The following is a 72,089-nucleotide window of genomic DNA, read 5'->3' as shown; positions in this document are numbered from 1 at the left end:
ACCAGTTAAACCTAAAGAGACTCCAATCAAGGCTAAGGAAAGCACAGCTAAAGTTGTCGAGGTCAAACGGAGTAGTAACTCAAGGAAATCAATTGAAAATGTAATTGAAGCGGTCAAGCCTAAAAGTCCGAAAGTCAAATCGGCGCGTAATTCTATAGAGAGCCAGGCCGGTCCCAGCAACATGATTCTGGAAACTCCCGAGAGTCAGGAGCGCAAAGAGAGCGTGCTACGTACGTGCTACGGCCTGATCACACACAAAGCCGCTAACGAGGCAAAGATAGAGAAAGCTAAAGAGAAAGAACGCATCTACGGCTCGAACTATTGCAGTTTGATGGGTAGTAAGAATAAATCCAAGTCTGGCGATTACACAGGCACGCTCAAGACTGTGATCAAACTGCCGCGCAACACGGGAGAGAGGGAGAGAAAGAGACAGAAGACGTCCCTGAAGATGACCTTCCAGAAGACCAAGCCGCGGTCAGGCAAGGTTGCAGTGGAGGTCGGCGAGGCATCCGGGGAGGACCACTACACCGTGGAGAGAAGAGAGGTGAGACCCAATTTTTTACTGCATATTATTTCAACATATATTATTAAATGAAGTAGGACTATTGATTTATTAAGTGTTGTTACCTTATTTTTTACTATTGTTAGGTTCCTTCCTAATGATTTTTAATGAAAATTAGGTATTTCTTGACATATAAAAGCTCTAAGCAAGCTTTTATGTTCGGTTTAATTTACTTTGAACTAATAATGAAACATCATAAACTCTTTAATACATTTTATTGTCGTTTTATAGTGTTTATACTATACAAATATAGTATATGCAAAAAAAAAGTTTTAAAAGTATTTTCAAATATATTTTTTTCTGCAGGGTGGAGCTGGTGCAACGTCAGATGGTGGGCACAGAAAGTCACATTACAGTAATCGACTTAACCATGGTGTGTGGACATCTACACTCACCCCCACATTGTAACACGGACCTAAACACGGGGGCGAAAACTTACCCCCACTATATTTATTTAATGGGGTATATTTTCATCTCAAGGTCAAAAACTCGAAGATATTTTGTTCAAGATTATATATCCTAGTTCCCTGTTACAATGTTCAACAAATAAAGTCAAGTTTGATTGGTTATTTTTGTGTTGCCATGTCAAAAAAGAAATTACATAAAATACAAAAACGATACCAAAATAGTCACTGAAATTCTTATATAGTAATCAAATATTCTAACTGAATCCAACTTGACTGTGCTTTTATTAATAATACACTAATTATATTAAACTTAATTTGAAAAAAAACATAATTTTAGGCATGTCTACAATGTGGTTAATGGTGGCTGGTAAATTGCTTTTTAACTATATAATTTTATATTTTAAAAAGTACATACATACTATTAACAAGTTCTAAATTACATTTGTTTTAATGTTAAATAGCATTTATTATGAATTATAATAATTTCAGTCTTTCAATCATAAAGTAATCACTTCATAAAGTAATATTTTTCACAGATACAGAAACTGTACCAGAACCGGAGCCTGCCAAGGACACACCCAATCTGGTGATACCAGAAAAGGCATCATCATTCAGCATCCATCCAGACCGTCTTTGTTTGGATCAATGCTTCTACTGCGGAGGAAAGTTTGGCCTGTTTGACACACCATGTCATATTGCGCAGATGAAGAGCACTGAACGACAGAGAAAAGTTCTTGATAGTATGTATATGTTATTATAATTCTGATTGACATCAGGTTTTGTGAGTTTGAGTGTATTTTGTTTATTTGATTAGCTGACTGGCGGATGCATCCAGGTAAGTTTAATTTCTTTTGTAATCATTTTCTTTCCATTTTTAGGTTATTTCAAGACGAGACAAAATGTCAATGTGTCTTAAAACCATAAAAAAGTTTAGCTATATTACGTTTTAATTCAAATACGAATTATTTTTATCAAGTTACAATATATCCAAGAAAACACTATTATTCCACTTTACCTCACAATTTTAATTTAAAAATTAAATAACACTGATTGATTGATTTACAGAATTTAATGTTCATCTATTTAAATTAGGCGTTAGGTTAAAAAATATAGGCTACTAGTTGTTGCCAGTTACTCAATATAATAAAAAAAAACAACTTAGTAGCCTTAGTAGCCCTGTTCTTCTAGACTATGTTCTATATGTATGTCAAATTTCATAGAGATCTGTTAAGCTGTTCTGGAGATATCTTGGAACAAACATCCATCCATTCGCATTTATAATATTAGTAAGATACATGTTGAACTTTATGGTTTCAAAAACATTCGATATCACAGAAATCAAACACTCATTTGTCTTAAATGTTGTCTTTTATTTATGTGGATGATAATATTAATTGTTTTCTTTTTAATTTTACAGACGAGGAGAAGCTTACCATAGACAGTTGTCTATGCGACGCGTGCTATAGACACGTTGACAGACGTGCCAACTGCCCTTCGTACCGCAAGAGGCCGTTAGTGAAGCCCCTCACGCCACAGTTGCCCACACAGCCTGAAAATGTGTAAGTCTTAGCTAATCAAAGTATACACCCTCTACATATTTAAAGTCAAAGAGTATAAATTCATTATGATACTATTCCAGCAATGAAAATCCTCTCAGTCCAACGGAGGACGACAGTTCAGAGGAGACGAAGTTGCTACGCGAGGTTCGAACCGCGACCTGCCATACAGCGGGCTGTGGCGCCGGCGCCGAGCACTCGGTGCGCAGGAAGTGGCTCATCAAGATGCGCTCCAGTGTCAATAAACTGGTATGCAAATGATGCCAACTTTAACTTATAAGTTACATTATTATGTAGTTTATACTTTGCCAACTCTAACTTATGATGTATTTTATACTTTGCCAACTCTAACTAATGAGGTAGTTTATACTTTGACAACTCTAACTAATGAGGTAGTTTATACTTTGACAACTCTAACTAATGAGGTAATTTATACTTTGACAACTCTAACTAATGAGGTAGTTTATACTTTGCCAACTCTAACTAATGAGGTAGTTTATACTTTGCCAACTCTAACTAATGATGTAGTTTTTACTTGCCAATATTTTTAAATGCTTATATTAGCAAAATGTACCTTATTTCTATTGTGTTACAGTTGAAACTGGAGTGCGACTACCCGGGTCTGCACACGATCCCGCTGTGCGCGGAGCACTATCGCACGCTGGCTCCGCTGATGGCGTGCGTGCTGTGTCGACGTCGCATCACCAAACATCACAATGTTCACTTCATACATCATGTAAGTTCATCACCTTTGCTAGATACAAGATTGGAGGCAATCCTAACTAGGGTTGACCTTTTTTGATATGGGGGAAAGACAGGGTTATGTAAGATGCCATTCCGGGACAACTAGAGCTGACTTGTCATCAGATTAATGCTTTCGTCATGAATAATGTAGTACAATTTTCTATATTCATTATAGTATAACTAACTAGATTTTAAAGTCTACATATATCCTAGCACCTAATTTTTGTGACTGTTGACTCTGTGTCCTTGCCCAAATTTTGGTCCGTTCCCACCATATTTTTGGCACTGACATCTCTGTTAGACCGTAGTGTCATTCCATTTCACCATTCTAAAACTTACCTTTTAGAAAGAATATTTATTTTATTTAATAGTAACAATTTCAAAAAAAAAAAGTTCATACTAAATTTTAACTTTTTTCTAAGCATCAACGTAATTCCTCAGGGCTATTTGGAATTGAACCCGTACCTGAAAGAGGCGGGTGTACCGGTGCAGTTCACTGAGCGGCCGGTGCTGTGCAAGATGTGCCGCAACTACTGCGCCCTGCTCACCCGCCCCGGACACAACGACAAGTACGCTCAGGCGTGCAGGCGCAGGTATACGAATAATCACTTGTTGTAGTTACTGTTAGGAAGAAAATCCGACACTGTGCCGGTGTACCGGCGCAACACTAGCCTTACTAAAATGTCATCGTTTATGTCCCTTCACTACTCATTCTGACACTTGACTTTGTAATGAAAGTGCGCCATTCGCGTCAAAGGATTCTAACTAATAATGTCCAAGATAACATACAAGAAAATCCGGTTATAACAACATTGAAAAAAAAATTAATTTTAGGATCTATTTTCATCTCTGAATGCGTTATTGTTTCCTCAATGGTATCTTACTTCTTATTAATAGTATAAATGCAAATGTTTAGATGGATGGCATGAAGTTTGAAGGTATCTTCAGTATGACTAAATTTTGGCATACATTCTGGGTTCGAGCCCCGTCGGTAGGGACGTATAGTAAGCTGATGATGATGATAGTCTGGGAGTACACATTGGCTACTAATTTATTTATTTTTTTCAATTCCGCGCGGACGGAGTCTCCGGCTAGTTGATAATAATTGCAATTTAAATAATCCTTCCCACTCAATATAAACTGTTTATTTCAGATTACTACAAATATACAATATAGAACTACCCCCGGAATTGGAACACGAAGTAGAGAATACTTTGATATTAGAAGATAGTGGTTTGGGCAAACAGAAGAAGAAAGCACGAACCAAGTCCAAACAGAGAAAGTCATCGGAACCTGACAAGTTGGACAGCGAGTCTTCTGAAAGAGCGACTGAAAGCTCACCGGAGAAAGAGAAGGAAAAAGAAGTAGAAGAACCCAAGAGTACACCTCCCATAGAAGAAGATATAGAAAGTCTCATATCATCAAATAAAATTCCCGTCCCGGGTGCAACTAAACAACCAGATGAACCTCCGAGTGATGGATCAGAAAGCGAAGCTGTCTTCGACTGTGATGCTCCCATTATACCTTTGGACAAACGGACAGAACTGCAGTATCTACTACAAAAACAAAATAATCCAAAACAATTCATACAGAAACCTCCGAATTTAACACAAAAGCAAAAGAATATACTCAAAGTTCACAACCCTGGAGTGCAGAAACCCGGATACCAGAACAAAATTAATGATAAAAACTCCAAAAGATTACACAAAATTGGACAAATATTCGCACATAAGGACAAACCGACCGGAGATGTTGAAATGCTTGAAGCTGAAAGGGCTAAAGAAATTACAATACTTAAAAATATATCCCTCAATGATGAATGCACGATAGAAACTATACCAAACAAAAAACCCGCCGACATTAATACACTTAAAAATAAATGGCAGATGTCGGAAAGCTTTACACAAGTTAAAAAGAATTTAAGCGAACTCTCTAAGAAATTGTCAGTTGACAAAGAACCAAAGAAGTCATCGGACATGAAATACTCCAACCCGGTGAAAAGATTGGAAACGAATCCCTCTATATCTGTCAGAGAATTATTCCCAGGAGAGGAAGAAATGAATTTACAATGCAATATAGAGTTTAATAATGTGAAAGGTGTAACACCAGAAGGTTGGGAGAAATGTAACACAATGATTCAATATGATGTTGAGACTAAAAAGCTTTGGAACGAGCTCCAAAGACCTTACGGCAACCAATCGAGTTTTCTCCGTCATTTAATTCTATTAGAAAAATATTTCAGGAACGGTGATTTGGTTCTCTCACATAACGCATCACCGAACGCGACAAATTACAGTGATTCAGTGCAAAGTAGACTGCGATCATACGACAATGTAGTCGAACCCCCGAAGAGAACGGAACCTGCTATCAGCCTGTTAGAGTTCCGTAAGAAGCCTTCAGTTAACGGGAAGAGTCTACTCAAATCCAGTCATAGTGCAGATGATAAGGACCCAAAGAAGTTTATGCCTCCCCCAGTGGTGCCAAAGCCGAAATCTAAGAGCGAGAAGTCCAAGTTGAAACCTCTACCCCCTGAACTAATAGCGATCAATACGCCGAACGCTCAAGGCAGGAAGGCGATACAGAACGTACTGCACAATATTCAGCAGCTAGTAAAGGGAGTGTCGGCCGCGGACCCCACGGAAGTTGCCGCAGCGCCCCTGCCTCCCACACCTAAGTTTGAGCCTCCTAAGGAGAAGAAAGAAACGCTCAATAAACCTGACACCCCTAAAAAGACAAAGACCACGAGCAAGCCGTGGCGACCAACACTCATGCCGATCACACAAGTAAGTACATAATCATTTTAGTTTGAATGTTCTTAATTTATTCTTGTATATAAAATTGTTAGTTCGTCGATAGTAATCTATTCTTAAAACATATTTTAAATTTTTCTTGTATAATTTCAGGAAAACCTTGCGAGGATCGCCCGCGAGCCGACGCAGGTTGCAGTGGACGGGCGCACGCTGCCCAGCCTGGTGCAGGTGATGTCCTCCGGCAAGCGCTACCACATCACCCTACAGGACTACAACAAAATGTGCATAATGCGCCGCGAGAAGCTGCAGCAGCTGCAGGACGGGGACTGTAAACCTAAGAAGGAGGACACCACCATCGTCACCGAGGTGCAAACCTCCTCCATGCTAGGCAACGGGGGGACGGTCATGCAAAATATTCCCTCCGAAGAGGAAAAAAAAGAATCCGACCTACAAATCAGTGCGAATGCAGCGAATATACTGAAGAATGTCGGTCTTAAGAATATAACAATAGCACCGATTCCACCTAAAACGGCAACGGTGACATCACAAACTCTTTCCCCGGTGGTAAGCTCACCGTCGCTACTGATGACGTCTACTCCTATAAAGATACCCCAACTGGGACCCGCGGTGTCCATAACTAGTGAGACGGTGCTTACTCCGACATTGCCAATCATGACTACGAATATGGTTCTCCCGAAGATTCCAAAGTCGCTGACGGTGATCCCGCAGACGGTGACGCAGCCCCTCGCGATTCCTGTTGCGACGTTGGCGCCTTCAGTCGCGGTCTCCACCGACCAGAGACCATAACGAAGCGTCCTCTTCGTGGTCGTGTAGCAACCGGCCGCGAATTTCTCGTACACCATGTAACGTTTCACATGCTGACGTACTAAAGTGGAATGTTAAGTGTTTGTGATTCAGTGCGGTGTGAAGTGATGTGAAACATATCAGGTGCTACGGTGTTAGTTGTGGGATTTGACTACATAGAGCCTATTTTCGTATCGCTTAGTGAGAATTGCCCGGCAGTGAAAGGACACAAGGCAAACGCAATATAATAAGTGAGACACCGGTCGAGCCTTATAATGTTAGAATTGTGTAAATATTAGTATAGGAATGTTGTAATGCGCTGTGAGCACCGGTGAAGAGGATTCTTTTAAAATATATATTAATCTGATATTTTTAGGTTTTTATTTCACATTTGCGCAAATGATTCGATGGCCGATGAAATGATTCAAACATTTATAAATATTGCATGTACATTTCATCACAATTTAGATTTTACACTAAATATATATTGGTAGTTTTCTATTCCATAAATAGAATATATTTTTATATAAATTCCTACACACAATACCTATGTATACATAAGTATACACAAATTATAAAAGGTTTTATATTTTTAATCCCGATATAAAGACAATAGCTATGCTTTTCACTGACTTCCATACAGAAATGGACAAAAATCTTTTAAATTTGATAAAAATGTCATTCAAAATTCTCTAGTCAGGTTGGAATATTGCATTTATAATTTATTATACGCGAGCCAATGCATTCGTATCATTTGCGTGAACTTAGACAATTTCATGTATATACGTTCAGATAATGCGAACATATTTAATTTTTTTTTTTGTTATTTTTAAGACCTAACATTGTCTCGTGAGAAATGTTTTACTAGCTTGGAATGTGATAGTTTTTTGCGGAATTTGTAAGAAACCAAACGTTTTTTTTAACAGAACACACAAAAAAAAATGGTGAAAATTAATATTATATAGACAGGATACTAAATTATATCATGAAATATATTTTTCCATGTTTCATAGAAACTAACATAAAATATAAAATTAACAAAAATATGGCCCCTTCAATGTTGCCAACTCAATAATCTTCATTTTGTATCTGTGTTTAATTTAATTTAAAAAATCGTCTGGCAGATAAAAAAAATTCCATTATCTATAATTGTATTAGGCATTGCTTTGTTATGAATTTGCCAGAAAAAAAAACAAAATTGCAGTTTAAATTTTCAATTCGATGTTGTGAAATTATATATTAACTAGTAAGGACATCAGAGATATTATATAAAAGATTTTAGTGCGGAACAAATATCAAAAACCTTATGAATAATGTAACTTTGTTATGTAAATAAACATAAAATAATCATCTATTTTGTATCACATTTTTTTAAAGTTTACAGTGAACAAAATCACCAATATTTTTAACCGTTTAAATAAACAAGATTAACGTTTAAATGAAGTTTAACTTCTTTTTTGCAGTCAGCATCAGATGTAATGCCTGGTTGACATTTTGCCAGTACAGGAAGTGCTGGCCTGACATGATTTAGATCACTGGCGCCAGCTGTCTTACTGTACTGGCATATTGTAAACCAGGTATAAGTCTTCCCAGGTAGTAAATTATAGAATCACTCGCCTCAGATTACCATTCTTTTTTCAAAGACCAAATTTAAAATTTTATTGATTTTTTTTAAACTTATAAACAGTATATAATCTCTTCTCATCATTGTAACAGCACCAGATCCTCCACAGGGGTGACCTGGATTACTCTAGAAGTTTCCACTTTTGAAAAACTGTTCAAAAGAGGTTGTCATTCTCTTTTTATTTTTTTTAACAAGAGACAGGTTATGTTCTGTAGAAGAGTTTTGGCATCAAATCCCATGGTTCACTTTTAAACAAATTATGGTAGGATTTTTAACTTTAATAAAAGTTAATCTGAATAAATTGAAAGCAAGACCATGATAAATAAAAACATCCTCACAATAATTGTGGGCCTGTTGTATGGGTATTACAAAATAAACTAAACTCCTGTATAAAGTGTCATTGATTATATAATTTGGATTACATATTAATTTTACAGAATTTAACTCAAAATTAAGTACATTTCTTACCAAATTAACCCATCCAGATACCTACATAACCTCTTAGATATCTCTTTTTAGTTGCATATCTTTTAAATTTTAGGTTACAACTGATCCTGACTATAAATGCACTTATCGTTGATTTCTGACATCAAAATCTCTGTTCAAAACATTGTCATCCCGATCATAAACATTGACAAAACAGATATGTTTCATACAGGGATTTTGGTCAGAAACCAAAGTTTATTAGATGAACTTGTCTATAATATCTCTGTGTGAAAATGCATTAAACAATTTGCATGAACGAGTGATTTTATGAGTGCCTGTAAAGCATTTGTATAAGATCCATGTCATTGTACATACCAGAGGTCCCCCACAACTTTTATATGAATGCTCACGTTTGCGTGTTGTTAGTTGAAACATTTACATATATATCTAATGTTGAGAATTACTAGTATTTTATTTGGTCCAATAATTATAATAAGGTCCAATGTTATTGTTAGAAAGTGTACAGAATACACGTTAAGGCGTTGCTTTCCCTCTATTCTTATGTACTTGTCAAACTGTAATATATAAATGTACTTTATGACAACGAAACTTCTTTAAATTGGTGTCGCAATTTCTTTGCATTTTGGAATACTTATGAAAATTATATTCACACCGTCTAAAACATTTTAGTTACGTATAAAATTGTGTATGCTGTTATCTCTAATAATTTTACTGCTTTTTTATTTATCTTTTATTAAAATAAGGTGATATTTAAATTAATTTGATGGGAATAAAATGAAGCAATAAATTAATCCTAAGCTGAGAAAACATATTTTTATAATAACCTCTTTGGATTGGTCGAAAATAAAAAACATTACATCTGTCAATGTCACTGTCAAACTACTATATTTTTATTGCATGTTAAAAATAATGGCTGAAATGTTATAGAATTAACTATCGATCCTTTGGCCATAAGATATGTTGTAAATAAATGTTCTATGCTTATTCATATTTAGGAACTAAATCAAACAATGTGATTGATATCAGTGTTGAAATTATAACTACAATATGGGACACCTAATTCTTTGAAACAACTGTAGTTATTTCATTGACTCATATGTACAGGATTTTGCTTTTTTATTTACCCATTTTTAAACAGTTTCTGCTCGCTGCCACGCAACTTTGATACTTAGGCTTTTAGCTTAAGGCATAGATTATGTATTAAAACTCCGAGGACTGTAAGGTATCATCATGCAAGGGCTCATTTAACAATAATCTATATGTAACCGCTGTTAAACCTATAAAACTAGTATATAATCACTGAAATGCGCTATTTTTGTAAAGTCATTTATATTTGTTGTAATCACGATGTGTTAAGTTTTGTATCGGACATTATGGTGTAGGCAAAATGTAAATTGTAACTCTTCTAATATACTCGATATTTCGGAAAACAACGCCTTGACGATTGAAAAAAAAATTGTTATAAATGTAATTAACGTATTTGGAAGTATCATCAGAGAGTTGTTTGAATTTGTTTCCGCCAGATGCCGCCCCGCGGACCCATAACCCGGATGTTTAGTTTCTTCCAAAGATAGAGTGTTAGTTTACAATATTATCTTTTAGTTTTATGTACGACACGACAATGTGTTCGAGGTATAAATTTGTCTAATAAACATATCCTTATCTCTTGAAATTGTATTTTTATTTTGTTATATTCAGAGGTTATCAAATTTCTTTGCTGCTCGGAACATCGTATGAATTGCTGCGAACACATTTTTTGGTGTAGGCGTAAATGAATACGAGGGGACTCCACAGCGCTCAGCCCAAAGTCAACCGCCAAGATATTTGAAAAGTCGAACAAAATAACAAAAGCTAAACAAGAAAACCAATATACTTTCTTGTGTGACCCTATGAGCATCGAAAGCTATGTTGGGGTTCCAAAACCAAATGTAACCTAAATAATTAAGAGGTTACGTCTCCAGACTTTCTGATAGATGTAAGGAAAAATGGGAGTGGATATCGAAAGGGTTCTTAATATTAATGACGCGAAATATTCTTTATTTACTATATTTTAAAATATTATACTTAAATTTTACAGATATATAAAGATATCTAGAATATAAACTTAAAAGGATATATTTATTTTTCTAATTCCTTTTTACAATATGCACCAAAAATTATAAAGTAAGTTACATCGTCACATATATTATATCAAAACGGTTTTTAAATTACCTTTTCTTTTACATAAAAATTAGACGAAAAATATCTTTGGAAATTAAAAATTCTATAATCAACGACATCTACACAATCTCACGAATAAAATACAATTTGATTTTTCAAATATACTTACTGTAAAATATCTTCGATTTATATTTAAAAGGTAAATATAATTAATGTCTTAAATTTAATAATTATTCTAAAAGTAGATAAATATATATGTGATGTAATTTAATCTTTCTTTTTAGCGTATTTTGTAACACCCTTTGTTCTTTTCCATTTCATACGTCTGTTTTGGAACCACACCTTTACCTGGAAAAAGAAATACTTTAAAGAAGACTGCTCTTGAAGTTTCAGTTTCGATATTCATATAATAATCTAGTCCTTTATAACACAACCTAGAAATCTCATATCTTCGCTATTATTTACACACAGACACACACACACACTATAATTGTTAATTCATAAATTAGTTGTTTTTCCACGCAATGATAAAATTTACATGTATGGGAAGTCCTTTGCTCCTTAAGTACAGGTCTTCCTGGTTAAGGAGCCAAGGCAAGTAGGTAGTGGACTTAGTGGACGTTAATGGACAACTGAAAAGGGTGTAACAAATGTACCTGTCTCTCAGTGAGATGCAATGCAACAGCAATTTCGTAGCGTCGTAAGCGCGTCAGATAGTTTGCGCGGGAAAACTCCGCCTCTAGACTGCGGATTTGCGCTTTTGTGAACGCTGTCCGCTCTTTGCGACCTGATGACCGCACGTCTGCCGAATTGATGGAAAATGTAGTAATCCAAATTTAAATGACTTTTCTTCTAAAACTTTTAAATACACTAGCGTACAAAATTGTTAACTTTTTCTGGTTTAAAAAACTGTCGTAAAGAAACTTACTTTTAAAGTTTAGGAATTGGACAAGATAAATTTAAATATCAACATTTTAAAAACAAACGAAGGTAAAAACGAATCTCCAGTTTGTATCTATTATTCTCTTATTTTCTAGGTCTTTATTTATGCAAATAAAAAGAACTATTTTTTATCTACATAACCGAAGACGTATAATGTTTGACAGATGGCAGGCGCCGGCGCTGCTGCATTTGTTTGTCGTTTGTTTAACGATTTTCCTCCCACAGGTGGGTTTTACGAGCATTTTATTGCGCGTAGTCGCTTTGCAGTCGTAAAGGAAACCCGTGTTGATGTTTCTGATATCATTGTTTATTGCAAATTTATTGATGAATTAACGTTGGAAGAAATATGTATAAGGCATTGATGACATAAAAGAAAGTAATGTATGGTTTCGGAGACCAAAATCTCTATAAAATATTACGTCATAATAATATGTTTCAAACGGGGATTTTAGACACAGAAATTCACGATAAGTATACAGATATACTTAGGGTAGGCTCCGAGCCCCTCGGTGGGGACGTATAGTGATCTGACGATGATACAGATATAAATTTTAGATTTTAGAGATGAAAAATGCTTGCTAAGTTTCGAAAGAATTATGAAACCATTCCCTATATGCTCAAAGTGGACTCTCTGGGTTCACGGGGAAACCCGATACGAATATATTATAGCGGGAAATTAAAATAAGTTCATAACTATAAGTAAACATTTAGCATCACAGCGTTCCCTGAAAAGTTAAAGAAATTGCCAAATTATAATTACTAAACATACCTTCCTCACTAAGACTGGACGTACCCCTGGTATCCTCTTGCTTTACGCAAACTTGACTCTCCCATTGCCTCCAGTCCCACTCTTCTGACATCTGTACATCCAGACCCTCGATTCCTTCACTTCTATACTCGTAGAACATTGGCACATAGCTGGGAAGAACTTCCGGAGTACCAGTAGACTCTTGGTAAAATCCTTGCCCGAAGAAACCTTCCTCATGTTTTTCTATTTCGTTATCTTGTATGTAGAAATTAGCTTTCATGAAATCCATTGTTAAACCTAATATAACTTATATTTTAATCACCATGTACTTTTAAAATGTTTTTCTACTTTTGCATAATTGTAAAATAAAATTTGCTTTAAAACTTTTGAAGTATAAGCTACATAGAGTCCAAATGCATATAATTTATATGATGAAGATATTAAGCAAAGCTCTTGTGATACAGTTGAATGAAGACTGAACAATCTTGTGAGATGTGATGCGCGGGCGCATGTCACGAGGCGGGGCTTAACTTTTGGGCGGGGACTAAAGTCATTAGGGGTCTTGATTAATTTGCCGACACTCTAAAATGATATTACGACAATATGAGCTTTGAATTTAACTATAGAAATTAGTAATCTTTAATATTCAAAAAGTAGCCAAAGAAATGATTTTTTTTAAATAGCCGTTTTCAATAAGTTACGCCCTTAATCAATTAGTTACTTAATTAAGTAAAAACTGTTAATTTAGCTTAGTAGTTTGCAGCACTTTTATATCTTGTTAGCATTTCAAATAAGTTCTGAAGCTTGTGCTAGCTTCACAACAGTAAATTTATTACAGGTAGGATTCGAACCCACAACTGCTAAGTAGGTAGTCTATTAGTCTATTGGAGTTTTAAATGTCATATTTTACATCTAGTTAAATATTAATTGAATGATTTAAGTGAGAAAGTGTTAATGTCTTGTTTATTGAAGGGATGTTTGGCGAAATCCTCCGGGAGAGGTCGCCCCGTTCTCACGGACACCCTTGTGACATGCCGACAGACATGATTACTGTCCGGAAAGATTCTAGTCGACCCTTAAATAAATATTAAGTGAGATTTAAACTATTTCTAATGACAGAATATTCCCATCATGTTTCTTCAATGATGATTATCGAATTATTGTGGATTTCCACAGTCAAAATACTTGTCTTTCGTTTCATTCTCTTTTAATAAACCGATCCGAGGCACCAAACATGTTTTAATAAGTTGAATCATTATTAATCAATTTACTATTTATACGTATAATCAATCCAATTAGATGGCTTTATGGATGGATGGATTTATGGCACCAAAATGTTCGGCAGTGTCGGTCGGGGCCGAGGCTTTTACCGTCCAAATAGATGAAATAATTAAGAAATATATATTATATAAGTGTTAAGAACACCCGAAACCGTTTACTCGTATGTATATATATGTATTCATATGTATATGTATAGATGTATGTAGGTAGAAGCTAGAGAGCTGTGTCAGGATCTTGTAAATGTGAAATAGAGTGCTGAGAGCAAGTGTAAATGTATCACATATTGTGTCGGCGGGATCAAAGAGTAGCGTCTATGAACCGTCTATCATTTTCGACACATCTATGGTACATATATAGAACAGTCTGGAAGAACATATAGGCTACTATTATACATATTAAGCTTTTCTTTTAATCCCGGAGACGCGGGAAACTGATATATAATTGTGATGCTTGTTCACTATATCTCTCGATTAACATAATATTAAATATGTATTATGATCTTTATTATATGTAGGTATATACCTTAACACGTGTATTTCTAAGACAATCCCGTTCAGGCGACGAGCACCGCTTATACGCAATGGTATTAAAGGGCCCGTGTTTCCGATCGCAGTACAAAATAGTTTACATTTTTAACGTTATACCTATAGGCTTTGTTTCAACACGTTACGCGCCAATTCTGTTTTATTTTTCTTACCGCTTAGCTCGCTCAGATAAAATTTCTTCGAAATGGATTCGTGGCGTTCTTTTTACGACGAATCAGTCCATTACAGTTCAAATGTCACTGAGCGTCAAACATCCTAAACAGAAAATCCAGTGTCAGCCACCGATGGCTGACGTGGCGCTCAACGTGTTAAAAAATATTTCTGTCACAATTTCTTTGACTCGTGTCTGAATGAGTCAATATTTTGGCAGCTGTGTAACGTTCCTTCGACGAGTTACGAACGACATCATATTTTTTAACTTTCTGCTTTTTTAACGCTCGCTCGTGTCGTCAGTAAGAAGGGCGTTGACGTCACGACCCTTGATAATATAAAAAGGACGGTCTTTGTAAATAATATTCAATAACATGAAACTAATTAAATATACATTTGGTTAATAGTACTTACCATTTATGTGCGCCTAGTACCTTCTTACTTAGTACTACTATTGTTATCTTTAGTAGACTTTATCCCCCATATCTTAACTTTTTATATGCACCGAAATCTTAACGTCTTACGTCAACTTTTTATAACTTTTAACACATAATTATATGTTATTAATGACCTAGAATTTCGTCATTGTATTTTGTTCATATAAGTAAGGTTGTCGCTTTTGATATAGTACTTATTTAAATAAACTGTGAGTTCAACCATCGTTCAAACGGTATCGATTTTTTTCAAGCTATAGTCAAGTTGTGTAGTAAAATTTTTTATTTGGATGTAAGGATAGATGAATATTTGTTGGAAGGTACATATCTCCAGAACGGCTTAACGAATCTCGCTGAAATTTGGCGTTAATGTAGAACATAGTCTGGACGAATACATAAACTACTTTTTTTAATTCCGCGCGGACGGAGTCGCGGGAGACAGCCACTTTATATTAAAGAAATTTTTCTATAGCAATTCAAGAATAACTTACCAAATTGTTAAGTAATTGTATAGTTGTTTTATGTGTTAAAAATAAAAAAAACGATGTTTTCTTGATAAGTTACGTTAGACAGTTACTCTGATTCAAGTTATTGTCGCTTAGTTTAGATTTCTCGTATTAAATCTATAACACATGACTCCCTTAGTGACTAATTGCGTATTTCGTCAATTATGCTTTTGGACAACCCTGCATCCAAAGTTCTGATGAGTTTAACAGACACGTTTAAAGTCAAACCCCGCTTTGTTTATAGTCCGCCAGTTCATTATATAACTGTCACATTATTTAGTCTGTATTTCGACATACATGTATATAATAAAGTTAGGATAAGATCTAGAAATAAGTGTAGAATATAGGACGGACAGGATAAGATCTAGACGAAGTATAAATCTTAAAGCCTAGCAACGCATCAACTCCTCTGAGGTTGTGTCATTTCAGTGCGATGTTCCTATGACCTTCCAGCTCCATCAGATCAGCACCGTGTCATCATAATATTGCAAGAATTGACGACAAACTGATGTTTGTCATCCTGTCCTGATGGACAACTGTAAAAACTTACCAACGAAATACATCACCAGTCAGTCAATCGGATTATAAATTAATTTTGTTAAAAGAATAAAAAACAAGTTGTTTTTAAAATACTTTATTTGAAATAATACAGGAAAATACAATTTGAGATTAATTAGGATACTAAATCAATTCCTTATTTTTTATTTTGCTACCAAAAATATAACGTAATTATTAAAACACAACTTTTATTTCAAAATACGTGATGAGACATTTTTCTTAGCTTTTTGAAGATATGAGAAATTGTCTATGGATGGCCTCGGTGTAATAGACAATGCGATTCAGAAAATATTTTATTATCTATTAATTATATAAGGGGAATAATAGCTTACAGCTTCGTCTTTTTTTTGAATTCTTTTTACTTTTTTGTACGACTAATAAAGCGAGATGCGGATTTATCTTTATAATGAAAAGTACATTCACTGGCAACATCGCAAAAATTTATCTTAAATCTAAAATACTAATATAAGGCTGTATCGGCAAAACTTATTAAAAGCTAAAGCATATATTCTATTTCTTTTTCTACAGATAAAAAAGTATCTTCTTAAATTATTTCTTTTTAAGCATTTTACTCCAATGATTTTGTAACATTATTTTAAATGTTGGTATTATGCATTTCTTGATTCCTTACATTAAAATAAGCGGAATTAAAAATCTAATCAGTTAAGTCTTGTTTAACCTGAAAGTTAAACATATTTATTTAATAACTATTGAAATCATATACTCATTTAGAATTTACCGTTTCTTGACATTTTACAGTAACAACCCTTTATAATTTTAAAGTCATTAACCCAGTTCAGTCATATACCCTTAACCTAAAAGCAAAAAGCTCGCAGGAGAGAGTTTTACATTATTTGAATTTAGGGCCGCCATACCCGAATCGATTGCCTAAAGCGGTTAGCGCAATGCACACTGTGGTCTTTGTACGATTAACTACGCTCAACGTAGACCGCTTGTACCAGTCAGTATATGGCGGCCCTTAACACATCAATAAATGTTATACGAACAACAGTGAGACTAATTTATCTGAGTAATTTCGTGTTATTTAGCAAAACTTGTTACCGCATCGCCGGCCGCTGAGTTGACCCCGCCTTACTGAGCTCGCACAGGGATCTTGCGCGCTTCATGCTAAGTACATGGGAAATTTTTCTATATACCAAAATCGTCTACATAATGCTAAACTTGTCAAAATTGAAATGACAGAAAAATATAGACTATGGTTTTGTTTTTTTTTTTTTACAAAATATTTTCGGCCTTACTGTTTGTTCTGTAGATTTTTTATTTTTATTTTGATGAAATGTATTGTTATAAAATAATTTAAGAACTTTCATATTTATCGCTTAATATCAGCGTCCTTAAGAAAAAATCAAACAGTACAGTCAGCTGGTATTTAGGTGGTTTTTAACATCTTGAAACATCATATAAGGTTCATCTTTACAATCACACAGATCTATTAATCATTAAAGGGTCACATTCATCTGATCTTAATATAGTAAGAATATTTCCTAGCAAATATTTTAAACACAAAATGCGATGCAGCACATTTAGACACAAAACTGCTTTGCACATAAAGTTCAGCTTAGCAACAAAAATAAGCGAAGACATTCTTCAGGCAAATAACATTTATGCTTATGCGCAACTAAGGCTCAATACTAAAAAAGACACAATTATGTCTGTTGAATGTATGCAGTCAACAATAAATACCAAAAAACCTATCGTTTATTTTAATTTAAATTTCATAGTTATTGTGAATTCCCTTCAAAAAAGTTATAACACTATTTGTTCGTCGTTGACGGAATTTTATTAATAAAATAAAATTAAACAACATAAAAACTTAAGAAAAAAACATGCATCCGTCATGTGTTATCTGTGTCTCGTGTATAATCTGTTACCTGTCCGGATTGGTGACGTCAACATCGGGCAGGTGTTCAGAGTGGCGGGCTACCAGGCGGCGCAACAGGCGCGCGGAGGAGTGCCGCAGAGACGCGCGGGCTTTTGAGAAACTCGCGCTGCGTGTGACTGCGCCCGCGCCCTGCCGCGCGCGTCTTACGCGGTTTATACTCCTCTTTCATATTATTTTTTTATCAATTTATTATTATACTGAATAATTGCAAATGTTTATAATGCCATTATGAGATCAAAATTTAACAAAATTTAAAATGACATTGTATAAAAATCTAATTAATAATTTTTCGTTTCGAATATCAATTATGATTTCAACCCAGCTTGAAACTTTTTTAAATGCTGGTGGCTGTATGGATATTGACTTTTGCCTCTTTTGATCTCTCGTTCAATTGACAGTTCATGAATTGATGGCGCGAAATGTTTAAAATAAGCTAACCTAAAATAATGTCTCGTGCATTTAAATAATGACGATAACCTCCATGTGTGGTGTAGTGATGTAAACGTTGTGAATGTTTAAAAAATATTTTCGATAAAACTTTTGAACAAAAAGGTTTGAACTAAAATAAAACAAAAACTCAATATTACATAAATATTTATTTAACAATTAAAGATACCATTGTACGACGCGGTGTCGTGATGAAAAATAATTAAAAAATAGCAATATAGCTGTTGCGCAGAGTTTTGGATACAATGGAGATTCTTACTCGTATACATTGGCTATCAGATTCCGTTAAAACGTGTTACCATCTTCAAAAAAATCTGTTTTCATATTTTAAAAAAATGTTTTAAAACTGAAACACTCAAGCAGCACCGACATACAAAATAAAATCAATGTATATAAAAATATTATATTAAATTTATCACCTAATCTCTCACAAAATGCTTAACACAAACATACACTACCACTGGAATGAATCATTATTACCATGATATAATGAAAATGAATATTAAGACTCAGTTAAACAGATAAAATAATTGTGAACATTATCAATAATAAAAAAAAATAAAATCATGCATATTAAATAATAAAATTAACATTTGCAAATTACATAAAGCGAATCGTTGTTGAGACATGCACGTAAATAGTTCAAATATAAAATAAACATGAATATAATAAATGCAATTTATAATTTCGCCTCAGAAATATTAATATTACAAAAGATTCAATTATTTTGTAATATTAACATTTTAATAAATAAATATTAAAAAAAAACTGTTTATTTTTTAATTTTAAATGCTCTATTTCACCTATCAGTACTATATGGAATAAAATTGCACTGGAAAATAGAATCGATATAAAATTAATTATTTCCCATCTATTATTATGTCATGATCGTAAATGAAGATACGTCAAATTCTGTGAGGACGGTTTTCATACACAATTCTCTATAACGCATCATAATTTTGTAACATAATATTTTTTTTTTCGATATTTTATAATTAAACTTATAGCATGCTAATAAATACTAAGCTACAAAGTCCGCCATTTTGCGTTTCATAGAAATGTGCCATAGATTAAAAAATGTATTTTGAGTTACGCATCATAGATTATAAAACGCGCTACAAAACACAACAGAGCGGACAGTAATTGTGAAAATGATTGTTCTCTATATTGAGAGATGCTTTAGAACGTAAGAAATGTTCCAAAGCCTCTGAGAGACATCATTTAAAGCGGGTGATTACTTAAAAGATAAATCCTAGGTTAGGTGGTCTTAGTGTACTACTGGTGCGGTGCGTTACTGCCCGTGTTGATACCTAGCGCATTGAACAGTTTCGATTTAAGGTTCATACGCGGCTCGCTCGCTTGATTCGTGCCCTATAAATTAAACAAAACAAACAAAAAAACAAAATCAAAATTGTGCAAAGAAAATTACATATTGCGTGTTCATACAAGAAATTACATAAAAGTACATACAACAAACCGAAATTGATTGAAATAAATTTTTAATCTATACTAATATTATAAAGAGGATTTTTTTTATTTGTAACTAATAAACTCAAAAACTACTGGAGTAACATAGACTATTTTTGTTTAATTCCCAACGAAGAAAGTCGCGGGAAAAAGCTATGGTTAGGTTTATAGGTAAATACAGTACGTAAATAAATAGACATGTAGATAAAAATAACATATAAAAAGACAAATTACACATAAAATAAATGTCCCAAAAACCATGATAAAGCTTGTGTTCCAGATTAGTGCTGTGTTAAAATATTAGCAAAGTAGAAATGTGTACGTTTAATAAAATGTCTAGTATATTTCTTCAAATATTTAACACAAAAATATACATCTTAATATTGTATCGAGTCAATAAATTAATATTATTAAAGAAATTTTAATTATTTAAACTTTTTTCGTAAGCATTTTAACACTTTCAATGCTACTAAAGTCACTTCGCAAAACATCATTAGCATTTGACGTGTTAAGCTTACCATATTTATTATTATTAAATGATTCAGTTTGAAGTAAAGGAATAAAATCTTTGTGTAAGCAAAGCCTAGCCATGTTACTTTTGTGAATCCGCGTGTTTAAGTGCAGTGAGATGATAAAGCGTTTTTGCAAAATGAACGGCCCAATATTATTTTGCTTTAAAAATCATTTTAAAGTCGTATTATTAAAAAAAAACAAAAATGTGCTTAATTATTTACCCAACTTAAAACAATCTGTAATTATTGCGCGGAATTTCGCTGTCCTAGATATGTGATAAAAGTATAAAATCAAATTTTTTTCAAAATTATAAAAAAAAATTGCCAAAAACTGAATAATTCCTTGCTTCGTTCACATATCTAATACAATGTTACCGCATTTTAACTATCCATAAGCGATTACGTAGCACGCTAGTCCAGACAGACAGACAGACACAAACAGAGACCTAATGCACGATCCTAACCTCGTCGTGTTCTGTCGGGGGCTCGGCTAAGTCGCGGCCTGCGGTGCGACGCGCGCGACTCTGTTTCACACCTTCCAATGCCTAATTTAAAATTATATTCAATAATTGCCTAATAATCAATTTTCTTGACAATTTCATTGAACAAATAATATAAACAATTTTAGTTCAATCAAAAATATTATATGAAGATTAATTTTGTAAGTACATTATATAATTTTGAAATATATAACTTGATTTTAATTTAATTGTAGTAACCTTCATTTTCTAAATACGCAAGTTGACCTCTTTATTGGTTAATTTTGGTTAAAATTATTATTATATTAAAATTATCGTAAAATAACTAATAAAACCAGTTACAGTGCTTCCGACATTTATTAAAGCTAATTAAATTGTTAATAATAAAACTTATTATTTCACATTTTGAATGGACTATAAAAAAAACATTTGGAATTTCTTCCACGGCCCGGATTTTTTTGTCTATTTAATCTATGGTATACAAAAAGAAATGCTTTCTCTATGGTTAAAGCCAAAGATAACCTAATGTCTCATACAAATCCATATCTACGAAAAACATTGTAGTATGTTATTTTTTTATTTTACTTCAACATAAAAAACCTATAAAATATTCGGAATACAGGTTAAAAATTAAACTTTAATATATTTTTTTATCATATTGTAAACTAAAGCAACATAAAATCTAAAAGCTAGATATTTGGTATGTTTATTTGCTTAAAAAAAACTTTCGTAAGACATTATAATAAACTTATATAAACTAACTCAGTGAGCTGAGGGGGAAATAATACTAGTCCCACTCACCCTGATGAAGAGCCCCCGATGGGCTCGAAACTAGTTAGAGCCGCCACCGGACGTATATACGTGTGTTTAGCCGTTTTTATATAAGTTTATTAAAAAATCTCGTACTAAAATGAACTAAGCTATTTAAAACATTGAATATATTAGAAGATAAACTACTGTGTTACAATTTAAACATCTGTAATTTTCCTCGGCGCGGTCGCGTTATTGTTCGCGGCTAGTTTTTGCAAGACAAAATGTTTGCTCCAATTGACATTTTTGTCTTGTTGCCGACTTACTTGTACGTGCTAGGGCAGCGTGCAAACGGAGACAGTTATCAATAACCGTACAATTCCACTGTGTTATTACAATTAATACATCATCTCATACATTGTAGTAATACAAATGGCATGGAATATTACGGTAAGGTCTAGTACACACTCGACGCTTTGAAACGCGCGTTAACAACTCGGATATATTCTTACATATTTGTATTATATATCGGATGAAAATAGCAAAGGCAATCTGCCCCAGAAATAATCACAAACGAAAAGTGAGTTACATAACTGTAAGTTTTTTTTTTCATAAACAAATCTCGCTAAGGGAATACTATTAACACATTAGGTATTAAAATTTTTGTTTGTCAGTTTTTTTTAATTTCCCAAAACCGACACCTAGAAAGAACAAATCCTGCAAATTAATCTATATCTAAATTATTATCCTGGATCCCTGGCAGTGCATTGACTGGAATGGAGATGTCAGAATCGTTATAGCGCGCGTTTCAAACCGCCTAATGTGTACTAGGGTTTAGTGCGAGTTGGAAAACAAACTCATATACGTGGTTATTTGTTTAAAAAAAGATATTAGTAATTATTAATAAATAGTTTTAGTGAACTTAAATTATAATAACATAATATATGAGTATTTTTTTTAATTAGTGTTGAATAAACCATAGGCATTAGTAGAAAAATCTATGGTTTAACAAGCAATAAATCAAACAGATTTAAATGGAAAATATTTTCATGTGTTTTAAATTAAAATGATATGCAATCTACTGTGATTTTTTTTTATTAAATACATAAAATGCATATAATTTCTCCCCCCTGTCAAATTATTTAGGCATCAGGCTGCAAAAAGAAAAGAAAAAATGTCATCGTGTGATGTCACAAAATAAATAAAGGAATCCATTTCAAAGCGGTTTGATTTAATGCGGCAATTAGTTACATGAAAGTGATATATATTTCGGGAGAAAGTAACACAACTGTAATATATTTTTTTTCACAATAAAGTGAAATTTCCTTTTAGGGATCGTCCATTAATCACGTGACGCACGAATGGGGGAGGGTTTCCGAGAAAAAATCACGGGGGGGGGGGGGGGGATATCACGTATTGTTTTTAAGTACGTAAGTTATTCATGACTGTTAATTATTGTATATTATTCTATATAAAATATATTTCATATCTTTATTAGTGAATGTTAATTAAAAAAATAATATATTAAAAACTTCACTGTTGCTTTGTAAAGTACCCGTGAATTATATTAAGGGGATGGAATTAGTCTAAAACCTCATCATACACCAAAGGTTAGGTTAGTGATAAAAAAAAATTTGCTTAAAAAAATCACGTGATTAACAGACTGCCCCTTAGCCATAATTCGTAAATATTCCAAGATATTTTTTTCTCTAATAGTAACACTTCATAGTATTATTTATTTGTGTGTGTGCTCACCTCTTTCCTGCTGCGCAGTGCGCAGTCCTCCAGGGTCTCAGCGGCCTCGTACTTGCCCTGGCGGCGGTACAGCGCGCCCAGGTTCTTCAGCGTAGTCGTCACTGTCGGCGAGTCCACCTGCCGTCAATACCAACACTTGAAGCTCTACTTACACTGGCCTTCTATTGACTTTAATTCAATTTCTCGGATAAGATATGAAATTTGTTGAATTACAAGCTACTCTTTTAATAAAACAGTCCCAATATAGGGGTGTCTATAATCCGACACAGCCCTGGATAGATTTCTGTTATACGAAAACAAATTTTAAATTAAAAAAAAACATTTATTGAATTACCGCGTGTCTAATGTATACGTAACTAGCTGACACCCGCGACTCCGTCCGCGCGGTACTAGAAAAAAACTCAATACTAATTAAGTTTTTTTTAAAGCTACTAAGCTTTCGTGTTCTTCCAGACTATATTCTACATCTGTACCAAATTTAAAATCCATGCAGCCGTTCTGGAGATACCTTCTAACAAACATCCATCCATACATCTAAACTTCCGCATCTAATATTAGTAAGATTTACCTTAGCCGCCTTGTGCCAGCCGCCGTACTCTCCGTACGGAGCATTCTCCTTCTGTAAGTGCTTGTTCTCCTCCCTCTCCTCCGCCACCTGCCAGATCGGCTTGTTGTCACCTGCAACACATCCTTATATACTAACTATATACATATATTTATATAGTAAATATAATATAACAAACTATGTCTAAGATAGTTATAAAATATAGAATATAGGTTTGTCTTAGATGTTTTTGTATATCCATCAAATCTTAATATTATAATAAGTAAATATAGCTATAAATTAACCAATAACTTATAAAAAAAAACGAGAAATTATTACAAAAAAAAAATAATTTATAAAAAAAATTGAAAAAAAAAACAATTTCTCGCTTACATACTTAAAAACAATGTGACACAAGTCGGGAAGGTGTGACACAATCGGCAGATAAAAAATTAAAAAAAATTACAAAAAAATAAAAAAAATGTTTGCCTTTCCTACCTGTGCCACACTTAAATAATCCAAACTTGTGTCACTCACCTAGTAATTGTCACACTCTCCAAACTAACAAGAAAGAAAACAAACAAACAGGATAACAAATAAATAAAAATATTTTACAAGACATCGGCATTTAATTTTTAAAAATACATATTAAAAATTATAATTCATCTAAAATTTACAATTCAATATAATTTATAAATTAATTTAAACAAAATAAAATGGCTTAAAACTTTTAAAACATAGTTAAAAATTGTAAATATTTTTTTTTTCACTTTGGCAACATTGAAATCGTAATTTTGGTATATTTTAAAACAACCATACAAACTCCCTTTCATAGTAAAAGTGAGTTGAGATTGTCAAACTATTTTACACAATGCTTCTATGAAAATGATTCATAGACAACATGTATCTTATTATTTTTAATTGATTTTTTTAATTATTTATTATTAACATATACAGCGTGTCCCAAAATTCAACGATAAAACTGTAATAGTGTATAGCCAGATCGATAACTACACGAGGAAAAATACTAAACAAAATCCAACTCTTTTTGTTTAAAAGTTACATTAACTTTTCTTAGAATTTGACACCCTTCACCATATGATTAGACACTGTGGCTAGAAGTATGAAGATATTCCTGCAATATTTTTTTATACAGCTACCTAAGTAAGATTTTTTTAGTATTTTCCCCGTGTAGGTATCCATCTAGCTATGTCCCAATTTCATTTTATCGTTGAATTTTGGAACAAGCTGTATAAAGCAGCAAATAAATTTCGCATAAGAAAATCTAAATAATTCAAATGATTTCAATTAAACGTGACATTTCTTTTCATACAAATCGCCATCCCTTTTCTTTTCTTTGAGAAAACAGAGACAAACAATACGTGCCAATGTAACAATTTCAAGGTTACAGATATTTAAAACATATGTTTATAAGATTCTAGTCTTGTATACGGTAGCCTATTCGATTTTTTTGTTTTAAAATAACAAAAAAAAATCTGGATTTATACAACAATGCAACATGCTATACATACCAAGCAAGCCTAGAAACTATCTCTTATTCCAACACAAAGTAAAAATATCCCGTAAATTCCGAAATATTATTAAAACATTTTCTCACATAACTTAAAATATTAAAAAGGGTAATAGCTGCTATGTATGGAATTGAATGTATGGAGGAATACATTTTACTATTTACAAGATTTTAGCGTTAATTTGGAATGGAATAAAGTATATAAGCAAACAAGGATATCTTGTCCGGTGAGAGGCGCTACTATCGCGTTTAGTTTTGTCAGAATATTTTTAAAAACTACATAAGACATAGAATAGCCATAGATATTGTAAAAAAAACTAGGTATGACAGCTAAATAATGAAAAAGATGTTGACACATTTTGATATCAACAGGAGGGCGTTAGTAAGCTATTATAATTTCTTCTTCTTGAGGTGCCTCTCCGACTAGCGAAGGTTGGCGATCAGTTCTCTATATATTCCTTTGTCTAATATAATTTAGTTGTGAATTGTACTCACAGGGTCTGATTTCCTTGTTATTCCACACATAAATTGTATTATTTTATGTCCTGTTTCTGAATCACCAATTGAATTAAATAACGATGAAACTTTAATTAACACGTTAGCTGCCGTGATGTGTCCGACAAGCCATACTTCCATTCAACACCTCGCTGTGGCGTTATAATCGAATTGTTGTATACAGAGTGACCCGCAAAGCCCCATTCAAATGGTTTTGAACAAAATTATTATTTTTTCGTTTTTTGAAAAATCATTCTGGCAGCTAATGTGTTAAATATTGAAATCTATTTGAGTATAGAAAGTCGATTTTTAAATCGATTCATAATCGATATGGTGGTCAAATTGAAAGACATCTATCGATTTAATAAGACATGAAATTCATCAACAGAAATTTCCTTAACTCCTAATATTATCAAATATGAACTTATTTAATTGCGTCATGCGACATTACCAACTCTAAAAACATATATTTAAAATTCAAAATATTATTAACAACCATTTTTAGGCAAAAGGCTTAAATTTTTCATCACAATAAAGAATTCATAGTAAAAGCTTCTTTTGGTATTAAAATACTTTTAAATTCATTTTTGGTATAAATATAGGAATTGTGCTTGTAGATGAATACGGTATATTGAATTTTATTACATTAACCGTGGGTTTCTGAGCTCAGAATCTCCTTAAGAAACATATTGTTGCCTCTATTTTGAGAAACAATGACAGGGATATATCTATACTAATATTATAAAGCGGAAGAGTTTGTTTGTTTGTTTGTTTAAACGCGCTAATCACAGGAACAACTGGCCCGATTTGAAAAATTCTATTTTTGTTGGATAGTCTATTTATAGAGGAAGGCTTTCGACTATAAATTACGTTGCGACCAATAGTTTTTTTTTTTTAATTAGATAATGGTCTCAGAAACCCACGGTAAATAACTCTTGCACTGATGAAACTGGAAACATTTAAAACTTATAACTTAGGCAAGAAACTTAAGTTCTTAACATTTAATTTACAAAACCAAAGTTAAATTTATCCCCTAATAAAACTGCGTTCAGTCTTCTTACATACAAACTCATACATAAACGCTTAAATAACTTAAAAATTGCCTTCTTGTAACATGAAATATATAACTTAAATATGTATTAAAATTCAATCTATATTTATCCAAGAGTACATTGCACATATGAAAGCCTCAAACTTATATAATTTTAAAATAACTATAGTTTATTGCACATAAAACACTAAAAGCTAAAACTGGAATATTTGCCAACCAACCAAATAAAGATGAATTTTCTTAAAACATAAGTCATAACGACAAAAATTACTAATAAAACTAAGCTAAAAAGCAAAAAAATGCACCTAAAACTCATTTGAAATTTTAACTTAACACTAAACAACTGCCAAAAATTATAACAGCTTTATATTATTATAGTATATAACCTCAATAAGCAGATATAAAAAAAAAACAAAAAAATCTAAAAGTGCTTGTTAAAGGAGTTTTTACACTTTAGCAGCCATTAAATCTAAGAAAAAAGAAGAAATTTAAAACTTTTGAATTTAGTAACGTCAAATCGGTTTTCTATGTCTTTCTGTTATTCATGTTCTTACAATATTAATACATTTTTCTGCAAACAAGGGTTTTTTATTTAAAGCCCTGTACAGTGCTAATAAAAAAACATTTCTTAGGCAAGATATCAAATAAAACTTAATAAAATAAAATATCGAGTATTTATCAAATGCAAAAAAGAGATCTACATTAAAATATTCTATTCCAAACATACATTTATATTTTTTACATACATTAAAAAATAAAAAAATATTTTTTTTTTATTAAAAAACAAAATCCTAGAAGCAAAATATTCATTGTAAAATTAATTTAAATAACAATATTTAATTATATTTAATATATCAACTTTTAAAATATTATTTATAATGCTAGTAAGATTTTGTGCTTTGGTCCTTTTTACAGTAAATAAAACATGCACTAAATCGAGAGAAATTAATTAACCTTGATTTCTATAAAAAAATAAACAAAAAATTAAAATTCTTTCAAATCACAAACATTTTCAACAATTATAAACAATAATTAACAAAATTAATTAAATTAAAAACACGAAAAAAGATTTTTTAATTTTTTGGGCAAACATTTTTGTGTTTTAGCCAGGTGTATATTTAAAAAAAAAACGGTCTGAAATTAACATAATAAAAAACACTTATATTATTTTAAAACTTAATATTATATTATTTCTCTCAATAAAGCATATAAACCTATATACTTAGTATTATGTGTTTATAGGAATGTATGATGTTTATATACATCTCACACCATCTTGTTAGTGGGTATATAAATGACCGCAATTTGTTATTTTTTAGGTTTTTTTAATGATGCTATATACTCTGAAATGATAAACAGAAAAAATAAAAAATATACAAAAAAAAATATATATAAAAAATTATTACTAAACAATCTGATAAGAAGATTTTTTATAGTCAATTTACAATAATGGACTCCCTCAGTGAGCACTTAACAACTCTGAGACGTGTCTGATGTTATCGACAATATAAATATTAGGTTATTTTCCAAACTTACCATCAATAGTGCCGAATTCTCTCTCGTGTGCGCGCGTCAGCACCTGCTTGTACAAAGTCTCTGCTTCCTTGTATTTACCCTGTACATACAACATTTATTTATTTTTTCACTTTCATTATGAAAAAAGTACGATTTAGTAGTCTACTAGCTATTATATACTTTGTTAATCTTAATAAATACAAAATTTTGGATGGATGTATGGATGAGGTGGAGAAATATGGAAAAGGCACAGGCCATTTAATGGGGGTCATGACTATTTTTAATCATGTTTGTTTGGATGTATGGATGGACATTTGTTACAAAGTATCTCCGGAACGGCTCAATGGATCTTAATGAGATTTAGCATAGATGTAGAACATAGTCTTGAGGGCATAGACATAATTAAGTTTTTTTTTTATAAATTTCTCTCGGAATAAATAAAGGCTAATCAATAAATAAAGAAAGTAAATACTAATTGATACCAAATAACTGCAGTACTGGTATTCGAATCTGGATGAAATTTGTAAGAAAGAAAGAGAAGTAAGGAGTTAGCGAGTAGAGTAGAGTAGCGAGTTAGAGAGTTAGCGAGAAGAAAAGTATGTGACCTGCTTGAGGTAGCAGGAGGCGAGGTTGTTCTTGGTCTTGGCGACGTTGGGGTCGTCGGGGCCGAGCTTGCTCTCGTAGATCTCCAGCGCGCGCTGGTAGTACTGCTCCACCTCCTCGTACTTGTTCTGCAAATATTTATAATAAAATGAAATTAAAATACAATAAACTATTCGTCAAAACGACTCAAACGAGCACAAATTGTATAAGGTTGGGTCATTGCGAAGTTCCTATGACCTTCCAGCTCCCTCATCAGAACTGCACCACGTCATATTAATGCGATTTACATATTCATGCTAAATTTCAGCTCAATTAGTAACCGGACATGGATCAAATTTTATTTGTAATATTGTAAACATCAGGACAGATTTAAATAAAATATAAACTTGTAAAATAGAAGAATGTACATCAATGATATAGATATTTTCAAATATCTTGCAGGCTCAAGATCAAGTGCGCGGACCGAAATTGCTCAGCCTACATATTCTTGTGAATAACGATGATCAGTAGGGTTAGGCAAAGTCCATTCGCTCCGTAGCGATTCCATAACGAATTTCAAAAATGTATGAAACTGAGGCGCGACAATCACGTGACTTATCGAAAGTGGAATCGCTTTATAGCGAATGCACTTAATGTGACCCCCAGAGCCGGGTAGATATTTGCCAGCTTGTTTGTATACCTGGTTCTGGCAGAGCAGCGCGAGGTTGTTGAGCTGCTTGGCGACGTCAGGATGGTCTCTGCCCAGCACCGCCTCTCTGATGCACAGCGCGCGCTTGCACAGCGGCTCCGCCTCGCGGTACTTGCCTGCAACACAAACATACATACATACATACATACATACATCGCTATTGAAACTATCGATCTGCAATTGTCTAAATCATAAAATCGGACTTATATTATAAATTCGAATGTTTAGATGGACGGATGAATGATAGTCTGAAGGTATCTCTAGAACGACTCAACGAATTTTGATGAAATTTGGCATAGATGTAGAACAGTCTAGAAGAACACATAGGCTAGTTATTAAATTTCGCGTGGACGTAGTCGCGGACAGCTAGTACAGTTTAAAGTGATGAGTGGGATGTTGCGTGTGGGGTGTATCTCACCCCTCTTGCCATAGAGCACGGCGAGGTTGTTGAGTGTGGCGGCGACGGCGGGGTGGTTCTCCCCCAGCGTCTTCTCGCGGATGGAGAGCGCGTCGTTCAGCAGATTGGCCGCCTCCTTGTATTTGTTCTGGTCTCTGTAATAATCACGTAACATTTCAATTCTACTGCTTTCTTATATTAAATTATTATCTCTGTTTTTTCATAGACAATGAGAGATGACAAAATGTTTTTATTTAAGTCTTTTGTTAATGGAAACTCAAAGTAAACTGTCAAATACTCCAAGATAGCACTTAGTATTATATCTTTTAATACTTAGAAGGGAGCTTTAGTTACTTATTTAATTACCTGTATACGAGGGCAAGTATATTGAGCATGGTGGCGACATCAGGATGATCATGTCCCGAGGTCTTCTCCAGATCCTCGAGGGCCTGCTTGCAGAGCGGCACGGCCACCTCGTAGCGGCCCTGAGACGCGTACTGGATCACCAGGTTGTGCAGCGTGCGCAGCCGCGCCGGGATCTCGTACCCTGCGTTCACCTGCTGCGCGAACTGAGACGGCGGGGTAGGGGACATCGCTGAGGAGAGGAACATTAAGTTAAACGATGTAAGATAAATACATTTATAAACAAAAACTTAACCTACTTATTCTCTTTAGACAAAGATAACAATTTATACCATAAACCCGATACGTCAGTGGAAGCCAACAGTCAAAAGTTTATTTGCTACAAACAATCTTACATTTGTTGTTCCTGTTATCATCATGGTCGTCATCGGGGAAGAGGTCGACCATTGGGTCGTCGCGTTTGCCGTCCGCGGGTCCGCTGCGGCTGCCCTCAGACTCCTCTGTCACGTCGCTGTCGTATTTACTATAAGAACAAATAAATATCTTATTATGAGCCTTTTTATTCTATTTGGCGGGACAAGGACACGTGCACGTTTCGCAGTGCCCACTCTCTTCCTCCCTTTACGCCCAGACATACCTAAATTTTAAAACTATTGGAAAAAATATTCCGAGCGGTCAAAACACTTGAAAAGCTGTATAAATATAGACTTACCGTATAGAGGCCATAAAGTCGAGATGTTTGTTCTCCTCCTCGAGCTGCGCGACTCGCTGCTCGGAGGCCTGCAGGCGCTGCTGTGCGGCCGCCAGCTCGTCCCGCAGCCAGGCGTTCTCCTGGCACAGCCGCCGCACCTGCGTCCGCAGCTTCTGCTTCTCCGCTTCCACTGACTGCAGGTGTGACGCCAGAGCCATCATCACCTACAAATGTACACCAGGATTAGGGTATATAAGTATAGAATTTTATATAACGGTTTTGTAAAAATCTTTTACATTTCGATGCATAAATTATGGGAGATATTCTTGTGGTCAATATTCTTTGAATTCCGAAGAATAATAATTGAATCAACCTTCCTTGCATTTCATTCTATACAAAAATTGTAACTCACTGGTCACAAACACACACTCTCATATAAAAGATCCACTCACTTCATCTTTCTGATAAAACACATAGACATAACAATTTATGATCAAATTCCCCTCATATACAACACAAAGCAATATCAACAAATAAAAAACTAAGCTTAAAACGAATTGGAAAATATTCTCCTGCAAACCAAACAATAGTCACGTACAGACAACTCCGAACTTCCCCAACAAAAAGGGAGAAATATGACTCAAATTCCCCATCCCCCTACAAGGCTTTGGTGCGTCATCCTTCATCTCCCGGGGCGCTTTGTACTTCGCATCAATGGAGCGCAAACCAGCCTTGATTAAGGGCTGCAATTCCATTTCCAACCCCATGTTAGATAAGCAACTAGTGTTGTACCGCATTATATCGAAATTCTACTACGAATTCGAATCAAAGATTTTTTTACTTATTTTTAATTTTCATTCTTTCATTTACAATATTTATATAAAACATGGGTATACGACGAATGACACTCATTCTCTAAATCCATCAAACGGTTATAATACTCAGGTCTACGTCTACATACATACAGAATATCATTGTCTGTCCTTCAGGTACAAAATATAAACATTTAGCGTGTCCGCTTTCAAACACTACGTTTAACTGGGAGCTTGTTAACAGCATAAAGGTAGGAGATAATCCCGTGTATTTGCTAAGCGGTGTTGGCGCATAGACAACGTTATGACATCTGTACTTTGTCTATGCTCTCGGTGTGCAAACTGCATGGAGGTTTTAATTAGACGACTTTAATGAGTCGTATCTGAAACTGCCGTATAATCCACTTTTGCCACAATATTTAAATATATACTCTCATTTTATTATTAAAAATAGTAGGAATGTTTAGCCATTTTTTTTAATTATAGGCATAAGACTGGTCACAACGAGCCAGTGACATCAAGTGGGATGAAACCTCGGAAAACAGTTTAAAGAGGACTAATCTAGTTTAGATAGATAGATGGATGGATGGATGGATGGATGGATGGATGTTTGTTTGAAGGTATTTCCGGAACAGCTTCATGAACCTCGCTAAAATTTGGCATAGATACATAGTCTGGAAGAACACATAGGCTTTATAATCCACGCGGACGGAATCGCGGGCGAAAGCTAGTCATGTTATAAGTGAGTTTTTTTTTGTCATGAATAGTTTTAAAACTAATAATAAATTCTAGTTAAACGGCGTGTTTCAACTACTATCTGAAAAGCAATCAGCAAACACTCTGTAAAGAAATGCCTACAAGTACGATCTTTTCAACGCCTGACACAGTTCTTGAGAAGAAACTCGGCCGGTACAAGTGTCTCTAGAGTCCTTTAAGGCATTAAAACGATCTAGGCCGCTCCTCAAGGCAGACTACTTCAGAATTATATTAGTACTAGCTATTTCGAGACTTCGTTCGTGTGGCATAAAAAAAAACTGAGTATTTTAATCATTATTCCAGACTGTATTTAGTTCAACCGTTCTGGAGTTAATTAACATCGATACAACCAAACTTGCACATTGAACACCAGTTCAGAACTTTGTCCATCTCATTTTTTTTGGATTGAATTACTAATAAATTTGATAACATCATCTATCCCTATGACATAATTATGATTCATTGTATTACATCATATGTGTTTATATGTTAAACAAATAAATAGCAACTGTTAAAGAGACGAAGAAAACAGACAACATGTTTTTATACAAATGACACTTGAAACGAAAATAGTTACTTAGACTATATAAATAAAGCCTGGGCAGGTTTCTGATATAAATGCTGAGTCATACTGGACATTGAACTAAACAGTGAGTCATAAGGCATTCCTGTAGTGACGATAAATTGCAGGCTAATGCAAGTACTACAAGCCGCCAACGCAAGCTGCACAGCGATGCTTTGAACACGAGTCTACGGTCACGATCTGATGGTACATTGCGCGCTTGAAGGTTGAATATAAATTTTATGGTCTCAGATTTATATAACATGGATGTAATGTATTGGGTACATTGCTGATTTATAGCATAGTACGTTACTTCGTCACAGTTTGCAAGGATTGCAAAAGCTTCAGTCAAGACCTCAGTTATAATCTAATAGTGGCCTTTAAACTACATAGAATGTCGCATGTTCTAGCCAAATTATAAACGGCCAGGATTCGCATCTTACCGGTGACATAGATAACATTGCTACACATTAAGGTAAAGATGTGTCGTGGATCAGTAGAGATGTCAAATACCTCGGCGACTCGGAATATCCTACGAGTCACACTCATAGGCTTATGGAGCAGATGACCTAGAGCCGCCAAGATATTTGAAAATACGTATACCAACCTGTGCCTCTCCCAGGCCCAGCTCGATGGCATCAATGCTCTTCCTCACTAGGGCTGCTTTCTCGTGTTCATGTTGAGTGTTAGCGGCGAGACCGGCAAGCAGTTGCGCGTGCTCAGCCCGCAGCGCCTCCAGGCCCGCGGCAACCGTACGCGCGCCGGCCACCATCTCCTCCTGCGTCATCGCCGTCATCCTGCCCAGGGATTCGATCTTCTTTCTGTGAACAAATGAAAAATACAACATTAGATATTATACTTAAAGTATGGATAACGTGAGTTTCCACTGTTGTAACATTTTACAAAAAGATATGTTCCTATTGAATTTCAACGAGCCCCAGAATGTTATAGTTATGGGCGTCCATTGACGAAATACGATATTACAGTTGAATGAAAACACGATATTTACGACATGTAAACGTGTGAAAAAACATCAAATACATACAGCTATTTCAAGTAAATTTTATTATTTAACGCGACACTGAATTGAATTTTATTTTGTATCCGTATTTTACAAATAAACAGTTTTTCGTGCACAAACAATTCGTGTCAAAGCAATAAGTTGCAAGGTTGAACTGCAAACTATTTATTGTTTCTATTATATGAACAATTTATATACCAACACTTTTCTATCTTAAAACCATAGACAACAAATTATTTCTTGCTATAAAATACTTTTTATAGTAGCTATAATTCTTATGTACTTTTTAAAGGCTTTAACTACTTAAGTACCATCTTTAAAGTGTAACTACATAAGTAGGTACTTATATCGTAAGTTTTACTTAGTAAACAAGTTCGCGGAATGAAGTGATAGCGAAGTCGCGTACTTAAGTTGAATTTAACTAAATTATTAATTAAGTTACTTTAATTTATGTCGTGTTTCTAATTAATTTACATTGAATAAAATTCAAAAGCTATTAAAATGTAATCCTCATTTGTAATATATAATGAAATATTGTACCGAAATAATTAGTTTTTTTTAACTTTTTTTTATGAAACCTTAAACAATAAAGTTATGTTTAAGATACGGGTTCATTGACCCGCGCCGAACACACCGCACGCACGGCCCGCAACGGATTGCTTGGTTTGTATGATTTTACATAGTACTGCGTTTATCATCCGAGCCGCCCGCGTCAAAAAACAAATCAAACCCCTTTATTCGTTGTTATACAATCGAACAATGAATAATTAAATGAAACAAAAGACTGTTGCAATTATAAAAAGATACGTATTTGATGAAACAATAATCTTAGCGTAGGCTTTCACTGCCATTTGTTATCTTTTTTTAAAACGAATGAAAGTAATTACAATATTTTTAGTCGAGTATTTTGACAATGGAAATCAACGGTTATACACCAGTTTTTGTTTAATTTAGTCACTCAAAGATTCCATCTAAATCTATCAAATCAAAACCGAGTAGAAAGTATCGTAATAATTTATATCACTCCCGATGACAGCTGTATAATTATCTTGACAGGCGTTAATAAAGATGTGTCAAGATTATGACAGCTGTCAAAAGGGTAAGGTTATTTGGGAAATTCATGGTATCCATTGAAAAATCAACATAACTCGTGTGTAATGAATTTCTAAATTACAAGATAAGATTTTATAAAAGCGGTGAAAGTATAATATGATTATAAGATTGTTTGTAATTAAAACAACATTTTAAATACGTATCTGATTATAATAGTAAATCATGGTAAATATTAAATAGAAGAAATGAACAAATAAGCATTGGCTTGCGTAAAAGAATTGCTGCATCCTATAAAATTCTGCAACACAGAAATTGCACATACTATCCCAGACTTAACACATACAGTGCCAATTCAGTGTTCACTTTCGTACATAAAAATTTTAATAGCACGAAAGTGTTAGTGACGCTCTTAATTTGATCCTTTCGAATTTATTTAGTAATATTACTCACTCGCAATGATTCAGTCTTAGGAATATTATAAATGCGATTATTTAGATGGATGGATGTTGGTTTGAAGGTATCTATAGAACGATTGAACGGATCTCGATTAAATTTGGCACACATGAAAACCGTAGTCTAGAGATCCACATAGGCTACTTATTATTTTATTTTTTTTTAATTCAGCGCGTACTGAGTCGCGGTCGACAGCTAGTATCAAACAATTTTAAGTCTGAATATTTTCAGCTTCATGCTTCAAACACCACTATAAGTACCAAAAAAGGTATAATATTTCGTGTTCCAAAAAAACCGGCTTCTAATATTTGACCCTAATCTCTTACGTGTGTCAGGCGACATGTATCAAGTTGCCGAACCTCATAACCAGATTTCAAGGGTTTACTCTACTTCCACAAATAAATTACAAATAAGCAGCTCGTGTTAAGGAATATTTTCTGAGCTGTATATTTAAGTATTGTAATCTTACTAATATTATCAATATCAACGTTTAGATGGATATATGTTTGTTACATAGCTTCACGATGAAATTTGATATAGATGTAGAACATAGTCTGGATGTGCACATAGGCTACTAATTAGCTTTTTTAATTCCGCGCGGACGGAGTCGCAGGCGAGAGTTCGTTCTTTTATATTATTTGAAAGTAAAATGACACCACTAATGTTTCTTGACTTCACTGTTTTCTGCTGAGAAATAGATTTAAAGGTCGGATTTAGATTTAAAATTGCAATGACTTTTTAGATGTAACATACAAAAAAATAATCTTAAAACTGATGTTAATAAAACAAAGATTTGGATAAATATAATGGGATAACATAAATCGCCCATGTTATCACTTAGCGACGAAAGTATGGCTCAAAAGCCAGGGAGTTAAAACTCGCACTGGGATTGGCTCCCGCGTTTTGTCGCGCCAAAGACAGGGAGCGAACACAATTTGTCAAAGACTGACGAGATTGAATTAATTGTAATACTGTGTCTTTTTTATTGAATATATTTCGTGCATAGTAATATTTTGTTTTATTATTGTTGTTGATATCAACGCAGTCAACATTGTGACATCACGTTCATGTGTATCCGTTTACCGAACTAAGAAAACCCATAAAAGTATTTACAATCATTGTAATGTTACTCATATCTTATATCGTCGTTTAGATATTATAAAATTATAATCTTAAGATACAGAATCTATATAAAAAATAATCCAACACTAAAGATTATAAAGCAAGGTGTAGGCAGAAATACTTTCCTCCTCCGTCATTACAATTAAAAAAAAACCTTCGTACACGTAAGTTGTCTATGCCAAGTCACTACGATCAATTGATATCCTCATAAACAATTTCTTGATAAAAATTTAATTATCACTCACAATCACAAATACTAAACAATGAAGACAATCTCACACTTTAATTACTTGTTCTTGCTTTTAATAATATAAGCCCACTTTCGGACTTCTTGCGTACAATGAACTTTTCACTGGCATATATTATCTATCTAGTTTTTATAAATAAAGTACTTAAAGAATTTATAATAATGAACGTTTTATCTCCTATCTTACTAATATTATTAACGCGAAAGTTTAAATGGGTGTATGTTTGTTCAAAGGTATCTTTAAAACGGCTCAACGGATCTAGGTGAAATTTGGCACAGACGTAGAACATATTCTAGAAGAACACATAGGCTTATTAGGATTTTTTTTTTGTAAATTCGCGACGCGGACAGTCGCGGGCCACAGCTAGCCAATTTGTAAAATGTTTCAAGAACAAATGTCAACTCATCTGCTGTTGCAAATGACAAATGCTCTTACAATTATGATTTTACTTGTGTTAACCTTTTATTACCACGAATGTCACAATTATCAGCTGATTAAACGATAAAATACCAGACAGCAAAATATAACGGTCAATAACGAGGTCAATAAATTCCGGATGCGTTCACACAATGTTTTGGTATGCAAGACGCGGTGCCGGATATATTTATATTAAATTGCTGGCGACGATGTCGGTTATGTTGATACGCGATGGCGCGCCAAAGGAAGCGGTTGCCGATGCAAATTGACTCAATTTCAGATATGGGTCAATGGCACCGACTTCCTTTGTCTAACTCGCACCATAACCGGCGGTCAAACGGTTAACATCGTGAGAAAGTAACCAAGTATGTTATGACTAGCTGACAGCCGCAACTACGTCTGCTCATTAGTGCTTTTTGTGAACAAACTCGTAATTAAACGGTTTTATAATATTATCAACAATCATTTTTAAATAAATCCAAACCATAAAATATTCAGTAAACTTGGTTTATATATTATATGATTAGTAAATTACATAATATATTTAGCACGCATTAGATTACATTGGGACTTTGAACTTATGTATTATATTAGGTATCCATTACACATAACAATAACAGAACTAAACCGTGCTTATGTTTTTTATCCACGAAATATATAATCCGAAAACTTACTAATATTATAAATGCGAATGTTTAGTTGAATAAATGGATGTTTGTTTGTAGGAGTTATTTCTAAAACGGCTGAACGGATCTCACTGAAATTTGGCATATATATAGAACATAGTCTGGACAAACAGAGGCTACTAATTATGTTGTTTTACTTAATTCCGCGCAAACGGAGTCGCGGGCTACAGCTAGTAATTGCATAAACTTAACAATTTTCCAAAACAGACTTTTACAGTAGAAACTCAGAATAATTTATAAATAGTGGCTATATTTCTAGGCATTTTATTAACGCAAGGTTGAAGCATAAAGAAAAATCTGCCTGCTATTCCAACTTTAGTATTCCGTCGGTGTAGTTTTCCTGTGAGACTTATAAAGAGTAAATGTATTTGACTATTTATGGGAGCCTGGTATTTGCATTTCCATTTCCTTATTTCTCAGAATATTCACAAAGCGATTCTTATCATATAATTATCAAAATTAATAGCAATACATCGACGACACTTAATTAGTACTTATATCTAGACTTACAAACAATACGTAATTGAAGACCTTTATGATTATTGAATGGTCACTAATATTCTATGGTAGAGGTCAATAACCTTTTAAATATCGAATACGTCTCCAAACACAGAAGTATAAAATTAGCGTGAGAAAGCAATGTAGAAATTAGATTTGATACGTCTGATTAGCGTTAAAAATTCTCATTTCTATGTTAACAAGTCTTCCTGGTGCAGACTTAATCAAGCTGTATACGAGGTGTGAACGTGAGAGGTCATCTCAGGAGATTGTGACGTCATAAGTACTGCAATGCAGTGCCTGAGGATTCACGAAAGGTGTGAATCACAAACAGCATTCGGTTGAATTAGACTGTATGAAACTTTCTAACATGTATGAATATAAACAAACTCTACGTATCTGTAACCACTTTAATACTAAACTATCAATATTTTTGGCACGGAACATTAAAGTTGTTTGGTCATTTTGAGCTGGAAAGTACCAGGGTTGCATAGAGAATAATTTTTTGTCGTGTATTAATTACGCAATCGTATATCTTAATTTGGTTACATTGACTTTGAAAACACCAGGGTTTCATAGGAAATTATAGTGATATTGAGGAGTTACTTTACTATATAACAGTTAAATACATACACATTAAAAGCAATAAAGAATCTTGACAGACAGACGCACGGTCAACAAAGTCATCCTATAAGGGTTCCGTTTTCTCATTTCGAGGTATGGAACCCTAAAAATAAAATATGCCATAAGTTTTCAAACTTACACCTAAGACCAACTTTCCCGTTTTAAAGCTCTGTAACAAAGTTGTTAAAATTTTATTGCAAACGAGATCTCGTAGCATCCCCTGAGGGGTTGGGGGGTAGCTGTAATTTAGCGTTAGGGGGCGCGTGCCTTAAATACCGCTTCTACCGGATCGTGCATATTATTTTATATGAGGAAACTTTATTTTTCAACTTTTAAAACTAACATATATTGCCAAAAACTATTCATTTGCATATCTTCAGGCGTCCTGAGAAAAATGGTCTTGACAGACAGATGGGCGCACAACAAAATTATCCTATAAGGGTTCCTTTTTTCCTTTGTGGTACGGAACCCCAAAAGTATAAAAAGTGGATAAAAATCCAGACGCAAGACAATGACTGTGGAAAGTACTGTCTTTGTTATATAAATTATAATATTTTCCGTTTCATATTCCACGCCTCTCGACGGCTGTGGCGGTCGCACAAAACAACCCTTCCATATTTTTAACTCGACAGCGGCAAATCGAAAATCAATACACGTAGACACATCGAAAATATTACAACAAAGAAACCTGCCAACTTATTCATGTTAAGGAAATCGAAAAAATACGCATAATACGAGATACTTTACAATAAAAACCATCACAGATATGTCGAACATTCTTCTGGGCTATAGTTACGAACAGTGGTATCATCTCTTTTGCAAAAAATTATGCTTATAGTGTTAGCATAATTTTTATATCAAACTTCGTACATAACACAATGAAAAACATTAGTAAATTTCGTCACTAATTTTCGTTCTTTTAATAATAATTTTATTAGACAAATGAGAGGTCTGTGTAAAGGTTATGTTGATGGCATAGCCGCCAGCAATCGTGTCATCGTCCTATCAAGTGGACGATCCATTGCTACCGGGAGATTGGCACTCGACCCACCCTAACGATAATCACTTCGTTATACAAGCATATATGAGTGGGTTTCCCCTACCTAAATGTAAATAGGAAAATTGTTTTGTTACAAAACAAGTTATGAAATAATACTTCATAATATTAGCAGTTGCCCGAGACTCAGTCCGTGCGGATTTTAAAAAAAAACTTAATTGTATCCAGACTATGTTCTTCATCTATGCCAAATTTCAGTAAGATTCGTTGAGCCGTTCCGGTGACAAACCTTCAAACATCCATCCATCTATTTAAACATTCGCATTTATTAGTAAGAAGTAAGATAACAAAGAGTTTATAATCAATTACAGTAATTCATCTGTTTTTTTAACATCGTCTTAAATTCTCTTATTTTATTAATAACTTCTAGTCTTAAATGGATATAATAAAAAGTTGAATCAAATTTATTAAAATTTAATTCACAAAACTTAAAAAAAACACTGTCATAACTTATCAATAAATTTTGACGGAGTCTCGTCGTCAAAGTGTTAACTAGCGTAAACTGAACGAAACGTTACGGTAAATATTTGTTCAATACGTCTTTAAAGATAAAAAAAATCAGCGCCTACGCACCTGAATGAATATACGGTCACATTACGCAACGCATAACGGACTAGTTTAACAAGGTTGTACTGTTAACACATTAGATAAAGGTGTGTTTTGTTTCAATCTTGATATTTCGTCAGCGTTCCGGTCGTGCCAAGGTCGTTCACGTATTGAATCTTAATGGGATTTTTCATCATAACTTTTTATAATTCTCTTTGAATATTTACTAATCTTACTATGTTATCGGAACAGACACATTTCCGCTGCATATGTTATTAATATTATAAATGCGAATGTTAAAATGGATGGATAGAAGGCTGCATGGATCTCGCTGAAATTTGGCATAGTCTGGAAGACCACATAGGCTACTTATTATTATTTTTGTAATTACGCGCAGACGGAGTCGCGGGCGTCAACTAGTCAGTTATAATTTTCATGATGTGTTACTCTAATTACATATCAATCTAACAAATAATTGTTTACACAACTAAAATATCTATTCAAAAACACATTTTATCTATTTTTACAATATGTTTTGTGTAGGCTTTTCCGTAGATACAGTTGTACAAAAAAATATGTGTACTTTCCTTCACAAGAGAATGTTCACTAGAGTGCCTTGTAATGACTTCCTAAAAGTACGAACTGTCTACACCATGCAACATGTCTACTCCGGACTTACATACTTCCTATGAGAACAATTACGAGAATAACCTTCTTTTTGAAGACGACTAAAAAAGAAAGCATTTTAAATACATGACCTGTTATAATACATAGAAGTGTTACATTGTGTTAGATTGAATCTGAACTTTATTATTAGGTTTATAAAGATCATTATTGCAAATTATCTCTGCGATATCTTACTAATATTATAATTGCGAATGTTTGGATGGATGGATGTTTGTTTGAAGATACCTCCAGAACGGCTGAACGAATCTCGATGGAATTCTGAATACTTAAAGAACATAGTCTGGAAGAACACATAGGCGACATCCGCGCAAATGGAGTCGATGGCGACAGCTAGTATGCCATAAAAAATGTTTTAATTTCTAGATACAGTACAAGAAGTTGTTAAAAAGACTTTCTTGCTGTAAATCAAGTTATAAGTTTTCAACACGTAGACAAGTCGAACGCTACCAAACTGTAAAGTAGGGAACTAAGCTAACAGCTTGTGATGTAACACTTGCGAATAATGTCCAATAAACTTGCCAATGTGCCTGTTATACTTGAACAGCTGTCGCCCGCGACTCCGTCTGCGTAGGAATTAAAAAAAATAGTAACCTACATGTCGTTCCAGGTACTGTTCAACATCTATGCTAAATTTAATCGAGATTCGTTGAGTTTTCTGGAGACATCTTTTAACAAACATCCATCGAAACTTTCGCATTTATAAGATCTAGTTTGTAATTCGCCACATAGATTGTATTGACATTAGACATTTTATGATTAAAAATAAATAAGCGAGCCCTTTAATTGAAAAAAAAACAACAGAAATAGAGCTTGTTGTTCTTTTGTTTTTCTGTTTTTAAGAAAGAGGATAGGACAGCAACCTGCAGTGCTGGTTTTAATAAACAAAGAAGAATATTTCATCCGTAAGAAAGAATAGATTCAACTAGAATAAAACCATTTTACCGCACCGCATTACAAAGAATTTGACTTAGAGATACCATCAAAATAATATCTTCCCTGCCTCCTTGGGGGTGGGATTTACTTAACCTTGTGAAATTTGTTACACCTTCTCCGGGGGGGTGTCGGAGGGTGGTTAGTACGTGGGGCGAATAAATAACCGGTTGCTAAGCAACCAAGGGCGGCAACCCCCGACTGGTCGACACGGCGCGATCTTTATACGCTTTCCTTGTATTATTGTAGATAGTATTGGTGTTTTCTTTCTTGCGATTAAATTGAAATATTGTATGTACATTTAAAGCAATAGAAGTAATGTTCAGGATTAATATTAGCGTTAATAGAACAATACACTTGGTGCAGCAAGAACAATTCGAGAAAGCAGATTTCATTGAAACATATCGATCGAGAAATTGGGGAGTAAAAGATTAGCGTGGTTTGGACATGTAATGCGGAGGGATGATGATGATATAAGCAAAAAAGTAATGACATTGAATGTGGATGACTACAAAGGTAGAGGAAGACCAAAAAAAAGTATGCAATGACTGTGTGAAAGAGGATATGCGTAAGACTCGGGAAAGGAAAGGGGTAGACTCGGATATGACGGCTGATAGAGATGTATGGAGGAGTAGTACATACTGTGCCGACCCTCAATAGGGATAAGGGCAGGTTGATGATGAGACTTCATTGAAAAACATACTGGATCCTGTTATTTTTTTTGAATCATCTTAAAACATATGTTTTTAGAAACTTGTCCCTTAATCTATTTGTTTTATTATTAAAGTTAATTGTAGAGAATACACTTACTAAATGTCGACAAAAATTTTAGGTCTAAATTAAATAAAGGTCATGCCAAAGTTTAAATATGCGTAATGCCCTTTATTACAAACTGTGACCCCTTGATCAATACAACGTTGTTTAGACTAGACGCAGGCTATGTGTCGCCAATGGTAATCAATAACTCTTATATATGAAATTTTCGTGTCATAATGTTAGTTACCATATACCTAAGAAACGACTTGACTGATTTTTATAAAATTTATATGTATATTCAGCAAGTCTGAGACTCGGGTACTATTTTTGTAAACCCGCGTACAGAGTCGCGTGCGATATCTAGCAATGCATAAAATATAATAATCGCTTTAAGTATTTTCCATAGGAAACTGAATGTAAGTTTTAAACGATTTTGAGTTGAGTTGAAAGTAATGAAAATTTTATTAACCAGTTCAACCGAAAACTATTAAAACTTACTGAAAAATACATGGACAGGCTATGAACTGTTATATTTTGTTCCTATTTCATTTGCCATTCAGTCGTTGACGGTTGCAATTAATATTGGTGGTGACAATTCGAACTAATAAACAGATAGTGACTATGGCCTAGTCACCCCTTAGGGTAGTCTCCGAGCCCCTCGGTGGCCCAGTGAGCTGATGATGATGAAACAGATAGAATTCCAAATGACGATCTATCCATTCATATAGATCAATGTTTGTTTACGTCATCGAGTCAATACCAAGTTTATTACCAACATAATAAAGTTTAACGTAGTTTACCCAACTGCGGGTTATTTGGGGGGTTCAAGTTAGTGGACGTAGTGGAGGCAGTAAAACGATCCAAGCACTAATATTTTTCTTACAACATGTGTGTTTTATTACTTTGTATGACTCAGTTAAGGGGGTTGTTATAATAACATATTATGTATATATTATATACTAGCTCACGCCCGTGACTCCGGAATTAAAAAAACATTTAGTAAGTAGTCTATGTATTCTTCAAGACTATGTTCTATGTACCAGATTTCGGTAAGATGCAGCCGTTCTTGAGATATCTTCTAACATACATCCAAGTAAACATTCACATTTATAATATTAGTAAGATTTAATATACGTAAACTCCAGCCTCTTGGGAACCCTACCGTGCGACCGCAGCGATTTGTGGTCGATTTTTTATATTATTTAGTTTTATTTTTAGTTTGGTTTAGTTTTAGTATATAGTTTATAGTATTATTTTGGTAGTTTAATTAATTAGTCATTTAATTACTTATTTTAATAAATACATATTGTATGATTTTAGATACTTCGTAGTTATTCAATTAAGTTATAAATACTGTATTTGTTTTCACTTTATTCGACTTGGAATCGTAAACTTACTTTTATGATGTGTATTTTTATTATTTAAAATATTTTAATTTGCAACAAGTACGATAAACAATGAGACCGAACAATGACTGTTCTATATTTACGAAGCCGAATAAAAAATATTTTGCAATAAAAATGAACTGGTAATTCCTATTGTCAGTAAGTTATTGTTAGAAAAAAAAAACAATTGCCAACCAACACTGCAATTTTACATTGATTTTTTATCAAACCTTTTATATTTTGCCCCAATAACATTGACAACAAGAATCTTTTATCGATAGCAATAATACACCAATAAATAAATACTCCTTTTAAAAAAACCATTAGTTTTAAAAAAAAACGTAATTAACACTTTCTTTAATGCTGGTAACAAAAAGATTTTTACGCGAACTCACCGCGCTGGTCGTAAACAAAGGCGTTAAGTACTAACACAATTACACAGACCACAAGACCTGTGATCTAATCGATGCGTCTAGACACAGGGGTTCCTGAGACCTGAACATTAAACCATCGAATCTGTGTAGTTATTTTAACACGACTGGCTGGAGAATAGCAAAAAGGTTTTAGTTTCCAGCCAGCTGCGATTAAAAAAAGTAAAACTTAAAACTTCTGCACGGAAAAATATAGCATGGAATAAATGCCGCATTTCTACAGATTCGTTCAGATTTATTTTTCGGATTAGGCATTTTTTTTCGTCTGCGTTTTTCAGCCTAGTGATGCACGACATAGTATAGCTAGAATTTTTATTTATAAAATGGCTTAGCAACTTAAGATTAAACTGATAAATGTTATCTTTATATACAACTAACTGTCGCCCGCGACTTCGTCCGCGTGGATATAAAAAAAAAACTTAATTAGTGTAGCCCACCCATCCATCAATCCACATCACATCCATCTAAACATTCGCATTTATAATATTAGTAAGTTAAAGAAAAAGCAGCTCTTCAAGGAATAAATTCGAAAAAAAAATGAATAAATAGTATCCTACGTCCGTCTCCTCGCTCTAAGCTACCTCCTCACCAATTTTCAGGCATATCGGTAAAGCCGTTTTTGACTTATAAATAGTGTAACTAACACGACTTTTTTTTATATACAAAGATGTTAATTCTGTAAATATTTTAATGTCGAACAATTTTATATATATCTTTCACTAACAGTTTTCTACAAAACTAAACAAAAGTTTAAGCTTTACAATAATTATGGCACGGAGTATATTTAAAGGAGTAGCTACTAATGGGTATAGTAATTACGCAACAGGGACACAACTATCGATCCTCTCGCATCTACTAAATGCTTTTAATATCACATTAAGCCCCAAGAGTACCCCAGTTAATGTGGCTTTGAGTGCACCGCGACACACTTTGAATTTATTATGCAATGAAGCCATGAATTTTAACGTCAGTTTCCATTGCCGAAAAACATGAGCAATAATTTAATTTCATCTCCCTAATCAATTGTTTTTCGATTTCTATTACCTACAGTGAGAACGGGAGAGTAATAGGAAACATTACAGAGTTCTTGAAGTGATGTGTTTAACGTGAGTTTTAATAAAAAGGGATCATTAGAAATGAATAGTCATTAACTACGCTTCATTGTTAAAACTATAATCTGCTTTATGATTTATTATGGGCTATAGAACCAATTTAGTTAATATGTTCCTTAATAAAAAAATCCAGCTTGATACCTTCAAGCGTTTTTGAGAAAAAGGGTTAATATCATCTGAAGCCATGAAACACTACATAAGTTACTTCAAAATAATAATGTCAAAAATAAGTCTGAAAAAATCGTTCGTGCTTCAAACAAATACAACATGAAACGTTAAAAATATTTCCAAGAGAACATTTTTCTACTAGACAAGCGATTACTTTGAAGGCCTCGTCTATCCTTTAGATCCTTTTATCCCAAAGATAAATTACCAAGGTCAAGGTCAAAATCGAAGGACGCTCAGTTCTGAAGAAAGAAAATTTATCGTACACATTTCGTCTTATCTTCTAAATAAACTTTTATCGATTTAAATTACAAGCTATAAAAAGACAATACTTACATTCTGTATGCGTTCAAAGTCTTCGACATTATAATAAGCTTCAACTAGAAGCTACAATCCATTTCACTAAATAGCACAATTAAACAAATGTCTTTAATCACTATATCAAATAATACATACGAAGATCACAAATTCTTATAATACTGTAATATAAACACTAGAAACAACATGCCATTAGATTCTGACAAAAGAAAAAAAAACTACCAAATACTGTACTGTAACTTTGACATAACAAACTAACAAATATACTTAACAAGACTAGGATATTAAACAAATTGATTGTAAGCAACAACAAATATCGTAAACTATTCGTTGAAAGAACTCTACCTAATCTTTTAGAACCAAATCTTTCAGACAAAATCAAACATCAACCAAAAACAAATACAGAACGAATATCAAAACAAATAATATTAAATTATGACGCAATCATATGTAGCAATTCCGGACATCCACGTGTGATTTTTGGCACAGAAAAAAAGCAGATACCCTGCCAATTATTGCACAATCGAAAGAGATAACAGCATACACAACTTATTCAACCGAAAGAGATGCAATGATACAGCTGAACTAAAATAGATCGACTCCTACGCAACGCGGCTACTGTGTCATTGATCCCTTAGCATCATTGTTTGACTACTCTGGATATTTGTTTTGATTGGGGCAGCTGTAGCATTAATACAGTGTATAATATTATAAACACTGCATTGTAAATATTTTTACACATTTATTAATGACAATCTTTTGGCGCAAAATGGTGCAATTACATTGCAAAGTCAAGTATCAGAATGATTAGTGAGGGGACATATATGTCGACATTTTAGTAAGGTTAGTGCTGTGCCAGTACACCGGCACAATGTCGGATTTTCTTCCTAATATAAACTGAATTATACATGATCCTAAACTATAAGTTACATCACAGACTTGTGACATCAATCTGATTCTGCTGTATTATGATTGATGAACGTAGGATGTCATCCAATGACATTACTGGTTTAGCTTACTTGCTGACGTCACATAACACGATTAGCAATTTACCGTGAGTTTCTAACAAAAGAATCTCTGTATAAAACATGTCATCATCCCTGTCGTTATCTTTGACAAAATAGAGATAACAATATGTTTTAAATTGACATTTCGGTCTCACAAACTCGCGGTTAAGAGATTACGATGTGACCAGTAACCAGATATATAGAATGTACTCAGACTATCTGCATTTAAAAATCCTCAAAGCATTTAAACGTCATCGTAAATGGAGCAGAATGGAAGAATTGCGCAAAGAACAAATTAATTGTCAGAGATTGGAGCGTCGAGTTGCTGCATAATTATGCAGCTGCCTTATGACGGAGACTTATCTATTTATCAGTGAAAATGACATTTTTTTAAATAATTGCACGAATGTTATAAATAACAGACAAACGTCCCTTGTTATCGTTTTGGACAAAAACAACATCAAGGTAAACCTTTTTATAGAACCTCAATACTTTACAATAAAGAAGTAAATGAATTTGGTATATACACTTTTTCAAACTTAAAATTACATATTTTAAATTCTTCACTGCTCCAAAAAGGAGTTCGAAAGCAAGAAAGCAATCCTTCGTCAATGTTCAGAATCGGGTCATGCTGCTCGGGGGAAATCTCAAGCCTTGAAGCCTTGCAAAGGCGCCTTGAAATGATCCGCTTACAAACGAATTTCTTTGAAAATCGGACGAAGCACTTCACTTGTTTTTCATCTCAAATACATGCAAATAGGCAATTGAACTTTGCAGCAAACACTAAAAGACTATAGAAGTAGGACACTGAGCATAAGTAATCGCCAAAAAGATTTGAGCGTCCCAAATGTATTTCAGTTATAAAACGTTGATTTCACTAAATTTCTTCCATAACTTATTTAAAAGACATCAATTTATAATTAGAGTTTTATCTGTTCACACCGGACACCACATGAGTCTTCTCATGTGGTGTCCGTCATGGGGTCATGGCATACGTTTTTTACCCTTCAGGTTCATCTTCCGTTATTAACGAATGTTTGTCTGCACGTAAATGAAAGAAACGGTTATTAGTTTTAACTGTAAAAAATGTTCGTAATGTAGTTTAAACAGTTCAATTCATAAGCTAAATATAAGTTTAGATTAGAAACCGTAGAGCACGTGTGACCGAGATTACTAGTGTCTGTTAGAAATATTGACGCCACTTGACTCGACCGTTCTAATTGAATCTCACAATCCAATTAAGTTTAAAACCGTAGAAGATATACTAAGATTATACTTTTTTATGGGGGTCTTAGACTAAGGGGGTCGTAAGCATAATGCTTAAGTATTTTTAGTCAGACTGACTGATTTGTATGTAAATTCCATTGTCAACTTCTGCAGTCTTAATAACTAAACCGATTTGGATGAGTGAGATGTCTTTTATTCGTTTTTCACTGGAGTATTAAAGAAGTTAGTTAATTAGTCTTTGTTTTTTCTAAATAAACAAGTGTATCATAATTTCTACGTACAATTTAAGTTATTGTGTTAGTGTCTATTCGTTTATGTTAAAAATGTATTTTCTTGTACTATCGACAATGTCCACTTTCGTTTCGACCGTCATACCGTACCATGAGTCAGCGATCCAGTTAGCCAGTCGAGCGAACTGACCGGCGTTCCTCAACCAATGCAATACAAACTGGTATTCGAACAAAACGTTTTAATACCTTTGTCAATTGGTCTGAAAACCTACTAAATAAGCATAAACAAAGACTTGATTAATGTAACAATGTAACCTAATGTTATGTCGTGTTGTTCTTACATAACAGAGTTCCCTATAATTCGCGTACTTCGTGTTACATAGTATTTATAATAGTCAGTAGATTCAAAATCAAACGTTGGTCCCTTAACTTTTCAATTTTATCAAAGTACTCAAAATGTTACGCTCAACAAAGATCCTTTGTTCAAATTTATTTTTTACTACTGAAAACAGTCATAGTCCTTTTACGATGAAATAAATCAAGATTTAAAGACTAAAACGTTATCTAAAAAAATCCAAGAAAATAAAATTTTCAAAATAAATCCAATAAAACTGTTCAGTCTATAGCTCCACTTAGATTCCTGTAATTGCATTGACGCGAACAGGCGTGCCGTGTAAAAACCGTATAGAGGCTAATAGAAAAAAAACGAACAAGATTAAAGAAAAATGTACTCTAACTTGAAAGACATAGATTTGAAAACTGATATAGCCAATCCTGAATAAACGTCGATGCACTTTGCACAAAGCCGGTATAGTAATGGCCGATACTCTTGACCATACAAACGACATGGTCAGTTGATCAATAACAACATAGCATAGCTGTTTTCTATTAACTTTATTCTAATAAGAAAATACTAACTATAGGAAAAAAACTACAAAACCACGAACTCTACAAAAAATCAACAAAGAAAGCGATAGAACAATCTCAAGAAACTAGAAATTCTGATAAAATTTATCAGCGACCTTATCGTGCTAACCAATAAATATAATTAGAACAAACACTGCATGTTCAAATCAAAAGATTAACTCAACATGCAACAACAGCCTTCGCCACACAATGCGGCGAAACCGACGACTTAACACAATCGATATAAATATAAAAAAAACATCGTTTACAACACGCAATCGCATTCCTAATAAACCAAGATAAGTCACCAGATTACCAGTCTTCAATAACACGTATAAGTATCCAAGATAAAATATCCTAGCACATAAAGGACACACAGTTTAAAATAGAAAAAGTCGTCGGGACGGCACCACTGGACGCGCAAACATTAGCGTTTATTTGTAGCCGGCACAGGATAAGTGACGCGACGTCCGCTCCCGTCGGCTGCGGGGTGCGTACTGGAGAGAAGCAAAGACTAGTGTGGCACGCAAGCGCCACTCGATAATCTATATCGAGTCGATAGATAACAGGTGTATATTATATTACTGTGGGTTTCGACTGGCGTGACACATGTATTGATACCTATTATTGTCTCTGTTTTATCAAAGAGAACGTGAAGGATGACAATATGTATCAATACAATTATTTGTAGCTGAACCTACACTTACTGGCATTTCTCGCCTTTACTAAATAAACATCACTGACAATATTAGCACCATAATAATCCGTTCGTGATAGTAAATAATGTATCGGCGTTTGGTAAATAAAATAGATAACAGAATAAATAGTTCTAGAAGTGTTAAATAAATAAAGTCAAATGCGAAAGTATAAAATTGAAACTGAAAAAAAAAATTTCAACTATCGATGCACACTGCACATCACTACTCACCCCATTAGGGGCGGCTGAACACCCCTACCGCATACCTACGGTCGCACACACATACACATGCACACATGCACGCCTTCTTGCAGTATACAGGGGGTTCATGAATCATGATGCTTTAACAGATAGTGCAAACTAAAACAGGATGGCTACGAACTTTTAACAAGTATTGATCGATTCTTACGTCTACGAGCAAACAGTAAGGAATTAAAAAAGATCATTAATTCAATAGTAATTAAGAACTGTATTGTCTTTAAGACTTTTAAAATTATATCATCTTCTTTCACTACTGATTTAAGTAATAACTTAGTGTACTTCTCACGTACTGACCAGTTAGAAGTCTAAGTAATAGAAAACAAAAATTATGATACGTATATGAGTCATGTAATAAATAATTTAAGTAAAAACAGGTACAAAATACAAGGTCGAGTTGATCAATAGAAAGGACGCCGTGATGTCTGGCCACATAACCATGCGAATGCAAACCGTTTGCCAAACAGAAAAACTTAGTTTTCCAGTAGACTTACTTTGTGTAGAAAGTTATTTTAAACAGAATGAACCAGATGAACTACATTCGCTACATATTATTCTCTTCTTTGTAGTACTTTTTCTTTTTTTCTTGTAGCAATAAAGTTTTTTTCCCTAAACTGTTACATTCTCAATTTAAAATTACTGCTGTAACGATATAAAGATAGGGGTAGTGGGTTTCTAAAACCAATCTTATATTTAAAATTCTCGTGTCACAATTTTCTCATGAAATTTTGTGATCATATTGAGTAGGTCTGAGAATCGGCCAACATCTATTTTTAATCCCGCGCGGACGGAGTCGCGGGCGACAGCTATTATAGTATCTGTGTAAAACATATCATTATCCTTGTCTTTCATATTTGACATAGTAACATGTTTTAAAAGAATATTTTGGAAAACTCCCGGAAAAACGGTAAAGTAAATGAAAAAAGTCTATGTGTTTATAATTCTACGGAATCGAAGTTGCGGGAAAAATGTATAATAGTAAACTGATAATATTAAATAGTAAATAACAAGAATTCCAAACGGAAATAAAACAAATCACACAATGACATAATAACGACCAAATGTCAACATCTGACTTGACTGCTGACCAGGAAGTACGTAATATTACATGAAGGAAAAAACGGAAATAATAAGTTTTTATCGCATTCCACAATTTTTAAAACTCCAAGACATAAGTGTTTTGATGATTACTCTGTTATCCGTTGTCTTACACGACAATACGTATTCGTAATAATGAGAAGTTAAAATTGCAGTATAATCTGCTTCAAAACCTATCTTCAAACAAGTGAACGTATAGAAATTATTTCTCACGATTATCGATAATGATATTTTTTCTATCGATGCAACACTGGCATGCGACTTTCACCGTATTAACTAATTAAATACATCCACGATGAAGTCATTACACGCAATAAATCAAACATATAAGATACTAGCTGTACCCAGAAATTTCATCCGCGCGGAATTTAAAAAAAACTAAGTAGCCTATGTGTTCTTACAGACTATGTTCTACATCTATGCCAAATTTCATCAAGATCCGTTGAGCCGTTCTGGAGATACCTTCAAAGAAACATCCATCCATCCATCTAAACGTTCGCATTTTTAATATTAGTATGATAAAACAAAACTAGGCTCCGTCCGCGAGGAATTAAAAAAAAACTATCGGTCGCAGCGTAATGTTATATAGCCTAAAACCTTCCTGTATAAATGGACTATTCAACAAAAACAGAATTTTTCAAATCGAACTAGTAGTTCCTGAGATTAGCGCGTTTAAACAAACTATTCCGCTTTATAATATTAGTATAGATGTGTCACTACTACCATCATGTCACTTTTCTCTAATATGTGTTTAAAGAAATAAAGAGTAGCTGAAATCAGGCCAGAATTGGTATTCTACATGGCGACCTGCTAAATGTCATGATGCAACTCTTGGCAGTAGACTGAAGGTTCTACTGCATTGGTAACCTTTGCGGATGAGAGGTCTTTTAGGTTAACGCTTTTAAATCAGCATTTCAATATTAATTTTAATTTGACATAATGTTGATCTGTGTTCTTGTTATTAAAATTAGCCAGTAATAGTAACTAAGCTGATCACTGTGAGTTTCCGAGATCAAAATCGACGTCTAAAAAATAATATCTCTATAACTTAACTTCAAAAGCAAAAATCAATTTCGTAATAATTTGCTAAACTATTTTTCTATGAAATTTCAAATTTTATGCGTTCTGTTATGCAAACAAATCCAAGGTAATAGACGCAAAATTAGCAAACTACGACTAATTTTAAATTAATTTTATAAAGCGAATAAAATTCATTAGTAATATTTGCAATAATAGAGTCCGGACTATGATTTGTTCTACGCAAATTGTTTTTCAAAGTCACCGCTAAACAAGATATTATGTTTCCGTTTAATTAACTTTAAACGCCTCATATGATTAAGAATGTATTAAATCTCATAGAAACCATTTCAATTCCTTTAATGGAAAACGTAAGTACTTTAATCTTCTAAGCCAGTCTTTCCCAAAGTGAGCGATAACGCCCCCTTGTGGGCGCTGCAGGTTTCAAGTTGTCGGTTATAGTAAAAGTTTCGTTTAGAATTCTCCGTTAATATACATATATAGGTCACAATAATTAATTATTTTAATTTGAAGTTATAGTGGTTTTTAAATATGTGAAAATATGGGGGCGCTAAAAAAATATTTATTCTCAAAATGGGCAGAAGACAAAATAAGTTTGGGAACCACTGTTCTAAGCCATAACATGGGTGCAAACTTATATTCCTAACACATTGTAAGACCTAAAAAGCTTTCAAATAAATTACTCTATACTTTTGAGATCGTAAAATGAAATGTCATTATTTAAAAATGTTTCTTACTTTTTAAAACTTTGTACTAGTCGTCGCCCGCGACTCCGTTTGCATGGCATTAAAAAACTTAATTAGTAGCCTATGTTGTCTTCCATACTATGTTCTACATCAGCAAGATCCAAAAAGCTGTTCTGGAGATCTCGTAACACACATCCATCCAAACATTCGCATTTATAATATTATTATAGTAAAAAGTAAAATAGCAATTTTCCCTGGGGTTATAACGTCTCTTTCAAGAAGATATTATTCTTGGTAGTCGTCAGTGGAAACTAAGAAAATATGCAAATGTTAAACTTTTTTATACTCTGCATACCTCAACCGATGTTGGTCCGACACAAATAAAAACAAGGACCCAATGGGGCGTAAATAGCTCGGCCGCCATAGACGAGTGGCGGTGCAATTTATCAATACGTCCATAGCTATATACCCAGACATAATATATGCCCTAGGCCGACTGGAATGTCATCTGTCTATATTTGGAAAACTTCTGTTATTTTCTGTTCGTTACCTTCCAAGGATAGTATCATCATTATAACAACATATTTAAAGTTCTTTTTTTATCTTTTTAATAAGTCTCTGTTCCTAAATAAAGTAGGCATCACTTTCATTTGTTACTAGCTGTCGCCCGCGACTCCGTCCGCGTGGATATATAAAAAAAATAACATATAGATAAGTTAAATAAGGCGTAAATTCGAAGAAAAAAAGAATAAATGGTATCCTATGTCCGTCTCCTGGCTCTAAGCTACCTCCTCACCAATTTTCAACCATATCGGTAAAGCCGTTCTTGAATTATAAATAGTGTAAATAACACGACTTTCATATATATATATATATATAGATTTAAACGTTGGCTTAAATTTATTGAACAACCTTTTTTATCATAGCCACATTATGATCTTCATAGACGATGTAAGGATTAACTTTTTAAATATTTTAATAAGATTTTTTTTCTCCCAAATATTGATATAGGTAACTCTAAAACCATACATAAAATACCCATTGACTAAGAAATTACTCCTTTAATCTCTTAATGACCATAAACAACTTAGCGTTAAGTTTTAAATAACGTTAAATTTGAAATAACGTTCGAAACTTAAATAACGTGTCTATGGCCGGTCGATGAACTTTTACACAAAAGTTGAAAAAGATAAGATAGACATAAATAAATTTATAAGCATTCCGTTTGTGGTCCACTTATTTTTAGGTAGAGTAATAATAGCAAGTCTAGCCACAAAAATAAATTCATCTTTAATGATATAAAAATAGGAATCTTTTCCAGTTGAAAGAAACTTAAGAATACAGTATAAGGCCTTAATTTTTTTTATGTAAAAATATTTACTAAAATTTTTGAAATATTATTTAAAATTCTATTTCTACACAAATATTTCGTTTCGTCTTGACTAACATTCTTGCAGGTGTGTTATTGCCTAATTTTTATCCCGCCTTTGTAATAACTATTTACGAGCGTTTTTTGTTTAGCAACAAACATAAGCTATTTTCGTCGTCGCACATCATAGTCGCGATGCAATCCAGTTTTTGCATGAACTTGACAGCAAGTAACCTTGACGTTGGCAACCCTGTCGAGTGCCAGAGACAAGAAACAAAACTTTTTTTTTAAATTATAAGATACGAATTATTGAGGATAACGTTAAGTTTAAATTTAAAAAAAATTGTTCTGCTAATACATCTTACTAATATTATAAATGCGAATTTTGGGATCGATCGGCTATCTCGGTATAATTTGACATAGACTCAAAGAACACATCATCATCAGCTCACTATACGTCCCCACCGAGGGGCTCGGAGCCTACCCTAGGTTAAGGGTGATTAGACCATAGTCAACCACGCTGGTCAAGTGCGGGTTGACTTCACACATATCTTTGAATTTCTTCTCAGATATGTGCAGGTTGCATCACGATGTTTTTACATACACACAAGCTACCGATTGTTTTTTTTAATCAACGCGGACAATGCGGCCGATACCTAGTTATAGTAATACTTCTAACATATAAGTAAAATTTCGAATAAAAATTGTAAAATTAACTAAAGTTTACTATTAAATCTATTGTTACTGTTAATTATGATTAGATGTATTTTTTTTACTGGATACAATCCATTGTACTACTTTCTAATTCAAATTAACTCTTCATTGTGCTTTCTTTAAACGAAGATGTACAAGTTTACAGTAATTAACAACGAAACAGCACTTTTTATACCCATTTTCAATACTGGCACAGTATAAAAATTGGTATTCAAAATTGTCTATGGATTTTACCTAACCTAATTTTACCTATAATATAAATAATAAAGCTTAGATGGATGGTTGAACGTATAGATATCTGTTAGACGGTATCTCCAAATCGAATGAACAGATCTAACAAAAATGTGGCATAGTTGTAGAACATAGTCTGGAAGCACACGTTGGGTACCAAATATTATTATTTAATTCTGTCGGACGGATTCGAGGGCGATTGCTAGTAAATCTAGTTATATTTGCCTTTACGGAAACGTATCTCGAGGTAATGAGTCACGGTTCGACCATTCATTGGACCATTGGGCACGGCCGTGGCCTTGAGCGGCGACCGGGACAGTATCCACTGTCCTACACTACCCGTTACGGATATCACACAATGGATATACAATACCAGACATTTGAAACTGTATTTTCGTACTTTACATATGATTGAATAACTAATCCAAGTGCATGTGATTTTTTTTTCGACTAAAAGATGGACACTAAATTGACATGACACATACAGGAATACAGGACAATACAGGACAATATTACAGGAATTCTGATTTAAATCTTTTAAATATACATATAATTCCACACTATTTTTGACTTCATAATTTAATTATTAAGTTTATAAAATCTACATTTTTATAATAATACTAAAGAGTTTGAATGTGCCGAGACAATTTTCGACTCATATTATTCAAATATATTTTCAAAAATAATACTTTTGAATTCTTTTCTTTTTTTATAAGATAAGGGGGCAAACAAGCAGTGGGAACACCAAAGAGTTCATCAAAGCCCATGGACATCTGCAATACCAGAGAAAACTCTAGGTTACTTATCACCACATTAAAAGTCCAAAAATGCAGCAAGAGCATCGGTGGCTTAGGGTTCAAGCCCTTGACTTGAAATCTGCAAGTCCTGGGTTCGAATCCCTCCATGAACCAATGTGTTTTTCGATTTCCGATTTACATATGTACATTTATCCGATGTTCTCATGGTGAAGGAAAACATTATGATGCAACCTGCACATGTCTAAGAAGAAATTCAACTATGTGTGAAGTCAACCAACCCGCACTTGGCCAGCGTGGTTCACTATGGCCTAATCACCCTTAACCCACTTAGCCCCTCGGTGGTGACGTATAATGAGCTGATGATGATGATGCAGTAAGAAGGGCTATTAAACTGCAGATTAAAAATAAATGTATTTGTTATTTGCAATGACTCATGGAATTACATTTCTATTGTCTTTATTTGAATACATAAATAGTTGGCTGAAATCCAATGCAACTGACAGATAATAAACAAAAAAAAACAAAACAATAGCATTCTGAGTTCACTATTGCAGATATTAAAAAAATGTAATCTCTAAGAATTATTTTGCAATTTATAATATCATCAAACAAATATCTACACTATCTTTAAAGAATTTTCCCTTATTATATGAGTTATTTTAGTTTACTGCACTATCATATTGTTTATAGCATTGACTAGCTGTCGCCTGCGACTCCATCACTCGGAATTAAAAAGAAATTAGTAGGCTATGTATACTTTCACATTATATTCTACGTCCATGCCAAATTTCATCAAGATCTGTTGAGTCATTCTGGAGTTAACTTGCAAGAAACATCCATCCATCTAGACATTCACATTTATAATATTACTAAGATTGTCACTTTTTTACTATATGTTTCACTTTGTTTTCAGTATAAATTTCATGCTGTGATTTGATCAAATAACACAACACTGTCTTAAAACACATTGACATCTATATCATTCTCCTTGAAGGAAACAGAGATAAGTATATGTTCTTGTACAAGTGTGTTGGCATTGAAAACTCACCATAAAAACTAAACCAACAATCACAAAATTCTCTTCCATGTCATGGACATATCTTATCTAGATGCAAGATATTGTATTTATCTATCTCTAAAATATAAATGAAATACAAGTTCAAACATATATAAAATTGCTGTCCATGTTTTATACTAAATAAAAATCTACAGTATAATTTTGAGGTAATAATTTTAACACATTAAGCACCACTAACGCTGTAAGCTGCAAGTTCATTTTGCACATATAAAAATGTCGGCATTGAATGTGTTAGAGATAAGATAGTATAAATCTTTACACAAGAAATGTTACAGCACTGAATGAGAATTTAGTGAAGATTCAAGTCATAGTTTATTTGTGATTCTATCAATATGCAAAAGCAAACTGAACTTGAAATAATGCATAATGCCATTTACATTATGCCAATACAGTAAGATAAAAGCGGTGGCCTGGCATGGATTCTTCTGTCTCACTGGTGCCAGTCAGTGTTAATATTATGCCAGTTGTTTGCCAGCGCTAATTTTGAGCACTATTGTCCTATTCAACTAACTTATTATAAACCTAACAAATATTTCAACAATACGAGTATATATATATTTTTTTCGATATTGACATAAAGCTTAAATTTTTTATAGATTCTTTACCGGAAATTCTGTCCAGTTCATTATTCGCTTCTTATATGAAAATATTGATGTTATTACTACCCTAATAGATAATACTAGAAATCAGTATTCTTTAAATAATAAGTTTACAAAATCTTGCATGAAACTTGTTCGGAATATTTGGTTAAAGCAGTGACATTGTTTAAACTGGCCTATACTTAATTACACAATAAATACCATTAGGTCAGTGACTTTATAGTATTCTGTACTGTTCTTACATTTTGTACAAGATTATTAGACCTTGTAAACGCGCAAAGTGCAATACTCAGTTGTTGCCGATTAGTCATCAAATGTCAATCGCCACTTTTGATAATATAACATGCATGTATTACGCTTGTTATATGCAGTCTTAATAACCATGTTAGTAGTGCCACAAATCTTGAATAGTTGGTGCATATAAATGATGAATAATAAAACAAAAAAAATTGTTTCAGATGACTGGCAGATGCGGAAAATGGCGTTACAAATTTAGTTTTTTAAACTCGTATTGCAGCATTATAAACGAGATTTGCAATTACATAAATTTACATATTTATCCTATATATGTACTTGAGTTTATTTTAAATCGTTTGTATTGTAAGGAAATATAAAACTTACCTTTCTAAATAAAAATGACAGGAACACACAGCACTAGAAAAATCACTGTTATATCAATTGTAACAACATAACGACGTCAGCTGAGCACAGATAATAATTTTTTTATTTCCAATGTTGGTTGCCTTGAAAGTCTCTAGATAGAGATAGTTGATAAGCGAATTCAGCTGTAATTTTATTCAAATGGTTAAATATTTAAGACCATCAACACTCTAATAATCAATTTTCTTACAATAAGGAAGATTATTTAACCAATTTAAAAGTTTGTATTGCTAGCCAAACACGATGACAGTAAACGAAAAGTACACAATTGATAATCTAAAGTTTAACAAAGACGTGGCTAATAAAGAATTTTTGTCATTAAAACTATGAATATTAAATCTGATACCGCATATAAATTACCGCTATATATTTCTTTTTCTTACCTATCATAGCAGTAGTAGTCATCACTTTGTCATTTGTGCCACAAATAAATAAAAAATCTATAGTCTGTGGCGATTACGACAAAGTTGAAAATTGAAAAGCTACGGCAACGGAGTAAAATTTTATATGTATTTGAAGTGTCAATGTTTTTCTTTTCGTGTATTTAAATTGTGTAAAACCTTGTAACCACAGTGTACCACAGTTTGAAACCTGTAAAAATATCACTTGTCGAATACCTAGTACGTGAGGTTTCCGCCAAATATGAGATACTAAACTGTGGTGTGATTTGTGATAAAGTAAATAATTTCTTATTGCATGAATGGAATGCCTAACCATTTTTGTTCTTCATTGTAATGTTTATTTAGAGCTTACAATAACTATGCCTCATCATGTCTAACTTCGGTGTTGGGGTATATTTCTTATCAGTGGTTTGGTTCATTACTTTTATGTTATGTTGGATTTCTGTGAAAACTGGTCATTACATAGGCAAGATAGCCGTTACAATTTCGACTATTTTAACAATTGTTTTAGTTTCATTGCCAAAAGGGGATGAGGAGTATACAAGTGCCAATTTTTACGACACTACGTACGTCCCACGATATACGATTTTCGCGTTATTGCTAATTAGTTTTGTTGTTGGAAGCGTATTTTCCTTTATCTACGTGTGTTTAGCCCCAGTGGAAACTCGTAAAGTCAAAAGTTTTGGTTCAAACAATTAGATTTTATTGTAGGTGAGTTCATACATGTTTGTGCATTTTTATAAAGATCTTATCTGCTGTCTCATCATATGCATACACCCCGAAGGTCTTGGAGTCTACTCTTAGGGTTAACTTACTCATATAATCATATTAATGTAATATAGATACTATGGTCATATACTGAAATTTTTTATGGGACACATTTTACATATACAAAAAAATTCTTACAATAAATAACTATGCCTGATGTAAATTCATTACAACTACTTCCCTAAGTTATAGTTTAATATTTATTACATCTCTGTTTTTTTTTATTGTGGGGAAAATGCCTTACCATACCTGTACTGTACTGTACGGTGGTTAAGTCGGGCTTGCACTGACTAAAACCCCACGGTGGTGGCCACCGGCGCTAACAAGGGGGGAGGCGGGATCTCCGTACGGAACACAACTGCCACGACAATTTATTACATCAACTGGTATTATTACAAAAAATAAAAAAATAAGAAATTATGTTCGAATCATTGCTTAGTGTACAGTTTTGTCCTATCTTGGTCATGTGATTTATAAATAGCGTTATTATTTTACACAATGATAACAATATGGCTTATTAAACTTGAGCAAAGCATTATATTCTGCATTATCAAGAGCTCAAGAAATTACAGTTATCTTTATGAATGTCACTTCCTGAGTTGAAGTAGTTTATCAGTCCATTGTAAAATGTATCTTATGTGTTATTTTTATATGTAATCATGTTTAAAATAAGCTTTCTATACCTGACTACAAGTGACAAGGAACGGTAATATATATTTTGTGGGATAGATTTTATAATATGCTAGTTTTTAAGTTCTATGGCGTCTGGTGCATGAAAGTGGACTAATTTTAACCTCTGTCTTCCCGCTGCTTGTTTGCCCCCTTCTTATCTTCTTAAAAGAACCTGTGGTATTTGATTTATATTCTTTGAGTGTTTGATAATTAACTTAGGTAAATTTCAAATAGACGAAATTCACTATTTGCTAGTGATGTATATAACTAAACTCTTTACAGATAAAATGAATAATGCTATAAGCAAGGGCTTACGCTCGCCGATGAGGAGTTTGGCAAATTTGAGAAGAGCTAAAGCAATATCAACCTCAATAGTTCACAATGAAACTATATTAGTTAAGAATAACGAAGAATTTGTTAATAAGGTTAGTTTAGATGTAAAAAATAATACAATTTTCATATTTAGTGAAAAAAAATCTAAAAAAAAACATTAAATTATTCAAACTTTCGGGAGACATGAACTGATATAAAAACGGCTAAACACTCATGTATATTCGTCCGGTGGCAGCACAGACTAGCTTCGAGCCCATTGGGGGTCCTTCATCAGGATGAGTGGGACTGGTATTATTTCGCGGATGCGGCCCCTATCTCACTTGCATGCATGTTTTGTACAAGTCTTTTCGTTCAGTATTAAAAGAAAAAGATTTAAATATATCCAAATATCATTAACATACAATGTCATCTTGGCTATGTTTCAAATTATCTTATAAAAGACTAGCGTAAATCTAAACCATTCCCAGATCCCCTTGAACACACACAAAAAATTTCATCAAAATCGGTGCAGTTGTTTGAGAGAAGTTCAGTGACATACACACTCACAGAAGAATTATATATATACTATAGAATATATTAATTGAAACTCTCAGTAATTTAATGATGCTGAAGGAAGGACTCCTTAATGCAGTTTTTATTAGCCCCTGTTTAACCAGCTATCAACATTTTATTTATGTGAACTTATCAAAGTTTGTTGCAATAAAGTTATAAAGTAATCATTAAGGATCTCCGAGTGTAACGGTAGTATATCTTGTGATCTTTTTCAAAGGTAATGAACAATGAGAAGCCGGTAATAGTAAATTTCCATGCGGAATGGTGTGAGCCGTGCAAAATCCTCACACCAAAACTGAAGGAATTGATTGAACCGCTGGATAACTTGGATCTGGCGATTGTTGATGTGGAAGAGAATGCTGATCTAGTGCATACATTTGAGGTATGTTTTTATCTTCCAGTAAGTCAGACTCAAATTTTTTCTCCAGACTGATTTAACAATCCACAACTCAGACACACTTTTCAAGAATATCTTTACCAATATACAGAATTACAGTTGAATCTAGATATTTTTATTGCTTATAGAGGTTTCATAGGTGTGTCAGGACTGCGCCAAATGGAGGTCTATGGTCGCTGTCTACCCCTCTGGGTTTATGTTGTTGTTTCTTGGTTATCAAATTATTCAAACTTTCGTGAGACAATAAACTGATATAAAAACTGCTAAACACTCTCGTATATTTGTCTGGTGGCAGCACTCTTGGGTATTATTAAGTAATTTGATATTGTATTTGATTAAAATGTTACAAGTATGTTTATATATTTTTTTACTCTATATTTTATGCTTAAACTAGCTGTCTCCTGCTAATCCATCAACGAGGAATATAAAAAAAACCATAATAAGTAGCCATGTTTTTCCATACTATGTTCTACATGTGTGCCAAATTTCATTAAAGATTTTAATGAAATTCAGTTCAGCCATTGCGGAGATACCTTCAACCATCCATCCTGTCTGAAGTCTTATTTTACGATTCCAGGTAAAAGCAGTCCCGGCAGTTATAGCTGTAAAGAATGGCTTGATTGTAGATAAATTCATAGGTCTGGTGGATGCAGACATGATTACAAACCTCATAGACAAAATGTCCGGTAAGAAAACTAACTCATAGGCTATGGTTTTTAATTGTAGATATCAGTTTTATTAAACAATGACCAAATATGATTAATAATTTTGGTTATATGTTAATTAGTGAATATAAATAAATGTTGATTATATAAAATATAAAAAATATATATAAAAGTCAAAAAGCAGCTTATGTATGTTACTCTCTAATTTGTTCTTGCCAATTTAGTATGGTAACACTGGTTTGGATTAAAAAAATAAACAAACCAAACAAACATTTTTTTTGTGGTGATACTTCATATTTCAAATTAAACAAACCTTATAAAGTTAAAATAAATTATTTTTATGACATATATGAGGCAAAATAAATATAATCTGTAGGTAAAGTTAAAAAATCCTGAAAATTACACTCTTTTAAACATTACTAATTACAATCCTTTGGCGCGAATGACGTGCTTTCGTTACAAAGTCTAGTGTCAGAATGATTAGTGATGAGACACAAACGTCGACATTTTAGTAATACTAGTGTTGAATCAACACACTGGTTCATTTCCGGACTTTCTTCCTAACTATACAAATCTTAAATTAATACAAAATTATAAGTAAATAAATATTATTTTAGTTGAAAATAAACTATATATTTATTTTTGTTAATATAAGTTTGCTTTGTCTTTTTTTTTTTATGTACAGAATAAATTTTGTAAAGGGGATGTTTTTTTATGCCAATGCCATTTACAAAATAAATATTGATTTTATCTTCAACCATTTAAAATATGGCAGCTTCTTGCCTTTTTTGTTGACAAAATAGTTTGTCTCATGAAAAAAAACGTTGAAAAATAATGCAGATAATTTTTTTAAATATCAATGTTTTAAAAAATATTTTATTTTTAATTGTACAATTACAAAATAGTACATTGCATTTTATTTCTTACTGTATACTCAAATTTATTAATCTCTGCTAATTTGTGTTGACTGAGTAAAATAAGTGTTAAAATCTATAGAATTCAGCCGTTATATTAACATTGACCACTATAAATGGAATGGCTATGAAACGTAGTATTTTGTGCCTATTTGATTACCGACATTTTGGCGCTGATTGTGGCGGTTCATAGCGGTGGTGTAGTTTGGAACTATTGATATAGATAGAATTAACTGTCACGTAACATTGAACAGGCGCGTTTAAATTGGAACAATGTAAAAGATGTAATTTCCAAGCAATCACCTATCCATTTATAGAGATCCGTTTTAATACATATTCTTGTCTCTTTTTGTCATAAAGAATAAAAGAGACGAAAATATGTAATACAAGTGCAGTTGGGTTGTATGGTGAGAAATGTGTTTTTATAAAGTGTAGTATTAATTATTGACAATATAGAATGAATTTTATTGTTATGTAATAAACGTTTTATACAGCTTTATTTGTTTTTTTTTCTTTCTTTTCTTGCCTTTTTTCGTTACGATGTGCTTTTAATATTTTTTTTGTTTTTTTTTAAATGATTTTTTTTTAATTTTACCATTTTTTCTCAGTTTTCTTCTCATCCTAGTTTTTTCAAAGAATAAGTGTGATGTTTTTTTTTTAAATACAACATTAAAATTTTATAACATTTTAAATTTATTAGTACAAAACTTAACAATTGTACCTTTTTTCAGAGGATACTCATAACAAATAAAAAAAATATTTTCAAACAGTAAAACCAGTGGAAAACATGTAAATGAAAAAAATCGTTGCAAAAAAATATTACTTAAGAAATTTTAATTTGCAACATCCTCTACATGTCTAAAGGGTTTTAATATCATAGTATTTATAAGCTTTTTAGGTTTAGATTTAAGACCAATTTGTTAAATCCTGCCAAATAGCAAATATAAAGCTTTTTAGATGCTTGCAACCCCACCAATTTAGTATAGTTTTTTAAATTGTGATAGTCAAATAACAGTATTGATTTTTGTAGTTTTACGCATACAAATGTATATGAACTGAGCTTAAAATTACATTTCATAATATTTACTAGGAGATTATCCATTTTTAGAATGGTTGTAGTTAGAAGGTAAACATAATTATAAAATCAACTTTATTGCTCTGCACTAACGAGCCCTTTTTAATCGTAGTTTTAGGATATTTTTAAAAATATATTTTTTTTTATTTCTGTATATAAACAAGGAATAAAATACAAATTTACAATAAAAGTGTCTATAAACCCATTGCGGGTTTGTCCAGACTCTTTGGTACTACGCTATGAAACGGTAGGTAAGTAACAATTATTTAAATCTTGTTTTTTCTTAATAAGTACATTTTGTGAAAAATAACGACATTTATATTCTTATTTCTTTTTGGTTCAAATCTGGGTTCAGGTTCAGAGCAACAAAGTTGAGAATTTCGTCCTACCCCCAGAGCTTTTGTCCACAATAATAACGAACTTTGTATAACGACGTAGTATAACATTTTTGTTGTAATGTGTGTCCATCCCCAAAGCTTTATTAGTGCGGTCGATATTTTAAAAATATAATTATCAATATATTAGGATCTGAATAAGCGAGAGTACAAGAGACCGCGATATTTTTCTCGTTTATGGAGGTCATCGGTCGCGACAGGACAATGACTCTTGCTTACCGTAGGTTTTTGAGACCAGCATCTCTGTACAAAACATATCGCGATCCCTGTCATTGTCTTTGACATCACTTAGATTTTGGGCTCGGAAACCCACGGTAAATCAGTTTCGAGTGTATTTCTTTATGGATTTATTATTAAATCAATGAATGTGTAGATGAAATTTAATGAAAATAACTATACGTAGTGTATTTAATACTAGAAACTTTAGGACCATTTGTGGGTCCATTTTACTGAATTACATCACTTTATAGGAAATAGTTATAGAAAGTTATAGGTATCATTTTAATTAGAACTTAACCGAACTACAGGATTTGTTTGCACTGACAAAATATTTACCAGAAAAACTTGTGGCTATATATTTTTTTTCAGTGTTACATCAAAACGAATTGAATGTACATAAAGTCATGTTATAGAAAACTTTAAGATCAACAAAACAATAAAGTCGATTTACTCTATGCCACTTTCCAAAGTATTCGCAAGAACTTAATTTCCTAATAGTTTTCCAAAAATACCAGTAATTCGAAACAAAACTACCTCGCTATTTAAATGTTAATCCTTTCGTATATGTATCACGATATTAATATAATATATAATATATTCCTAGTTATTTGATTTCACCAAAATATTAATCACAGATTATCTTTGAACCCTACATAAAGGATGTTAAAACATTCTTTTTATTTTTAGACATTATTAATTACAATCCTTTGGCGTGAATGACGTGCTTTCGTTACAAAGACTAGTGTCAGAATGATTAGTTATGCGACACAAACGTCGACATTTTAGTAAAACTAGTGTTGAGTCAATACACTGACACATTTCCGGTTTTTCTTCGGAGTTGTATATTTTTTATTTTTTTATTAATTCGTCCAAAATAATCTTATTGTAAATGTCCACGTTTAACCTTTTGAATGTTTATATTCGTGATGTCTTACACTGGGTGTTAATAAATATATTTATCATCAATATTGTTTTATTTTATCTCTTGTTTACCGATTTTAAATAAGGAAAAGGTTTTTAATTTGCCCGTATGTTTTTTATAGGAATAAATGCTAAAGATGTCGAATTAATCCACGTGATCAATTCATACCTTTTTTACTTACCTATGTTATTCTGGCTGGTAAATTATTGCAAATGTTGTTTTTAAACCCTGATATGAAAGGTCCAATCAATATTATGTAGTAAAAAAATTAAAATAAAACATTTTAATTTCCAAGTACCATTTTATTTCAGTATAGCTTGATATTCACAAGTAACAGAAATGTGCCGCGAGATGGCGCCAAAAACAAACGTCACGCTCTTACTCAGAAACACCAACATTTTTAACATATCGCTGTTGATTCGAAGAAAATAAACTGGCGAATAATTTTGTGTTTAAACGAGTCGGGCCAGTAGCGGCAGATCGGCGAGACCGGCAGACGGCGGCGAACGCGCGGTGACGTCATCGCGGCGAGACGAAATTGTAATAAATAATTACGGACCGGGTATATCAAAATTCTTTATTTTTTAAGAATATTTGAGTGGTGGATGTATTGATTAATAATTATAACCATATCGGAGCAGGCAAAGTATTGGACAAATTCAGATTCCATGAAAGGTTCAGATGAAGAAGCTTCAAACCCACTAAAGAGATCATTGGGGGTGGATAGAAAGGGAAAACTTCTAGCATTGTAAAACCTAACATGAAGCAAAAGGTATCAAAACCCATCGAAAAGAGGCATCTACATCAATGGTTTACTGATGTTCATTAAAGAGTAAATCTCAGTGAATAGATTTGTTGCATCAGATGGGACACATACTCAACGAATCGTAAGTCAGTAGCGCGGCTTGAAGAAATCTCTTCAACGACAGTTGAACAAGAAACATTTCACGGATTGGCTCTTCGAGTATACATGGGGGAGAAGAATAAACAACTCTCCTGCATTAAAAACACGTAATGTGTTACTTAATAACAATTTAAGACGCGATTCGTTTTTTTTTAAAAAGTTAATAAATCGCCAGTTATTTTACAACGATTGCAACCTTTTTTAATCTATGGAAATGTTTATTAAATATTCGACCATACATTTGATAATCAACTTTATGTCAATAGATTTAGGTTAGAAATTTGCATTTACAAACATTTAATATTCAATCGCAAGCCATACAGAGGCGCGAGAAAACACATTTTGTGGACGGATTGTGCCTTCCTACAAATTTCTACCATATTTAACGTCGATAATGGAAGATTTCTCGACAATATTAACCATTCCGTAAGAATTATGCAAAGTAAACATTCTAATATGATCGTAAACCATAATTAGAACATGTTTTTTTTTTCGAAATTCATAAAGATTTTTTACATTTTTCAAAATTTTTTGAACGAAAAAAAATATATTTTTTTATAATAATAATTTAAGTACAATGCAATTTTCGTAAAGATTGTCTTTAGAATTAACATTTTATCTAAATTTGAAAATTGTATGGTCCTTTAATGCAATTTGACGTCACAATAAGTTAAATCTCAAATTTTCTTATAGCAAACCTTTTGAAATAAGAAATTCTTAGTAAATTATGAAGTTTTATGAATTTATTTGTATTTATTAACAGTTATTATTATTTCAAAGAGTTATTTTGACAATTTTTCAACCAGTGGCTGAATAAAAAAAATATTCCCTCATTAAAAATGGTGACTGAGTATTTAAAAAATCATAAACTTAGGCAGTGGATACTATTTTTTGTGACAAAACTAAAAAAAAAATTACATATTACATGATTTGAATATTTGATTTTGAAAGATAATAAAAAAAACTAAAGTTATAATTATAAAATGAATGAGTTCACTTGATTTATGATTCCGTTCACTCGCGAATGATATACGTATGAATATAGTAAATATTCAAAACTCAACGCATTATCGTACGCGCAAAATAACTTACATATGTTTTTTATACATAAATTATACACCAAACTGATATATAAACACGACTAAACACTCACGTATATACGTCCGGTGGCGGCACCGACTAGTTTCGAGCCCATCGGGCGCGGTGAGCTGAGTGCCGCGTCCGCGAAATAATACCAGTACCACTCACCCTGATGAAGGGCCCCCGATGGGCTCGAAACTAGTCGGTGCCGCCACCGGACGTATATACGTGAGTGTTTAGTCGTGTTTATATATCAGTTTAGTATAATGTCTCACGAAAGTTTGAATAATTTAATTATACACCATTTTGTGTAACAATTAACAATTGCAGTGCACACGATTTAATATAAACAAACAGACGAACATTTATTAATAATTTTAATATATTGTGCTGACCGTTTTTCAACTTAAGCCACAAAACGAAAAAAAAAATTTTTTCATCAGGCGTTTTTTTTTTCATTTTGTGCATTAATTAATTATGTTTTTTATCAAATAAATGGTCAAAGTTAAATCAATTCAAAATTTTCCTAATTATAAGAAGAAAAAAAAAAAGAAATCATATAATAGTTTTTGATTTTATGCAACTGTTTCGTTATTTTGACTTAATTGTGGTAAGAGACAAAATAAGATTATTCACATGATTAAAATTGTCAAGAAAATTCGTTTTAACAAATATTTTTTTAATTTTCGCTTGTGTGCACTCAGCCTTAATCATTTTTAATCTATAATTTCCATAAATAAAAGATACGAGAATTTACAAAACGCGGCATTTTTGGTGTCGGAGGGGGACTAAGTATTTTTGGAGCGATAATTTTACTAAAGAAAAAGTAATAAAAAAAATTTAACAAAAAATAAAAAAAGTATTCTACTTACGCTAGGATTGAAGTGTACACGGTTTTTACATTATATACATTGTTATATACACGACGATGTCTACAACACACAAACAAGCGTATATACATCACGGGACATATATATTGCAAACTAAACATTAAATTTATATAATTAAGATATTTTTTACATATAAATTAGTGCATTTATATTTAAATTTAACTAAACACATTATTATCAGGTTAGTTTATAACAAAGTCAGTGTAAATTTTGTCATAAAAAAAATTGACATAATTTTTTTTTTTTTTTGCACAAAACACTAGATGTAAATCAAATAATACTTTTTAAGAGACAAAATATTTTTTTTGTCCCCAAATCAATCGGACAAAAGTAAAAAAAAAAAATGTTTATGGTATTTTTGACCAAAGAATCTTACGCTGACTATGTTATATGAAATCGATTATTCCAACTTAGGCAAGAATCGAAGAATTTGTTCTACAAAATCCAAATACAGTCTTATAAGACATATCACACAATATTACCACAAATTTCAAATCCATAGACAATTTTATTCAATCTCATATTTGGTTTTTAATTTTGAACCTTACGTTGATACGAATAAAATTCAAACTTCATCGCCGAGATCTTGTACGCAGTTTTCAGCTATGGGAACGAATTTATCGTCTATTTGTACGAGAAGTATTGTTTTGTCGACATGTGACCTCAACTTGGGGTCTCTGTGGTTGGGGGTCCATTTGTGCACCACCTAGATAATTCAAAATATTATTTAATCACCTTTTGATAATATAAAGTCGAACTTTGGATTTTCTCTTATTCAGGTTCGACTGTCTTCTTTCTAATATTATAAACTAGCTGTTGCCCGCGACTTCGTCCGCGTGGATATAAAAAAACTTAATTAGTCTAGCCTATGTGTTCTTTCAGATTATATTATGCCAATTTTAATCGAGATCCGTTCAGCCGTTCTAAAGATATCTTGAAACCCCCATCCATCCATCCACATCACATCCATCTATACATTCGTAAGTTAAATAAAAAGCAGCTCTTCAAGGAATAAATTCGAAAAAAATGAATAAATAGTATCCTATGTCCGCTTCCTGGCTGTAAGCTACCTCCTCACCAATTTTCAGTCATATCGGTAAAGCTGTTCTTGAGTTATAAATAGTGTAACTAACACCACTTTCTTTCATATATAGATAAGATGCGAAAGTGTAGATGGATGGATGTTTGAAGTTTTCTCTAGAACGGCTAAACGGATCTTGATGAAATTTGGTACATATAGAACATAGCGTGGAAGAACACATAGGCATCTTATTAAGTTTCAATCCTGCGCGGACGGAGTCGTAAGCGATAGCTAGTATACTATACTTATAGAGGAAGAAAATACGATATTAAAATGCAAATGGAGAAGTAATTTAAAATTGACATGTATATGCAGTTTATTCCTGACGATTTTTTTTACAAAAAAAAAACAAATTGCTGACAAATTTGAAATCAACACCAACGCAAAGAGTTAAGCGTAAAGAAACTTTTTAAATATTATTTGTATACTGACCAGTCCGTCCATTCCTGCCATAGGCACCCAGCTGGCCCAGTAATTCCTGCCGCCCCTCTCCCTCTGCGTCTCGGAGGGCCACTGCACGTCGATCCTCCTGCCCAGGTTGATACAGTCGTATACACCCAGAGGCTCCACAATCAGCACTTTACTGCCAACACTCACGTTCATTTTCAACTCACTCCTGCCGGAATCCGATCGTTTGATTTTAGTCTTTATTTCCTTAGGCTTAGAGTCCTTTTTCGTTTCCTTTTTCAGTATAGTTTCTTTGTTAGATAAGTCTGAGTAATGTGTCTCCTTGAGTGGTATAGCTTCAGACTTGTCCGTGTACCGTCCTGTCAGCTCGCGATAACTTTCCCGTTCGTGTCTTATATCTTTGCTCAGTCTGGATAGATCTTTGGATGTACCCTCGTTTAGGAAATATCTGGAATATTTAAATTATAGTAAAGTTATTTAATTTGACATTTCATTTATTTGCAAATAAACTTTTGTTATATTTACAAGAAAAAAATGTAAATAAACTTTTTTTTTTTGTAAATAATATAATCAATAAATTTAATATGATATGATATATATTAATATTGTCTTTTTATTTTCATTTTTTTGTTATTTCATAAATTTCAATAATATCTTGAACGTTTTTAAAAGAAAAACTGTGTATGTAATTTGAACATGGCCATTCGTGTACACTTTCATATAGCACCAAATCTCCACGGCACTTAGTATTTTTTTTTATATCATATGGCGGCAAACGTGCGAGCGGCCACCTGACATCGCTGAAATAG

At 33.1% G+C, this 72,089-nt stretch overlaps 5 protein-coding genes across 12 annotated transcripts in view; 2 read left to right on the top strand and 3 right to left on the bottom strand.

Annotated features, from left to right (window-relative positions):
• Nucleotides 1-8,814, top strand: part of east (enhanced adult sensory threshold) — a 12,411-nt gene extending 3,597 nt beyond the window's left edge. The window contains exons 2-10 of one of the 2 annotated variants that reach the window (XM_013306620.1): nt 1-544; nt 869-893; nt 1,506-1,709; nt 2,387-2,528; nt 2,609-2,774; nt 3,121-3,261; nt 3,711-3,862; nt 4,423-6,052; nt 6,173-8,814. The exon at nt 1-544 is cut by the window's left edge and continues 2,955 nt beyond it. In XM_013306620.1, coding sequence (XP_013162074.1) covers nt 1-544; nt 869-893; nt 1,506-1,709; nt 2,387-2,528; nt 2,609-2,774; nt 3,121-3,261; nt 3,711-3,862; nt 4,423-6,052; nt 6,173-6,826 — 3,658 coding nt within the window. In that variant the 3' untranslated portion in view covers nt 6,827-8,814. Of the gene's footprint in view, nt 545-868; nt 936-1,505; nt 1,710-2,386; nt 2,529-2,608; nt 2,775-3,120; nt 3,262-3,710; nt 3,863-4,422; nt 6,053-6,172 lie in introns of both variants that reach the window. The other variant, XM_013306619.1, reaches the window with a different exon arrangement.
• A 2,507-nt stretch (nt 8,815-11,321) lies between these two features.
• LOC106113705 (homeobox protein Hox-A10) lies at nt 11,322-13,076 on the bottom strand. The gene is made up of 3 exons (XM_013306564.1): nt 12,766-13,076; nt 11,711-11,856; nt 11,322-11,402 (listed from the first exon to the last, which is right to left on the bottom strand). Exons 1-3 carry the CDS (start codon nt 13,031-13,033, stop codon nt 11,322-11,324), a joined length of 495 nt encoding a protein of 164 aa, XP_013162018.1. The 5' UTR covers nt 13,034-13,076.
• Nucleotides 13,077-19,309: 6,233 nt separating this feature from the next.
• Klc (kinesin light chain) lies at nt 19,310-59,650 on the bottom strand. 3 transcript variants are annotated; one of them, XM_013306726.1, is made up of 14 exons: nt 50,735-50,901; nt 47,067-47,223; nt 34,147-34,360; nt 31,431-31,633; nt 31,114-31,241; nt 30,722-30,950; nt 30,377-30,510; nt 29,950-30,074; nt 29,273-29,398; nt 28,689-28,767; nt 24,100-24,209; nt 23,532-23,648; nt 21,012-21,092; nt 19,310-19,939 (listed from the first exon to the last, which is right to left on the bottom strand). In XM_013306726.1, exons 2-14 carry the CDS (start codon nt 47,093-47,095, stop codon nt 19,844-19,846), a joined length of 1,671 nt encoding a protein of 556 aa, XP_013162180.1. In that variant the 5' UTR covers nt 47,096-47,223; nt 50,735-50,901; the 3' UTR covers nt 19,310-19,843. The 3 variants fall into 3 exon arrangements, with proteins under 3 accessions (XP_013162180.1, XP_013162181.1, XP_013162182.1); XM_013306727.1 differs by lacking the exons at nt 47,067-47,223; nt 50,735-50,901 and adding an exon at nt 59,566-59,650 and having other exon boundaries at nt 19,312-19,939; XM_013306728.1 differs by lacking the exon at nt 21,012-21,092 and having other exon boundaries at nt 19,315-19,939; nt 50,735-50,898.
• Nucleotides 59,651-60,191: 541 nt separating this feature from the next.
• On the top strand, nt 60,192-63,695 carry LOC106113653 (thioredoxin, mitochondrial). Of its 4 annotated transcripts, XM_013306499.1 has the most exons (5): nt 60,192-60,281; nt 60,517-60,716; nt 61,728-61,870; nt 62,548-62,712; nt 63,305-63,695. In XM_013306499.1, the coding sequence occupies exons 3-5, from the start codon at nt 61,733-61,735 to the stop codon at nt 63,431-63,433; spliced, it is 432 nt and encodes a 143-aa protein (XP_013161953.1). In that variant the 5' UTR covers nt 60,192-60,281; nt 60,517-60,716; nt 61,728-61,732; the 3' UTR covers nt 63,434-63,695. The 4 variants fall into 4 exon arrangements, with proteins under 4 accessions (XP_013161953.1, XP_013161951.1, XP_013161950.1 ...); XM_013306497.1 differs by lacking the exon at nt 60,517-60,716; XM_013306496.1 differs by lacking the exons at nt 60,192-60,281; nt 60,517-60,716 and adding an exon at nt 60,303-60,476.
• Nucleotides 63,696-70,093: 6,398 nt separating this feature from the next.
• The window catches only part of pcx (pecanex), a 24,785-nt gene continuing 22,789 nt past the window's right edge, over nt 70,094-72,089 (bottom strand). For both annotated transcript variants that reach the window (XM_013306657.1, XM_013306658.1), the window contains exons 25-26: nt 71,305-71,728; nt 70,094-70,497 (exon numbers count right to left, since the gene is read on the bottom strand). In XM_013306657.1, the coding sequence (XP_013162111.1) occupies nt 70,357-70,497; nt 71,305-71,728 (565 nt within the window). In that variant the 3' untranslated portion in view covers nt 70,094-70,356. The remainder of the gene's footprint in view (nt 70,498-71,304; nt 71,729-72,089) is intronic.

Source organism: Papilio xuthus, unplaced genomic scaffold (genome assembly GCF_000836235.2).
Source record: "Papilio xuthus unplaced genomic scaffold, Pxut_1.1 DF828177.1, whole genome shotgun sequence".
Taxonomy (NCBI): Eukaryota; Metazoa; Arthropoda; class Insecta; order Lepidoptera; family Papilionidae; genus Papilio; species Papilio xuthus.
Note: the sequence above shows the minus strand (reverse complement) of the source record. Positions and strands in the feature narration are given on the sequence as shown.

Excerpts from the sequence above, each read along its gene's own strand:
- LOC106113705 (XM_013306564.1), bottom strand. The coding sequence starts at position 13,033 with ATGGATTTCATGAAAGCTAATTTCTACATACAAGATAACGAAATAGAA. Across the intron at positions 11,857-12,765 it reads GTCCAGTCTTAGTGAGGAAG|ACGTGCGGTCATCAGGTCGC; the intron begins GTATGTTTAGTA and ends TCAATTCGGCAG. Across the intron at positions 11,403-11,710 it reads TGCATCTCACTGAGAGACAG|GTAAAGGTGTGGTTCCAAAA; the intron begins GTACATTTGTTA and ends TTCTTTTTCCAG.
- Klc (XM_013306726.1), bottom strand. The coding sequence starts at position 47,095 with ATGTCGAAGACTTTGAACGCATACAGAAT. Across the intron at positions 30,075-30,376 it reads CGTGCTCTATGGCAAGAGGG|GCAAGTACCGCGAGGCGGAG; the intron begins GTGAGATACACC and ends TTTGTGTTGCAG. Across the intron at positions 28,768-29,272 it reads CCTCCTGCTACCTCAAGCAG|GGTAAATACAAGGAAGCAGA; the intron begins GTCACATACTTT and ends TTGTATGTACAG.
- LOC106113653 (XM_013306496.1), top strand. The coding sequence starts at position 60,437 with ATGTTGGATTTCTGTGAAAACTGGTCATTACATAGGCAAG. Across the intron at positions 60,477-61,727 it reads CTGGTCATTACATAGGCAAG|ATAAAATGAATAATGCTATA; the intron begins ATAGCCGTTACA and ends AACTCTTTACAG. Across the intron at positions 61,871-62,547 it reads ACGAAGAATTTGTTAATAAG|GTAATGAACAATGAGAAGCC; the intron begins GTTAGTTTAGAT and ends TCTTTTTCAAAG.